A 72,089-nucleotide genomic window follows, 5' to 3' on the forward strand; every position below is an offset into this window, starting at 1 on the left:
ACTCCAGAACTTACTTTTGTATCAGGTTTCCCTCCTCTGCTGTTTCTCTCTTCCCAGTTCCCCACTCCTGTTTGCCCTGGGATCACTTATCAAAATAGACTGCCTGCTTTCTGGGGGGAACCCAGGTTCAAACTGTGCCAAAGACCAGCACGCCTCCACCTGGCCATTTACCTTTGTACTGTTTAAGAGAGGATTAACATGTTTACAGACTATCATTTATAAAACAGAAATTTGGCAAATATTTGTGAACAATTAAGATAAACTTAATTGTTTGAAATTTAATGCAACCAATATTTATTGTAGTTTACCTAAAGCCAGTTGCAGAGCTAGGCTTTGCAAAAACAATGGCAACTGATCGCTCCCTGATACTACAGCCTAATCTGTGTGGCTCCATCCCTCTGCCAATAGCTCCTCTGAGAGAGAACACGGGTCCACCCTAGAAATGAAAAATAAACAGATCACAGGTTGGGAGCTGCACCACGGTGCAGGTCAGACTGCCTGAATTCACTTCCTAGCTGGATAAGTTACCAAATCTCACTGAGCCTCAGTTTCCTGTTTTGTGAAATGTGGAAACCTTCTTATAGTTATTATAAAGACTAAATTAAAAGATGCATGTAATTGTCTTATTATGCTACCTGACGTGGTAGAGGTGTAGCCAACTCCAGCTCTGCAGGGAGTTGTTCATTTCTACGTGATGGAGTGGCTGTGAGGCTGTTGGCCGTAAATGAGAGGAGACCGAAAGGAAGCAGCATCAAGTGAGTGCCATGCCTCTGCCCAAGTGACATCCACTGTTAATATCAGGAACATAAAAAAGAAAATTCATCTGAGAAAAATGTAATGACAACTAATTATTTTAACAGATGTTAAACTTTTGGCCACTTTTTTATTCAAGCAGTTTATACCATGTTCTGTGTTTCTAAAGCATTGCATTATGTTTACACATTTAGATGACTTCTGTAGGATGACAAATGTGTTCTTAAATGCTGGAAATAATTTTAGCTTTAAAAAATTAACATTCCTATACATTTTGTACCGCACTTTGATTAGTTTTGTTTTCACCAACGCCTCTCTTTCTCTCATTATCCTAGTCAGTCAAAAGTTCCTTATACCTGCCATTTACAATGCAGCGTTGATTCTAGGGAGTCTCTGGGAAATTAGCTAACAGCCATTTTGTTAGAGATGGTTAAGGGGAAAGAAGAGGCTCCTAAGTTGGAGGACGAAGAGGCATGGAGGAGTGGTGGGAGAAAGGAGACTGTGAATAGATTCAGGCAGCAGAGCTGACAAAGGCAGTATAATCTCTCTCTGAGGAAGGGGATGTGTACCTGTGGGCCAGAGAAGATATCTTGCCCATCCCCTCCTCCCACCGCCCTGCATACCTGCACCTGCAGCCAGGTGCTTGGACTTTTCCCTCTCACGCCAAGCCTGCAGGTCTTCTCTGGAAGCAGTTTCGTTATTGTACCAGCAAAACTGGCAGACAGACGGTTGTCCTTTGCTCCTGTCCTCTTCCATGTTGGACTCCTATCAATCCTATTATTCCTCCCAGGTGACTGTGAAGATATTTTGGCTGTGGAGGGCATTCCCAACACACTGCCAGATGAACAGATGGAGGGTGAGTCAGAGGAATGGGTGGGTAGGTGGGCTGGCATGAGGGGCTTCTGGCAGTGCGCTTCTGGGTTAGGAGGAACTGGGAGTCTCATGGAGATCTCTTCTTTCCCAAAGTTAAAGTCTCCGATTGGCTTTTTGAAGAATCTAATACCTTCTGAAATGAACCAGAGGGTTGGGGCAGCCAGATGGTTTTCCTTCAGATGAATGGTTTGTTGTATCCTTTGTAGGTGTAAAAAGATTTATTAACTCATAATTTTATCAAGTAGTAATGTGTGAATAAACGTTTTAATAAGGTCACTAATTCCACTACAGCATGTTGTGTTTAATAGTCTTTAAAGGTGAAATAAAATTATCAGCTCTTAGTTACTCTCCTTCACTCTCCTGCAGACTCACAGAGGGGTTTTACAGAAGTCCTTGTGCCTCTTGTCCCCCTCCTGTGCCCTTAACAACCCCCCACCCTCACAGCACTCTGCTGTGTTCAAGACAATGTACAGTGCAGTGGTTCAGAGCTAGCATTCTAGGGTAAAAAAGATTAAAATTAGAATCCTAGTTTTGCCACTTCTATGAGCTTGAAAGAGTTCCTTAACTTGGCTAAGCCTCGGGATGCTCATCTGTAAAATGGGATTATGATCCTACCTCATTGTTTCCCCTGAAGACTGGATGAGATCATAAATGGACATATACTGCTTAACACAGAGCTAAATAAATGTTAGCTATTGTATTAGTTATATATTGCTATGGGACACATTATCCCAAATCTCAGTGGCTTAAAAAAATATTTATTATCTCAGTGTCTGTGTGGCAGAAATCTTGGCACAACTAAGTTATATGTCTCTGCCTCAAGGTCTCTAACAAGGCTATAATCAAGGTGTTGGCTGGGCTGCAGTCTCATCTGAAGGCTCGACTGAGGTGGGATCTGCTTCCAAGCTCACACGTGTGGTTGTTGGTAAGATTCAGTTCCCTGTAGGCTGCTGGACTGAGAACCTCGGTTTCCTCCAGGCTGCTGGCTAGAGGTCTTCCTTGTTCCTTGGTGTGAGAGCCGCTCCATGGTGCAGCTCAAGCGGCTCAAACATGGCAGCTGGCTCCATTAGAGTGAGCAAGTGTGGGGACCCCCAAGACAGATGACACAGTCTTGTTGTAACTGATCACAGAAGAGGCATTCTATCATTTTTGCTATAGCCTATTCATCAGAAGGAAGTCACTAGGTCTAGACCACATTCAGGGGGAAAGAATCATAATGAAGGTATGAGCACAAGGAAGTGCTGTTCACTGGGAGCCATTGTAGAAGCTGCCTGTCACAGCTATAGTTATTAATGTTATGAAAGTGACCTCCCACTTGATGCTATCACATTTAGTCTCAAAACAAAGGAAAAACCTTCCTGGATTCCCCTTTGCTTATCGTTACCATATAATGTTCTCAGGCCTTGCATAGTACATGAGACTTTGCAGCCCTGCCCCTTTTGCTTTTCTAGTTTTTCCTGCCACTCTCCTCTGGTCTGTTTAGTTTCCCCTCCCCACACTTCCCATGTTGTCCAAACATGCCAGGTATGAAGAGCTCCCAAGTGATTCCCCTGGGACTCACAATGACTTTCCAGAAGATTGATGTCATTGGAAGAAGTGATGGTGTTTGTTTTGATTCCTAGTTTTTAAAAAAATCAATACAGAAAATTATTTATGTACTTTTCTCTTTCAAAACAGAATAGGAGAGCCTTTGAATGTCTAGCAGATGAACATGTGAGGTTTGAGAGTCAGAAAAGGTTGGGAGATATTGCCGTGTATATTCATGCCTTTGTTGTCTGCTTGGGCTGTTGCCTCTCTTTTCTGTTTGGTGGGCTCGTACTCACCCTTTAAAGTCATGCTTAGATCCCACTTTTGTTTTGTGAACGTGTCCCCTGAGGACTTACTCTTCCATCCTCAGCCCCTGTATCTTCTCAGTTTCCCCATAGCATTTTGCATATACCCCTTTTAGAACACTCATCTTTTGTTATGTTATAGTTATTTTTGTTATGTGATGTTATGTTTGTGTGCATAGAAAGTGTTCCACAGGATCCTGGGATTCCACACAGTGATGGAGATGGGATAGGGTGAGCCTGTTTTCTTATATGAGTGATCTGTTTGGATTTTATTTCCTGCCCTGCCCCCTGCCCCCTTCTATGGAGACTTTCTTTGCTTGTAAACTTTGTTGCCCAAGACATCCCTGCCTATCCCGAGGTTGGGCCCTTGTCCCAGGTGCAAGGGCACCTCAGTGCAGGAGTGCTGGACCTGTCCTGTGAGGCGGTGTGTCCAAGTTCATCAGCAAGCAGATGCTGGGTCTGGGATTCAAACCCTGACAGTTTCATTGCATAGCCCTTGCATTTACTCTCGACACATACAGCTATAAACATTGGAAGGGGAATAACTCTTTAAGTGCCTTTTGTGGTCATCCCTTTGGGTTCTGATAGACAGATGCTTCAATGGCATGAGGAAAACAGGGGATTTTTCCATGCTTTGAAATAGTTCAAAAACCAATACTGAGTCAAAAATGCTTCCCTAAGGGACATTTACTAGCAATTTTTACTGTCCCTGTCAATCACTCACAAAAACCGCCGCCTGCCCCTCCCCCCCACCATCTTTCTTGCAGTAAGATATTTGGTCGTGACAGGTCACTATTTTTTGCCTTCATAAATGCCCTAGTATCATGTGTTTACTATAGTTTATCGCATATTTATTTCACAGGTGTAAATTTTGACCCTCTATGTATTAAAGTCATTCTCTAATTCTATGTATTAGACAAAACAGAATGAAGATGGACTAGCACCCTGCTTCTTTTGGGAATGGTACCCCTCCCATGCCAAATGATCCTGGTGGGACTACCTGTTAAGGTGTCTTAATCCAATCCCACCCATGGGCACCAACCCACGGTCCAGTCTAGGCCTGTCCTCATGGCATAAGTTGTAAGTTTAGAGGTAGGCACAAGACCCACGCTAGGCCAAGCAGAGTTGCCCTGGGTTGATGTAGAAAAGTTGGGAGACAGAAATTCTCTGGTTGTTAAGTTGGGAATAAATAAATCTGCCATTGGGGGATCCTTCCTCTTTGGCCGGTGGAGAAAGCTGAACTGTAGAAGAAGCCAACAGGGAAGTGGGCCTGAGGGCTGGAGAAAGGGCTGGAGACCTCACCTAGTGTTTGAGCCCTTGAATCCACGTGTGCCTGCTATAATTCCCAGCCATATAATCTAATAGGCACCTTTATCCTTAAAACTAGTAGAACTGAGTTTTAATTATTTGATAGCCCTGAGTCATGATAAATACAGAGGCCAGGGATGGCATGTGTGCCATGCAGGTGCCATTCTTGGTTACCCCAAGTGTTTAGAAATGTTTTTCCTCTGTAGCTTTAGGCAATGCAATTTATTTTAGTGATTATATGAATAATAGTAACCACCATTTATTAAGTCCCTTTGCTCTATCAATCTCATATATGCCATCTAATCTAACTCAGATGCAGACCTTAAGGATTGCCAAATAGAATACAGGATTCCCAGTTACACTAGAATTTCAGGCAAACAATGAATAATTTTTAGTATGATAATTTTTAGTGTATTTTTTAGTGTATGTCCCAAATATTACCTGGGACATATTTATGCTAAACAGTTATTTATTGTTTATCTGAAATTCAATTGTAAGTGAGACTCCTGTATTTTTACTTACTAAATAAATAGCAGTAGTGGCTGCTTGTGACACTGCGCTGATGATTCTGAGGCCACGTTTAGCCTCAGCAGAAGAGTATGGTTATTAATTCATGATGTTTGCTGTGAATTGGGAAGTAGAGAGAGGCAGTGTGAGTGTCGTGCCTGTGCCATTCTTAGTTACCCCAAGTGTTTAGAAATGTTTTTCCTCTGTAGCTGTAGGCAATGCAATTTATTTTAATAATTATATAAATAATAGTAGCCACCATTTATTAAGTCCCTTTACTCTAACTATCAGTCATATATATGCCATCTAATTTAATCCTCACAAATTATGGGCTGTATTTCACAACTGAGACTCAGAGGAGTTAAATTCTCACAGACAGTAACTGGCAGAGCTGGGATTCAAACCCGTGTGTCTGTCTGACGCCAAAGCTCATGCTTGTTCTAGTTCATCATTCTGCAGAAGGCAAATATTGTCCTGACAGCTATCTGCTGAAGTTATCTTAAAATGCTCTTTTACAAATTGCCATATAAACACTTATAAAACCCAGTTCTTTGCCCAAAATGGTAAACTGTCCTTTTATAACAAAGAACAGCCATTCAGCAACAAATTGGAGGCTTGCATGAGGCAGTGTTTTGGCAAACAGATTTCAACAGTTGACACCAGAGGAGTGCCAATTGTGAAAACCGGTTTTAGGCTATAAATGACTGTAAAAAACCAGCCTTATGACAAGGTGGGGGATCTGTTTAACATGTAGCTGGAGGGCTTAGATGAGCCCTGCGTGGAATTTAGACTTGCCTGTGGGGCTGGGAGGCTTTTGGTTCTCAATTATCTGCATGAACTGGTATGTATTAGAACATTAGTGTTTTGGTAGAGGAGGGAGTGCTATGGTTTGAATGTGTCCCCCAAAGTTTATGTGTTAGAAACTTGCTCCCCAATGTGTTGAAAGGTGGGGCATCCTGGGAGGTGTTTGGAACATGGGGGCTCCACCCTCATGAATGGATTGATGCTGTTATCATGGGAGTGAGTTTGCCCCCTCTTGCTCACACACTCTCTCCCCTTCTCTTGTCCTTTCGCTTTCCACCATAGAATGACACATCAGGAATGCCCTCACAGGATGCTAGCCCCTTGATCTTGGACTTCGCAGTCCCCAGAATTGTGAGCCAATATATTTCTGTTTATTATGAGTTACTCAATCTCAGGTTCTGCTATAACAGCACAAAACAAACTAAGACATGGAGAAGATGGCATGTGTGTATAAGTGTGTGTGTAGTATTTTTTTTAACTTTTTATGTATTTGATGTTTCATGTTTTTAACCTAGGGTACAAGGTAGAAAGATGGTAGTCATACAGAAAATGCAGAGGATGGGATAGGATGGCATCTATCCCCCACTCTATTTCTTGGGAACAAGGAGTAAGAGAGAAGCTGAAGGAAAATTGTGTGATTTGAGCATAAACTACGCTCCGTCAGGCCCAGTGTGAAAAGGAGGCATGGAGCCATGGAAGGCCGTGTTTTCTGCTTTGATGTGCTACCTAGCACCTACCTGTGGCCTTGAAGCCTGGAGGCTTGGAGATCATTTAAAAGCAGCACCTTGGCCTGAACATTTTTATTCTTGGGAAAAGTCTGATCAGTACTTGCAAGGGTGTGACTTCCTTAAGCTACTTCATATGCAGAGAACACTGGGCTGAGCATCAAATGGTAGGCGATGGAGGTTGACTGAGATGTTCATGAGCACATGCCCCATGGAAATTCTAAGACACGCTTGGAGCACTTCTCAGGAGGGCTGGAGGCCCATGTGATAAGGGAGTCGTATACTATTAGGACTAAGGGGGCATCTTTTGTATCTACACACCAGTAAGACCTGGCAAACTCAGTTTACAGACATGGAGACTAACTACAGAAAAAGGGCAGAACAAATAGCAGGAATTATGCAAAAACAGAGGCTTCAATAATCTCGACAGAGACACGCAGTCTAAATGCTGGATGAATGGAATTCCCATCCAATAAATGAAAAGAGAAATCTAAGGAGAAAAATGTAATCCTTTTTCTTACCTGATCTCGGAGGAAGAGCTTTGCTCATCTTCCTCACGTCTGTTTTTGAGACCCATGGCCTGACTCTGGTGGGTGCCTCTCATCCCAAGGACAGCCAGAGCTTTGTTGTCAGGTGTTAGGAATCCCTGCCCCATGTTCCTTCCTTTTGCCCCTTGCTGTAAGATCACTGTCACCTTCAGGGTGTTCTATTTTAAGACCAGTGAGTGCATTCTGAGATCAGAAGGCACCATTAACATTTCTCCAATATTGCAGGTTGTCCCTGGGGGACTTTTATTGTATTTTTGTGAACTTTATGAATGGGATGAATATTTCATTGTGCTTGTTACACAAAGGTCCTTAATATATAGTATTGAGCTCTAATTTCCACGGATGCTCCACATCCCCAGATACTGCTTGGCCTCAGCACCAGTTGTGCCCATGTCCTTTTGGACTTATCAGTGAGGCACAAAAGGCATTTCCATGAAGGAAAAAAAGGAGAAACTGAAATCAGTCAATAGCTCACCACACTCAGTGCAGAACTGGGGTTTTGCAAGCTTAAAGGGAGTATTGGCATTTATGGCCAGGCAAATGCTATATTGGCATTTACAGCTAGAACAGGGAAAAATTAAGGAGTGAGACATTTCTCATGGTTTAAGGCTAAGTCAGGAGCAAAAAAACCATCTTCCTTGATATAGCTCCTGAAAATATCGTTCCTTGCTGGAAATTGCCCACTGGCTTGTTGCAGCTGGCAGAGTCCAGTCCAACCTTGCAGTCTGACGTGGCAGGTCCCTTAGGCCACCCATCAGCCTTGTTCCCCTCAACTTCCTTCTGTGCCCTTCCTAGTAAGTAAGCCAATCTGTTCATATTCCCTGAGCCTTCCTGTTTCCGAAGCTTTGCTGGACATTTTCTTCAACTAGGATGGCCAGTTCTCCCTGCCATCTTCTCTACTGGATCTTTCGGATGTCCACAGCAGGAAACCCACCACTCCCTCCTTGGAACGTCCATAACCTATCTTTCAATCTCTCTAGTGGCCTGAACATTGTTTTATGGTTATTTCTGTGCCGACCTTGTCTCCCCAGCTGGACTGGAGTATTTACAGTCTATCTTAAGGGTAAGATCCACATCTGAGACTTCTTTGTGGCACCCTACACCCCATGATGCCAGATGGCATCATGCTGGACATATCATAAGCTATAGTAAATGTTCAGAGAATGAAAGAATAAATGAATGATCCATGTAGATTTGGGGGTAGCGGTGTTCAAGTCCTCTTTGTCTCTGGAAAAGTCAGGTCTGGGCTACCTGCTGGAACCACCACATGATCCCTCTGCGCCCAGGAGATGGGGAAGTCAGGGTGTGTGTGCCCCAGCCCATAGGCTGCAGTCAGAGGAGGGATTGAGCAGGTGCAGGGTTCTCTCCCAGAGCAGTGGGGAGGTAGAAGTGACAGACCATCTGCAGCCGTGTCCCTGGATTTGCAGCTCCAGCCTGTTTCTCCTGGCTCTGGCTTCCTTTGCTTCCCAGATCTGCTGACCTCACTGCCTCCCAGACCAGTGCCTCTCACTTCCAGACCAACTCCAACTCGGGGCAGCAGCAGGCAAAGGCAGTGCTGGCTGGGTCAGGGGGGGCCTCCTGCCCAGATTCCAGGTCCTCTTTGTTGCAGATCTGACCCAGGTTTTGGCTTAAATAATCCCTGGAATCTCAGCTCTGTCCTCTCAGTGACATGTTACAAAAGGGAGTGTCTAGGCCCCCTGCTCATCCCAAGTACCTTTTCTCCCAGCCTGTTGGGGACCCCAGCCCTCCTAAATGATCCATGATTCTCTGTTTTGTACTCCTAGTTTGGGCTGTCATTATCCCCTATCCAGACTGCTGAACATGCCTTCCTACTTGCTCTCCCTGCCTCTGCACTTGGTCCTCTGGGTTCATCCTTCACACAGTGAAACCACACAAGTCCCTACTCCCCGTCGCCTGCTGCAGAAGGAACAGCCTCCTTACCATGGCGCATAAGGCCTTGTATGAACTCACCTTCTCCTCTCTAGGGCCCCAGCCCCTACGCTGTTCCTCCCTCCATGCTTCTCAATGCCATTACCTTTGCCTCTGCATACCCTCCCACCCTTTGTACTTCTTACTCAGCCAACTAGCATGTTTTTCTTGGAAACATTTCGTGATCACAGTCTCCGAGGACAGTTAGGCTAGATGTCCCTTTTTTGTGCTATTTGGTATATCATGATACTTGGCTCTGGCAGGTCAACCCTTAAACCCCATCTGGATTAGGGTTGTCCTGATATCTTGCCTCCATTGTTACCACTCAAACCTACACACGTCCCCCTCAATATCCCTCATTAATACATGACACATCGTGACCATGTAGTTCCCCCAACACAAATGTAAAGAAGGTAAAATTTGTGATTTGACATTTTTTTTTCTAGACCCAATCACAAAGGGGCCTTATAAAATATTCTGAGATAAAAGAGTGTGCAGGATGTCAGTGGGTGGCAAATACCACAGATAAAGCCATTCAGGATGTTAGCGATCAGCAGTCGGCATGATGAAAGGCACTATTCAGAAGAACTCGAGGAGAAGGAACCAGTGAAGTGGGTGGGCTTGAGATATTCTCTGCAGAACTAAGTCCCTTGAGTCCAAGCCAATCACTCCAATTCGGTAGTTTTAGTCAACTCCTCCATAAGTGTATGGTTTGGTCAGAAGGGAAAGCGAATGAGAGATGTGACCTTCCCAGTACAAACACATTACTGTTATTGCAACACAAATGCAAAGGAAGGTATCTACAGAGGACCTCAGAGACATCATTGCTGTATATGAAGAATAGTGGGTCAGGCCCGTACTGAATTCAGAACTAAGTGCTTAGCTCAACCCTGGACTTCTTTACAACCAAATTAGCTGAACTCCTCTTCCCTCCAGGTCTTTGTAATACTGGCATAAATGAGAGATGCATATAAAGTGCTCCTCTCGTATTCTTCACTGCAGAAAACAACACCGTCTCTTTGGTCCAACTCAGAATCGCCTCCTTTTCAGGAAGGTTGGGAGGTCCCATCAACAGTGTTCTTTAAGATGCCTTTCTCCCGCTGGTACTTCCCATTCCGATTGACTTATTCACCATCGGTGTGGTACCAGAGATTAAATTAAATTAGTACTTAATGGGTTCTAAACTGCTCTGCTGTGGATGAGACCATGGTGCTCCTTCCTGATTTAAACAGCAAATTGGACGCCATTTGCCAGCACGGTGATTTGCGCTTTGGCAGCCTTTGCAGATCCGTAAGTAAACCAGTAGATTTCCCTGACATAGTAATCGTCCTTACTGTCTAGAGTCATCACGCATTTTTCTTATATGTTAAATTAATGTAGAGAAGCAGGATGGTTGATGGTTTCATTTGTTGTACCATTAATGAAACATAAAACAGATGTGTGAAACACTGTCCTAGTAATAGAAACTGCGTTGCAAATTATTTATCTGCAGAAATCACGTCCTGAAGGTAAGGTGGGAACAAAATGTAGTTTTTCTCTTGACAGTACTAGGTCAAACTATATTAAAAAACCTATTAAGCATAAAGTCTCTAGCTGCAGTTAAATATAAAACACAATTTGTTCTCTCAGTTCAGCACAGCATTAATATCTTATAAAATCAACAGTACTTTGGACCCACTTGTGTGTGCATTTCACTTTCTTTTTTCCTGGTCACTTCCCAGGTAATTCACTAGAAGCAAAGAGAGTGAGAGAAACACATGTACTCTGCTACATTTTCCCTGTGAAGACCATTCTGGCAATGAAGTGTTGTAGGAGGAGATAAAGTCAGCCGGAGAAACTTGGCAGCTGACTCTGGTACTAAGGGAACATGTCCATCACCTCGATTTTCATCCTTTAATATGCAAAGGAAAACATGGCATGCTCAACTCAAGCGGGAATATAAAACAGCCTCCTAAAGAAAGGCTTGGCAGCACCACAAGGTAAGGGTTGTAAATTGCGTTGCTTTTCTTGACTTGGATACTCAGGAAAGCTGGAGAGATCAAGTACTCAGGTTAAGTTATGTTCTTGGACACCAGTGCTTGTCACCAGCACCTTTCCAAGGGAGGGGAGGTAAAGGAGAAGTGGGAGGAGGGGCCGGAATGGCTCCAGAGGCTCAGGATAGCTGCAAAACATACCCCTCTGGCAGCCTTCCCTCAGGAGTGCTTAGTGGCCAGGCTAGGTGTTACTGGATGTTCTAGAATGGAAGGGGTCCTGGGACATTTCCCAGGCAGCATGCCCAACTCAGCTGTACTATCTTTCCCTGGGAGTCAAAGGAACTTGCTTTGAAATTGTGTTTTTCTACAGCCCGGTCTCATGCATGGTAATTCCCAACAACCTTGACCTGTTCATTCTACGAACAAGTCATCCATGAATTCCAGACTTCCAAGTCCAGCCTGGTCACCCCACAACCCACTCTGCAGCTCTTCTGTCTTAGTATACAGTTAATCGGGATCACTCTCCTTCCCTGTGCTCTCCTAGTACCTTATACCTGCACTGGGTGTCAAAGTGAGGCTATTAGATTATCATTTACACATATTTTTAAAAGATGTTTCCTGTAGTAGACTGAGTCATAAAAAACATTGGCTTCCAAAGTGTGTGTTCATCAGCACTTCTCACAGTACCTGTCACTCAACAAATAAACACTCAACAAATAAGCACTGAGTGAGTGGATGAATAAATGATTATATTTTGGAGAGGGGCTATTTTTCCTATGTATCCATCCCCTTATAACCCAAATGAGGGGAAAATAAGGTTTGTCAGAGAGCCTATTTACCATAGCCTCAGAACTCGTCTGGTGCCTGGAACCTTAAATTTGGCCTTTTGTTTAGTGAAGGAGCATAAATATCAATGGGACTTGCAACTAGGGTCTCTGGTTTATGAGGTGACAAGGACATGGGTCATTCTCTCTGGAAATACTTATGAAATTTCCCATCAACACTGATGATAATCTTAAAAATTTCATGTTCATGAATACTTTGTGTTTTAAATAGTTTGACTTAGAGAGGGAGATTCATGCATGCATTCATTCAAGAAGAACGATTGAGTGTCTGTTGCATGGTGGGCACAGTGTGGACACTGGAAAGACAAAAATCCCTTCGTTTCAGGAATTCATGGCCCAATGAGTGAGCAGACGCGTAAATGGGGTGCACAGGAGACCTGGTCATGAGATATAAACAATTTGTTATGATATAACATGACCCATGCCCAAATAGAGACAAACATGCTCGTGTGCTCCTAGGCAGCCTAGAAGAGGAAATCCAGGGAATTCCAGAAAGGTTCACTCAAGAGGGGATTTGGGCAAATGGATGGTTAGTGCATTTTAGCTACATAGAAGGAGAAGAAAAAGAATAATAATAAGAAGAGGAAGAAGAGAAAGAGGAGGAGGAAGAAAAGGAGGAGAAGGAAGGATGGGAAAGAGAAAGAGAGAGAAGAAGGCAGGGGGAGAGAGAGAGAAAGAAAGGAAGAAAGAAAAAGAAGAAACAAAGGAAGAAAGAAAAAGAAGAAAGAAAGAGAGAGAGAGAAAGGAAGGAAGGAAGGAAAGAAGGAAGGAAAAGAAAGAAAGAAAAAGAGAAGAAAGGAAGGGAGGAAGGAAAGGAAGGGAAGGGAAGTACAGAGGGAGGAAGGAAGGGAGAGAGAGAGAAAGAAAAGAAGGAAGGAAGGAAAGAAAAAGGAAGGAAGGAAGGATGGAAAGAAAGAAAGAAAGGAAGAAAGAAAGAAAGAAAGAAGGAAAGAAAGAAAGAAGGAAAAAAAGAAGGAAAGAAAGAAAGAAAGAAAACAAAAGGTGAGTTAAGGATTATAAGGATAAAATCTCTTTTCTAGTAATGTCCGCCATTCACTCGTCTGCTATCATTACCTTTACTTTACAATTACTTCCATTGTTAAGTAATTACACCTGAAAGCCTACAGCAGCTGGTAAATAATTACTTTTTACCAATTGTCCAAGCCCATGTTTTCACTATCAATGATAATTAATGATCCGGGCAATGGCACTAGCAGTGCACTGCAGCAAAAGTCCTCCTCCTGCTACCTGGAATTTTCTACACATTTGCAAGAGCCCAGGACAAGGCAGCTAAAGAAATAGCAAAGAAGAAATGTCATCGGGCAGCAGACCAGGGTTTGGATTAGGTGTGAAGGCAAACGCCTGTGCGTCTGATTCCCCTGTTTCCTCCCACTGGCCTCACAACTGTGAGCTACCCACAGCGCATTAGAGGCCCTGCTCAGACTTCTTGATACGTATTTGTTCCGGCAATTTACAGACATTTGAAAATGTTTATTAGCTCCCTTAAGGAAAAAAAAAAATCCAGGGACATGAATTCTAAAATCCTTGCTTTTGCAAAGAAACAAGCCTCACCAAATGGCCCACACAGCTTGGAACAGCAGTGTTGGGGGGCAGCAGGTCACACCTGTCCATAAAGGGACAAAACGGAGCCTGGGAGTGGAGGTGAAGCAGATGTCTGGATTCAGACCGACTCCTCCTGGGGCTGAACTTGTGGGCATGTGGCGCCTCTATTCAAGGCCGGGTCAGAGATACTATTGAAAGGGACACCTTGGAAGAGAAGGGCCAGTGTAGGTGCGGGGACCGTGTCACAGCTGACAGCTTTTATCCTGGGGGGCACTGCTCTCATTACTAAAAGTCATTTGATGCTGAACAAATGGGAAAGGCAGAGGTTGTTTGGAATCGTTACTCTACAAGAGAAAGATTTGCAGTTCATTGAACCATGAAAGGTGGTCTGAAATCACCCTTTCTCACGTACCGCTGGTAACTCAATGCACCAGGTAAACAGGCAGGTCCTGTGTGCAAAAAATGAAGGCAGAAACATTCCACAGGCGGCTGGTTTTTGTTTTTTTTTTTTTTTCTTTTTCCTTCAACTGTGTCTGCTCGACCAGAACAAGCCTCTTGTCAGGGATCATCCTTGCTGTAAATGCTTCTCCAAAAGCTTTTATTTTTGCTTCTGTGACCTATAGTCTTTGAGGAGGATGCCGCTCCCCTCACCACTAACTTGGCAACCTCAGCATCGGCTGTGAATACCAGAGACTCCCAGAGAATCCTCCTCTGAAGACATGTCTGGTGGGTCTAAACTTCAGCGCGACACCAGGAGACTGCCAGCTTTTGCTCCCCAGCAGAGGGAAATCGATCCTGTTTCTTTTTTAGGAGCAGTGAAATGACTGCTAGGCAGTTTGCATTTAATGGGATCCCTGGAGTTTGTGGGAGGAAGGACCGATTTTTGTTTCCTTGGCGCCTTGAGTTCACCAGGCATGGCTAATAGGGAGATCAGAGCGGGGGAGGAGGCCTCACTCCCGATGGTGTTTTTCCTTCCTTTGCCATTCTGGAAAAGTCGAACATTCAGGGCAGGTCGTTGAGGGGACTTGACCATGATAACTGCCTGGCTGAGGTTTGCAGTCTTGTTGAGGATCCCTGGCCGGAAACTGGGATCCTGTTCCTGTCCCCACAGGTAAGCATTTCTAATTCTGCCCACAATGAAAGGGCCTGGTCCTCAAGGACACTGGCTCAGCAGTCCTTATTTGCACCGAATCATCAAGTCCCCGGCCTGGGCCAGGCCCTGACTTCTCATGGAGGAACTCAGGAGACGTGAGCAGTCACAGGTGAGGCTGGAGAGGTTGGCATGGGCTGGGCACAGAGAACCTCCCATGCCTGGCTAAGGAATCTGAACTGTGTCCTATAGAGGATGGATAATCACTGAAGACTATTTAGCTGGGGAATACCATTGTCAGATTGGTGTTTTAGACAGAATATTGTGGCAGCTGAGGGAGAATGGATTTGCAGGGGGCAAGACAGGGTACAAGGAGGCCAATTAGGAGTCTCTATCAATAGTGCAGGTCAGAGCATCAGGACTTGGTATAGCTAACTTGTCTGTCAGAGTCCTTCACTATAGTTTTCCGCAAGGAGGTAAAACCTCAAAATCATGCTTCTCCTGAATTCCTCTGTCTTGGTGAAAATTGCCCAACCACCCTGGGCAGAAACATGGTATCACCCTCGACACCCTCCCGTTCTCTCCTTCCCCATATTCTATCACCGTGACCTGTCCATTTTACCTGCTAAGTAGTTCTCAAATCGCCCCCTCCACTCCATTCCTAAAATCACTGCTCCAGGTCAGGTCTTCTCTCCCCTGGACTTCTGCAGTAGCCTCCTGAGCTAGAAAGTAGTGCTCTGCTCTTTCAGAAATGGCAAAGAAATCAGAAATGCACACCCTCAGTTGCAGATACAAGCTTCTCAATAGGAAGCCTTACCTGAAACCCCCAGGTAGTTTAGGTACCTGTCTCAGTCCTTTCGGGCTGCTGTAACAAAACACCTTAGACTGGGTAATTTATAAACAACAGAAATTTTTTGCTTACAGTTCTGGAGGCTGGGAAGTCCAAGATCAAGGCACCAGCAGATCTGGTATTTGGCAAAGGCTAGCTCTCTGCTTCCCAAGGGCAGAGTTGGGTAGTTCCAACAGAGACTATGTGGCTCCCAAAACCTTAAGTAGTTACTATTTGGCCCTTTACAGAAAAAGTTTGTCATGGATTCCCAAAAACCTTGATTCATCACTGCCTACAACCCATACATCCCAACTTTGCAATTCTTCCTTCATCAGATGGCTGGCTACTATCAGTCCCATAGGAACAGAAAAAGTATGCAATGCCATCTTGGTTGTAATCTGTAGTTGCACTACTTTCAGTAAGCTTTGATCGGCAAGTCTAATGATTTCAGAGGTAGATAATGATTTAGGCATGACTTTCCAGACGCACAGCATTAGTGTGACACAAGGGCCCCAGACCTGTCTGTTGGTTATGTTGGTGATCAGGCAGTGTGCTGGGCACTTTGCATACGTTAGTGCTCTTTGTCAATTTTGCTCACTGCTGCTCAATCCTATGTATCTAGAACAGTGCCCAATGCATGGCAGGCACATATTTGTTAATGAAAATTCACTCGAATTACTTTATGTCATCTTTTTCACCACCCTGTGAGCTATGTCTTGCTACCCCCATCTTGCAGAACAGTATGCGGAGCCAGGGAGGTTTAGTGCAACCCAGCTGGCCAATGTCATGGGCAAGACTTAAATCCAGACCTTTTTGGCTTGGAAGTCTGTGTTCTGCCTGTGATATCAAGATTCAGACTGATAGGAGCTCCATTTTAGGCCTAGCATCCTCACCTTCCTCATTTAAGTGCTAGCAACATACAGGAAGAAAAGCTTCCAAGTCACTGTTTCCCAGGCTGTACAGATGCTCCTTGACTTATGATAGGGTTACCTCCTGATAAACTCATCCTAAGTTTAAAATATCATAAGATGAAAATGCATTTAGTACACCTAACTTACCAAACATCATCGCTTAGTCTAGCCTACCTTAAACGTGCTCAGAACACTTACATCAGTCAATAGTTGGTCAAACTCATCTAACAGAAAGCCTATTTTATAATAAAGTTTTGAATATCTCATGTGATTTATTGACTGCAGTACTGAAAGTGAAAAACAGAGTGGCTGCATGGATACTTGAAGCATGGTTTCTACTGAAAGTGTATTGCTTTTGCATCATGGTAAAGTTGAAAAATCATTAAATTGAACCATTGTAAGTTGAGGGCATCTGTAATCACCATTTCTGTGGTTTCAAAAGCTGAATTTTAAAGAGCTGAGGTGAATTCTTTGCCTAAAAACAGTACAAAGGCCCCTGGGAATTCTGTATGGCCTGGCAGGTTTTGGCATATTCTCTGCAAACTCTGAAGACAGCAGCCCCTCTCCCATGCCATGGGAGAGAGTCCGGGCTCCCCTAAGGCTACACCATGTTCCACTCCAGCACAATGGTAATGGGGCGATTGAGCTGTACACCGGCTTTTCAAAAGGCTCCAGTATAATGTAGCGATTGTGTCATAGACAACAATAATAAAGGGAAAAACCTCCCAGCCAACTTTCTTCACATGACTGGACAGAGAAAACAAGCAAACACAAAACTCACTGCGCCTCCCCCAAGCCTCTTCCCCAGAAGGCAGGTTCCAGAACCATTGGTTGATTTTCCATGTCACAAATCGGATGAAGATTGGAAACTTCCCTATCTAGCACAGCAAGTGAATCTAATTTGTGATTTTCATTCCCTTCACTCCGGGCTCTATTTATGGATGACCTTTGGTGTCACATCCATTTCCAAAATATATCATTAAGTAGCAAAAACCACCTCAGCAGGTGAGATTAAAACTGATCATGTGGAAGTTTTTACTTGTTTTGCTAACACTCCTTCGCCCAGGCTGCAAACCAGACATTGTGCTTTTTCTTCCCCCAGAGATAATCTCCACTTTAATGAGCTACAGAAAGCAGCCTGCCAGCAAAAAAACAAACATTTATTAAAGCTTCAATAAATAGTAATTCGCTGAAGATAAGATTCTTCCTCCTGAAAGTCTAAACGCCTTCTAAAAATTATTTCAGAACTATGTTGCTAAAGGATTAAAATAGATTGAGTGCTTAAGTCTTGTGTTGTTCATGTTCAGCTTGGTATTCCCTTGAGAATATTAAACCAAACAGGAGGGAAAAAGCTACAGAGATGACTAATGTAAGATCTGCTGGAGACAGAGGGAACCAGGTCTCCATGAGCCTTTTCCTTTTTTTCCTTCTTGCACTCATCCTCTGCTCCTTCTTGCTTTTCACTGGGCTCTGGGCATGATTCTGATTGCATTTAGAACCTTGGGATGAGCACCAGGCAAGACTTGGGGTGACTCTTTGAGGTCAGAGGAGCCTCCGTCTGTCGGTGCTGGATGATAAGATAGGTGGGGTAGGGTGGAAATCTAGGGTGTCAATGTTGAGCTTTCCCCAAGTGCTGCTTGCACTTAGAGCTCATCAGAATGGCCTGGTTTGGGGAAGGAAAGAGGGGCAGGCAGGCAAAAGACTAGTAACCATGTCAAGTAACTTGGCATTTCCCTGCTTGTATTTCCTGTGCTACTGGAAATCACCAGTAACAGGAGATGGTTTCCCTCTCTTCTTAAATGCAATCCTTAGAAGAAAAGGACAGGAGAGTTGGAAGGAATCTTGGCCATCACTTTGTCTAGTCATCTTATATATGCTTAAAATCTCTTCCAGTTTAAATAAAAAATCTCCTATACTTTGTGTTTTTCTCCAGCTACCTCTTCAGCCTCCCTCCTCTCATTGCAAATACATTGCAATGCAGCCAATGCTCACTGATTCTAACAGTGCATAGCACGTGCCTGAAATCCCGCCTCATCTTTCTACAATCCATCTTTTACAAATCGTTCCTAGAAACCACTCATTGTAAAGCCATCAATAACCCTCCAGTTGCCAAAACCAATGAGTGCGTTCCCAGTCAGTGCTTGATTTTTTGCCAGTTGGCTGCTGCTCGCTGCTCCTGCGGGAGACTCTCCCCTTCGGCCTTGGTGGCCCTGCTTCTGGTTCTCCTACTTCTTTGACAGTCCCTGCTCGGTCTCTTGCTGGTTCTGTGTTCACTAGGTCTTTGAATGTGGCTTCTTCCACTTGGCTCTGTCCTTGAGCTTGCTCTTTTTTCCCTCTGTGCACTGTTTGGCTGACCTCATCATTTCCTGTGACATCAGCAATCCCCTCCGTGGGTGGCTCTCATACCACTGAGCTCCACTCCTCAGCTCCACGGTGGGGGTCTTACTGCCCACAGCCTTCTGCACCCAGCTGCTGCTCAGGCACTTCCAACACGACTGGTCCTGAACAGAAATCAGTCGTCATCTTCCCCATCTCCAGTCTTCCCCTCAGACTCCTTGTATTGCTATAAATGTATCCTACCAGTCTTTGGGGGTAATCAGCATCTGCTTCTCCCATACACCCCACATCTAATTAATCACCATGTTCTTCCAATTCTTTGTTCTATGAATCTTACCTGTCCTGTTGCATACTCTTCCCCTTGACTTCCCTGCTTTCTCCTCCTACCTTTCCAGCCCATGCTTCCTCCTCCTACTTTTCCAGCTCACGCTCCCTATGCAGGTCAGAGTTCTCCTGGATGCACTGGTCTGGTCCTTGATGGATCTTCATTGTCTATACGACAAATCCAACGTCCTTAGCCTGACAGAGAAGGCTCATCATTACTTAGTTCCTGCCTACTTTTGAACCTGTCTGCTGGCTACTTGTACCCTCATATAGTCAGTCATTCTAAATCGTGCTCAGTTCCTGGCATTTTTCGTGCAGTCCTCACCCTACACCTTTACATGAATTACTTCATGTGCCTTGCAGGTTCTTGCCTTCCTGGTAAACACCCACTCATCCTTAACGATTGTTCAGACTTCTCCTCTCTATGCTCTTCCTTGGTCTCTCCCAGGCATCACTGTTCTCAGTATTTTTGTAACATTTTACCTAAACCTTTATTATTAATAACACTTATCCCACAATTTTATAATTATTTATTTACAAGACTGTTTCCCCAGATTCAATGAGCCCCTTGTTGCCTTTTTTATCTTTTGAATTTCCAATACCTGGTAGACCCTGTAAACATACAATTAGAAAAGTAATCGAATGAGAAAATGGAGGTTCAGAGGGGTGAAGTGGATTTTCCCAACAACTGTGAGTCAGTGGCAATTTATGGGCTAAAACTGGGATCTTCTGACTTTGGACTTGTTTCTCATTTACTACACAATGGCTGGAGCCTGAAATTCCACTCTCTTACAGGGTGGGGCAGGGCAAGTTTTCTTCAGAAGTATAACCAGTCGAGAAGAACTTGGGCAGATGTAACCAACTGGAGGCCACTTACCAGAATAGAGTTGCAACATGGAGAAAATGGGAGGGGAGGCTGAGAATAAGGGGGTGTGGATAACATCCTTGCTTCTCAGCTATGACATACTCTAAAAAGTGGGTGTTTTCAAAATAGACACTATTAAACCTCTCCGTATTATTGTACCTCCATATTGTTTTATTCCCAGCTCCATTTTCCTTCATTTCTAGCTGTATTTTACCATGCTAATTAAAAGCAAACTGATTCTAACTGAATGATTGGGCCAGTGCCACCCATTTGAGACAGAAAAGGGCATCTGTTCATGCACTCAAGGTCTGTTTGGAACTTGGAAGGTCGGCAGCTCCTCCCTGGAGCGTCTCCCGTAGGTAGTTGGAAGCCCATGTCCGAGAGGATGCCCTTGGGCTGGGCTGTAGGTCTACACATCTGTTCACTTCTGACCTGACCTCAAAGGAGGTATTAAAACGTGTTTCAACCCTTTATTTTTCCCATTCTAATTAACCAAAGTGTTTAATAAGTAACAAGGATGTTTCCAGTAATTTAGCACTTCATTAGTAATTTGTTCCATTATAATATGTATCACCAAAATCAACTCAATTCAGGCAACCATTTGCTGCCTTCACAAAAGATAATGACTTCTAATTCCCATTACTTGTACATCTTATAAACCTTGTAAGTGGTTTGCTGCTTTTCATTAAGGTGTATCTCCGAAAGATTTTGGACCTTGCAAAAAAGTAAATAAAACCTCATGAAAATTCAACCACAGATAAGCAAATAAAATGGAATAAATACACATAAAACACCCCCTTGGGGACACTACACCATGACTATGCAAGGAAAGGCTTTGTGTTTTTGCATAAAACAAAGTACATTTCTTAAATCAGTGAATTTTAATTTGCCTTCTCAGATACCTAAGGGAGCTAGAAACACCATCCCTATTTCATGGACATGTGGGCTTATGAAATCAGAAAATGTCATGAGAGGGCATCTAAATATTCCATAATGGAATATCCCACATTATGGAATAGGGAGAAGGATTTTGAAGTCAACAAACTGTGTTGGGGATAGAAATTGGTTCACATGATAGCTTGAACACAACTAGTAGTGAATGTGGCAGAGATTGCATCTTGGTTCCTGGCTTCATATTGACTTTGCCTATTTGCATTATATCTTGTATCTTCCCCACAGCACCCAGTACAGTCCCAAGCACACAGTAGGTAGGTCAGTGTTCAGTTGCTTGATTTCCATCACCTAGTATGAATTGAGAGGATACTGTATGCTAGTTGCTGTATAGAGATGGTCAATGTCATCTCATTTGTCCAATGATTGGAGCTTATTCTATTAAGTAGCAAAATTTTTATTATTTTAACCAAATTCTGTGGAAATTATTCAATATTATAATGCATATTTCTTTGTCTTCCTACAAAGAGAAGACAGAATATTACTTAGGTCCCTACACTTAAGTGTCTAGTTGGAAAGCAGGACTCAAGGTATGAAGTGATGCAAGAATTATGAGAGAGAGAGCAGGATGAGAGGACAATGGAAGGAAAATTGGGAAGTGGCCTGCAGCCAGGGAGATGTGACTTTACTTCTTTTCCATGAGGGCAGTTTTAGCATCTTATGGGATCAATGTGGTATAGAAACTGAGAATGTTTCCCCTTGTATCAGGTGATAACTGTGATTTAAGGAAGATTTCAGCAGGTCCCTTTATAAAGCCCCTTATCTGACTGTGACATTTTTTAAAACAATGTCTCAGTTATCTATTGCTACATAACAAGCCACCCCAAAACTCAGTTGCTTAAGCCAGTAAGTATTTATTATGGCTCATGAGTGTGTGGATCAGCTGGGTGGATCTTCTGGTTTCAGCTGGAATGATCTACGCACGAGGAGTCATCTGTGGGCCAGGTAGTCGGCTTTAGGGATCTTGGCTGGTCTCTCTCACATTTTGGGGAAGGGTGGTGCTGGTGGTGGTTGACCATTGGTTGAAGTGGGATGGCTTTGACTGGGACAAGTAGGCTTTCTTCCACATGGTCTCTCATCCTTCAACAGGCTAGCCTGGCTTTGTTCATATGCAGTGTCAAAGTTCCAAGAGAGCAAGTAAAAGCATGAAATGTCTCTTGAGGCTTAGGCTCAGAATTGATATACCATCACTGTGCCACAATCCATGGGCCAAAACAAATCAGACAGCCCAGATTCAAGGCTGGGGAAGTAGACACTACTTCTTCATGGGAAGAGCTACAGAATCACATTGCCAAGGGCATGAACTCAGGGAAAGGAATAATTGGGGTTATTTTGCAATCAATCTGTCACAAATATCAACCTTGAAAGTGCTGGAAAACCCAGTGTTTCCCCAGTATACTTTGTCACAACTCATGTCTCTGATGTCCAAGTCTTCAATGTGCATACCCTCTCCTGTGAAAGGACCCAGATGTCAGCCCCCTAGAGTTTTCCTCAGCCTCCTTTGTCGGTTATAGGTTGTCCAGTCTTCCCACTTGCATGGGGTGGAAGTCAGCCAAACCAAGGGGCATAAGGGCAAATGGCCATTAAACAATGCTGGTCTGCCTTACTGACCATAATCATCATATCGATCACTGATATTGATAGATCTGCCCTGGTCAACACACAGGTTCATTGGAACAGAGTGGTTGGCAGGCTGCCCCATCCAGTAGAGTGCCATGTGCACTGATGTCATGTTAGTAAATACTGAATGCAGTGCTGGTGCTGGGGTGCACCTGGGGGTCACAAGTCATTAGGTAAAGATGAGTACCCTGTATATCTTGGGATACAATCTTCCATATTTTCAAACTCCACCCCTTGGGAGTGATGTAGGAACTCACATTTTCTTTACTTTGCATTAGGAGAATGATCATCTTCTCTTCCTCAGTTCCAGTTGCAGAAACCCAAGAAAAAACCACAATGAATAATGCTGCAGTGAATATGGGAGTGTGATCTCTTTGAGATACTGATTTTAATTCTTTTGGAGATACACCCAGAAGTGGAAATGCTGGATCATGTGGTAGTACCATTTTTAGTTTTTTGAAGAAACTCCATACTGTTTTCCATGGTAGCTACACCATTTTACATTCTCACCAACAGCCCACAAGGATTTCAATTTCTCCACATCCTTATAACACTTGTTATCTTTTTTTTTTTTTTGATAATAGGCATCCTAACAGGTGCAAAGTGATATCTCATGATCGTTTTGATTTACATTTCCCTGATGATTAGTGCTGTTGAGCACCTTTTCATACACCTGTTGCCCATTCATATACCTTCTTTTGAGAATTATCTATTCAAGTCCTTTGCCCATTTTTTATTGAGCTATTTGTTTTTTTGTTATTGAGTTATAGAAATTTCTTGTATGTTTTGGATATTAATCCCTTATTCACAATAGCCAAGGTATGGAAACATATCTTAAATGTCCATCAATGGGTGAATTGATAAAGAAAATGTGGTCTATACATATAATGGAATATTATCCAGCCTTTACAAAGGAGGATATCCTGCCACATGCAGCAACAGGGATGAACATGGAGGACATTGTACTTAGTGAAGTAAACCAAGCCTGGAAAGAAAAATACTTATTTTTTCTTTGACCCACTTATATGAGGTGTCTAGAGTAGTTAGTAGTGGAGAACAGAATGGTGGTTGCCAGAGGCTGGTGGGGAGGAGGAAATGGGGAGTTGCTGTTCAATGGGAATAAAGCTTCACTAATGTGAGATGAATAAATTCTAAAGATCTGTTGTACAACATAGGCCTATACTTAACAATACTTTATCGTTCACTTGAAAAATGTATTAAGTGGCTAGATCTCATGTTGTATTATTACCATGCACACACATGCTACCAAAACCAAATCCAAACAGCAAACAACAAAAAGGCAGGAGAAAATTTTTGGAGATGATAGATATGTTTGTTTCCATGATTATGGTGATGATATCATGGGTGTATTATAAGTTCAAACTCATCAAGTTGTATACATTAAATATGTGTAGTTTTTTGTATATCAATTATACTTCAATAAAGCTGTTTAAAAAAAAAACAAAAAACAAAACAACAAGCCAAGGAAGGGCTCTGGCAGGACTAGTTTAGGCCTGGGTGCCTACTACAGTCCAATCAACTGCCTCCAGGGGTGGAGATTATTGCCCTAGGTGGACAGTTTCTATGGCAATCTGTGTGCGGAGGAAGAATCGGTTCTTACAAAGATGCAAGGGATCTCCTGGAGGGGGAGTAGGAGTTAGGGGTGGTCGCAGTGGGGCAGGCAGCACAATAAATAAAACAGTATTTCTCTATTTGAGATATTCTGTTTTATTCAGACTAGCCTGCAGGTGCCATTTGGCTACATAGACAACAAGTTTTCAAACAAAATAGAATAAAATCCTAAAAAGGTATAGATGGTATTACTCTGTTTATAAATATTTAGGTGTCCTCAGATTCTTCAAGGAAATAAAGATGAATTACTGACTATATTCAAAATGTGCTTTTCTGAATAATCCCCACCGTTAGCTTTCTAACTTGTTGGTTTATATCTTTTTAATAAACTCTATGTTAAAATGGTTATTTGAGATGTCTGGTTTGTTAGCATCTGGATTGATGGGGGTTTATTTCATTAACAGAGTTGGCTTACTGGTAGAAACCTTGACATGACACATTGCAGCAGTGGCCTTGGCCATGGTCCTGTTTACCTCTCCCCTGGCCCCCAGACTCTAAGCCCCACTTTCTCAGCTCCAACCAATCTCATGAGCTCTCAGTCCTCATATGGCCCATCTGTTCATTGCATGGGTGCACTCTAAGGAAAAGAGTAAGAACATTATGGCCAAGCTTTATAGAAGAAAACAAGCTAATAATTGTCCCAGTGGATAACTACTACATTACCCATTCCACGAACAGTGGTCCAAAGGAAGTGTATGTAACAAATGAGAGGAAGAAAAGAACTGCTGCTTAGGGTTTTAAATGCTCTGACTTCAAAAAACTGTCACTGCTAGATGAAAATATCTCCAGTACACCGCTCCAAAACAACTCTAGAACACACAGGAGAATGTCTCCTGGGCCACATGCAGAATTTAACCCTTTCACAGCTGCCATTTTCTTTTGTGAGACCACCAGGGTCCCTAAAAGATCTCAGGACCAATCTCCTCTTCCCCATCCCCTGACATCACCACTTGCTCCCTGCATGCCACTGGTGCTAGGACCAGGCTCATCTACTTGCCATTGGTATCACTTGCTGAGAGTTGGTCAGTAAAGGTTAATGTATCTGGCAGCAGCAGAACTTTTCTGAGCAGAGTTGGTATGTACCTTCTCGGTAACTTCAACCAAGTGAGGTTACAAAGCAAACAAGAAAGCCAACACTGGTTTTCCTCCTCCTCTTCTTCTTCCTCCTCTTGCTCCTCTTGCTTCTTCCTCATCTAGCTTTCTTGAGTAGGAGTTGGGTCTCCCATCACCAGATTGCTCGGTAAGAATTCGGGCCCCTTAATGTAAATCAAATAAGCATTTGCAAGTCAGATGTTTTTGAGCAGCAGCAAAGCACAGGATTTTCCTGGTAAAAGGCTGCTTTTCTTGGCTTACCCTGGGTGACATCTTCCTTGCTTGGCACAGAACTGTTTCTGATATCTCTTCATGAGCCTGTTGCCTATCCTGAACAGGGTATAAATACTGACATGTAAGCTTGCAGTTCAGGGTTTTCGTGTGGCACTGTTTCACCTTTCTCTGGGTACAGGAAGGCCTCCTCCCCCCCCCCCATGCAATTAGCGTCAATGGGCTGCTTGCTGGCACCAATAAATAGGAAGCAGGGGAATTGCATTGAGTTCTGCTGTTGTGTTTGCTTATTTTCCCCAGTTTGCACACAGACCGTAAGAGGACATGGTCTAACTACTGCTGTTAAACCCTGATTGCTGCCTACGCATTATTAAGGACAACAAAGTGGGAGCCCTTTTGTTCTTTGCTCTCTCAGAGGGAAAACACAACTCAGCCCTCCCCAACTGGAGTCAGATGCTCTCCCTCCTGCCATTTCACATATACTTTACCTCCAAAACCATGCATTTGAGCTGAACAAAATAGTCGGTGGAAAGTTATTCTCCATTTGTAGAATATTTTCATGCACTGGTGGTTTGGTTCATCTCATTTTATTTCAACAAACATTTGTTTAGGGACTATTCTTTGTCTGCCTTTGGGACTGCACAGAAACAAAGTCACTGCTCCTGTCCTCAAGGAGCTCACAGTCTATGGTAGAGGAAGAGATTAAATAAAGTGAATTAAGATGAGTTTGAAGCAATCTACAAGAAGAAACATAGAAGTTACTGTGGAAGCAAAGGAGGGACACCTAATTCTGCCAGGGTAACCCAGGATGATGATGATAGAGGCACATGTTAAAGGAGGAGTATGAATTTTTCAAATATTTATTCATTTGCTCAATAAATATTAAAATTTCCACGTGCAGATAAGACTGCATTGGGTATGTGGATAGGACATGAGAGGGATGTTTGGGGGATGGAAAAATACGAGGAAGAGGGACCACGGACAGAGGCATAGATAGGCAATAGAAGATGTTGCACCAGGAAACGGCTAAGGCATAAACACCTAGAGGGGGGTGGAAAGGCAGGAGATAGCACATAATGGCGCAAGGACTTGATGCTAAAGGGGATGAACCTTCATCTGAGCAGGAGGAGAACTATTGAAGGCTCTTAATAGTGACATAGTAGGATCTGTGTTTTAGAAAGATAACCTTGTCCTGTTTAAGAATGGTGTGGGTGGAGACAGGACTTGAAGAAGGAAAACTGGTTAGGAGGCTATTGCTGTAATTCATGGAGGAGAGCGATGGCTTGGATCTGGATAAAGGCAGTGATGCTGGGATGAAGAGGAGGGCATAAATGTGAGACATGTTTAGAGTTTAGAAATGGTAGGGCTTAGCACCTGATCAGGTGGAGTGGATGAGGGAGGAGTGAATGGGAAGGATGACTCCAAGTTTTCTGGCTCCATGGCCAGCTGGAAGAGAAGCCTTTGATGGAGTTAGAGAAGAGGAGCAGGGGAGAATTTAGGGAATGAAGGCAATGAGTTGTGCTACGAACAGCTGAAGTTTGAAATGCCTGTGAGGATGTCCTTTGGGCTGCCAGAAATGTAGGTCTTGAATTTGGGAGAAAGGCTGGATTTGGTGGTACCATTCAAAGAATCATCTCCATAGGTGGTAATCCAAATCAAGGGAGTGGCTAAGAACACTTGGGAGAGCTTATCTGAGAAGAAAATAAGGTAAGACAGGAAATACAAGGACAGCAATATTTAAGGGACAAAGGCTGTTGAAAAGAAGCCAGCAAAAAGACCAAGGGAAAAAAAAAAAAAAAAGAAACCAAAGAGATATGAGAGCCAGAAAAGATCATTCTTTCAGAAACCAATGGTAGAGAAAGTTTCAAGAAAGTAGGCATGCAGAAAGAAATGCTTTACAAAAATAAAAAGAATGAAAGGAAGGGAGGAAGGGAGGGAGGGAGGAAGGAAGGAAGGAATGTGCTTCATAGAGGCAAGCAGATGAGGACTCAAAAGAAGCTCTTGGATTTGTCAATTAGCAGATCTGTGTTGAACTTAGGAAGAGCAGTTCAGCAGAGTTTTAGAAGATATAGTTTCCTTCCTAGTTCAAACTGGTTCATGATTTTCCTTGACAGAGGCAAAACCAAAACAAAACAAAACAAAACAAAACAAAAAACCCCAAACCAAAAAACAAACCCCCCAAAACTCCTTTGATTTAGTTCTTTAAAAAATAAAAATGAAACAAGGCACAGTGATACAGGTCCAGTTTGGTTCAAGCTTTCGCAAATTAATATGATTCAATTTGTTTTTATAGTTCACAGGTCAGTGCAGTAATATCTGCCCCCAATGCTTTGTGTCTTCTGCATCCTTGCATGAGAATGGCTGGTTCCTGGTAATAGATCTCTGGAAGACCATTCTCCCAGGTGGTGAATTGGGGACTTTAGTGGCTGATCTTGTCACTTCAGAGGCAGCCTTCTGTGCAGAGATCTGATTGTGGAATTCTCTGGCTCACAGGGAGCTTGCTTCTAAGGGCAATATCCTATTTCTTTATCTTTTCTATTGTGGTTATTTCCTTCCATGCTCAGAAGTGAGTTTTAGGGCTCTTGGTCAGAGATATTGTATAAGGTAAATTGGGAAGCTACAACATAGAGTACATGGGGAAATTTATTAAGCGAGAAGGAAGGACTTGAGAGAGGAAAAGATACTGCAGAAAAGAGCCACAGATTAACCAAGGAGCTAGGCAGAAAGTGGAAAATAAATAAGAAAAGGGAGACAAAAGTTAAGATAAAATATTCTTGGAGGTCCATAGTAGGTGCTCCTAAAATGTTTAACTAAATGAATAAAAGCAAAACAAGAGAAAACCAGGCTATAAACATAGCCTTCTTTGATGATCTTCTGCCGATGGGTGCCCTTTGCTCTCTCCTATTTATGACACAGAAGAGGCTTCAAGTTGTGGGATAAATCCTGCCCCATTCCAGCAGGTGAGACGAGGGGTCTTCTGGGTAGTGTGCCTGCCACCTGAGCCTGCCATATTGCAGTGATATGCTCTTCCTCCCATGCTTGCTGGGATGTCACTGATCCAAGTGGGCTGGACCCCAAAGGTCTCCTTGGTGATAAATGACCCCCTGAGCTTGTACTTTGCAAATATATGACCAGCTTAGCTGTCTTTGGAAACTAGTGGAAGAGCTGCCCCAGGGAACACAGAGTGAGTTGGCTCAGAAGCCTTCCTTCCATGGCTCTGAGAGAAACACGGACACTGTGTTGCTCACCCAACGTCCAATCCCTGTCTGCTTCTTCCTTTGTAACAGAATGCCAAATTTGTTCTGAAACCTATCCCTCCTCTACATAACTTAGGGTAAGGTGGTCCCTCTCCCACTCGAGGGGCAGATCTGGTTAACCTGAGCCAGTCCTTGTCCTCTCTTGTGTTTGCCATTTTTGGACATAGCAATGGGCATGTGAGAGGTAAGGGGAAGTCTCCAGCAGGGAGCTATTGTCTGGAATAAGCAAAATACTGGAAGAGAAGGTGAAATTGGCCTTAGGCACCACTGGAACCAGGAACTCACACTCCATCAGGATTCTGTCTCTGTCTCTAGACTAGGTCTCTCTGATTTTTGGCATCATGCTCTCAAATGGCTTCCCCATAAGAAGGTGGCTGGTGGCTTGCAGGCCTAGATAAGATCCATCTGGTGTCATAACCAGAGATGGCTCTGGACCCAACTTCAGTTTAAAAATTCCTAAGAAAAGATTATAATCACCCTGTCCTGGGTTATATGAGGTCTGTGTGGGAAGTATCCAGCCATGTAATATGAAAAATAGAGACATTTGTTGAAGAAAATACAAGCTAGAAGAAACATTGTATTATATATAGGACAATGGTGCCTTAGTCCCCTTCAAAGTAGGCACGTTGGGACCTCACAGAGTTCTCCCGGCGTCCCTTAACCTAATCCATACGCATTCAGCATTCTCAGGTGTTCTGCTTGTGGCAGGCTTCCAGAACATGGATCACTTTCAACAGAGTCTCAACCATCTTTGAAGCGTTTGTGCCACACTTTTATTTGCACTGCACTCATTGCATCATCCCTGAAAGCCTTCTGAATCATCCAAATAGTTTGCGCAGAGGAATGTTCAAGCTTAATGCAAAATTTGATGCAGATTCTTTGCTCTACTTGCTCAGTCATTTTGAATGCCATGGCCTCACAGTGCACATGTGCACTCAATGGCCCCTAGCGCCCCACTGACTAGTACAGTGAAGGCGTCATTGTTCACGCATGCGCATTACAGCCCACTCTCCTTGGCTGCCAGGTTACATCGATGTCATGCAAACCATTCTCGTTATATTAACAATGGCTGGATACCTTACGGACAGATCTTGTATGCCCATCCACCTATGGTTAGCTTGTTTTGGGTCAGGTGCCCACGCCTCGATCCATCACTAGCCATAGAGGTAGGAGCCCATAAGAAGTTTACTGCCAGCTTCCAGCATTTCCAAAGGAGGTTTGCTGGAGATTGTTGGGGGAGAACTGTCCTTGCTCTTAATGAAGTGCCACCCAAAGAAACTCTCTCTCTTATGGGGATTTGGCATATGTTCATGGGGTATGAGGCTGCTAAAGCCATTTAGTCACCAAGAGAGAAGTCAGCCAACCCATAGAAGAGGGCACATCCGAGGACATGGCAGAGAAACGGAACAGGAGCCTCTGGACTGATCCACCTCTCAAGGCTACCTTTCTGGGGCCTTCGAGTCAATAACTTTCCATGTTCTTTAAGCCAGTTCCAATGGGTTGTTTTGTAACATGCAGCCAAAGGCACCCTAACTAGTAGGGGGTGGATTAGGATCGGAAGGGCAGTGCTTCAGAAAAAGAAGAGATGCTGAGTATGGCAGAGAGTGTTCATGTCCACTGAAATGAGGATGAAGAGTGCATTGTGTGGAGCACATCTAGGGATGTCAAATGGCATGAGCCATTCAGCCCAGGTTCAAGTTGGAGGGGAGAGCCTCGGATTCTTGCTGATGTTTAGTGGTAATTTTGGACAGCGGGTAGAATGAGGCTTCCTCATAATGACGAATCCTCAGAAATTCCTCGCTACCTGTTGCTACCAATTCTGAGTGGGAGGCTGGATCAGAGGGCGAGGGGCCTCCCTGCAGCATGTGGGTGGCTTAGCTGTATTGCATGCTGACTCTTTCCTCAGGGCCAAGCAGGCTGGGTCTTCCCTCTGGACAGGGGATCTTTGGGAGAGGTAAAGCTGGCACCTCAGGGCGGGGCCACTGGACTCCTTTCCCATTGTTCCCTCTCTGCTTCTTAGGGAGTAGCTTCTGACTTGCTCTAAGCCTTGTGGAGCAGAGGGAAGGTTAGGGTTGGTGCCACCTGTAAAGAGATGGCTTTTTGAAGCAAGGGCCCCAGAGAAGGAGCTCTCAGAGCACAGGGAGGCCAGCAGGACAGGTCTCTGTGTCAGCTTGGAAGACTCCAGCTTGGCCAGTGGCTTGGGAAATTGATCTTCCCCAGGTGCCAGCTTCTCTCCAGACCTCTGCGGCCCAGGGAGCCTTCTCATCTCTCTTCCTCTCACCCAAGCCTCAGGAAAGCCCAGGCCCAGGGGACAATGCTGCCTTGTTTCAGAACCGTGATTTCTGAGTGGCCTCTTGTTTGGGGGACCAGGGAGCAAGAACTAACTGTGGAGCAAGGAAAGCACTGCCCTGGGAGCTGGGCTGCAATTTCTTTTTGTCCCCTGCCAAGTACCCCTCCAATCTAGGACAGAGGGCCTGCTCCCAGCTGGGGGTCGGAAGCGGCCCTGGGCTTCAGGCTCTGGGGAAGGAGGACTAGAGGTGGCAGGAACAAAAGCCTCACAGATCCTTCAGGGCAGTTTGAAGTATCTGAGTTTGAGAATTATTTGGCCCAACCTGATGCACGTGTGTGTGAATGTGAGTGTGTGTACATATGTGTACATCTGTCTGTAAACGTGAATATGTGTGACTGTATGAATATATGGAGTCCTTCTCTCGGTTACTCATTATGGATAAACAGAATTAGAATCCCAAATTTGGTAGGTCTGATTTGTCAGAAATTGACATAACCTTATACAAGCCTGAATCTGATTTGATTCCCAGTTCTTGGTCTTAGGGCTTTGGCCTATGGAGTCATTACAGTGAACTGACTAGATTTTGTGGGCAAGCTCTCTCTGCTTGACAAACAAAGCCTGGCTTAAGTGTTGTACCTGCCAGTTTGTGTGCATTTGCCGTTATTGGTGTACATCAGTGTTGTAGGTGTGCTAGGCATGAATTTGCAGAGATTCTAACATATTTGCAGAGATTCTAACGTATATGCAGAGATTCTAATACGTATGAATGAAAATGTGTAGACTCGTCCTTAAACTATGAGAACAGCTTCCTAAGTGAGCTTCCCATCCCCAGTCCCTATGTGCTCTCTCTCAGGGTTCCTTGCACTTCTCTCCCAAGTGTCCCTAGAATCATGGTTCTCCACACCACCTTGCCACTAGGGTCAACTGGGGAGCCTTTAAAAATACTGATTCCTGGCTCCATCCTCAGAGGTTGGAGTCTGGGTGAGTGGTCTAGGGTAGAATCTGGGCCTAGATGATTCTTAACACATTGACTGCCACCCTAGGAAAAAAATGTTTTCCTTGGGGCCATGGTGTTTTATTAGGAAAAAAGAATAAAAACTTAAAAACCAAAACGATCCTTTCTAATTTAATGAAAATTTTGTTACTTCTTATTGTTTTCTGTGCGTGAATTATATGCACCTTGAAAAATAGTTCACTCAGCTCCCAAGGTAAAGAGAAGTGAGTTACATATGCTTCACAAAGCCCCGGGCTCAAAACTAGCATGAGTTAAATACAACTCACATGGCAGTTAATGTGTTAAAAGTTCCTGCAAAGATCCTGAAATGCATCCAGGGTTGAGAACCATGGGCTGCAGGAAGAGAACCACTGAGCTCCTCTGCCCTGGGCATGGGCCAAAACTTCCCACAGCCAGGGTGGAATTTCCTAGACTTGCCTGTTTTTAATGAAACATTCCTGTGATTTTTGCTATCTTATCTACACAACATACCCATGATATAACTGTAGTATTTTTAAACTACTTACTTAGATTCTACTTAGATTTCTACTCTGAGAGGTGCACCATATTCTTCCTGTGCCTCTCGTGCCACCACACCGCCCCATGCTCCAGGGCCCAGGGGAACCCCAGTAATGTGAACTGTGGCCACGCTATGTGCACCTCCCACAATGCCTTTCACCTGCAGGTCTTTGGGATGTGTTCGCTGATATTTACCAACGTCACAGGTCAGTTTTCCCAAAATGTGGCTTTGATCTTCTCTTTGCTCAGAGTGTACGGTGGCTGTCCATTGCCTGCTACACCGATTCTGAAGATTCTGAAACAGGGCGCGGGCACCCACGTGGTACCAGAGATTACATTAGGGGGCTTGTGAACAAAATTTTAAAAGGCAGTTATACACTTACTTTATGTTATTAGATACTTATAAATGGGATGTAAAACTTGTGAGGTTTGTGATTATTATTTCTTAGAATGAGGTTAAGTTCTTAAAAGTGAGTAGCTTTAAATTTGATTTAAAGAAAATCACTATGTAAATAATAGTACAGTGGTAAAAGTCACTAAGTGAATGCTGAAGGATGGCATTCAAAGCCCTCCTCAAATGGGCCCAAACCTATCCTTCCAGACTTACTGTTCCTCCTTCCCATACAAACAGTTCCCTTAATAGTGGTTAAAAATGTGGGCTCTGGAACTATTCCACCTGGTTAAAACCAATAGTCCATCCAAGTTCAAGGGGAAGAGAAAAAGCCACCACTTCAAGACTCGGATTGAAGGAGTGCAAGGTTCTAGAAGGATATGCAGGATGTAAAATGTTATTGGGGCCATCTTTGAGAAATGCAATCTGTCACAATCCATATCATGGATTTCATATAAATTTCAAGGTCCTCATATACATATGTAAGTTATGTTCAGGATCAATAAGCAAGATATGCTTTCCTTCTTCTCTCCTCTGTGACAAAAAAGGCCTGAGAATAACCTAGCCTGGCAGAGAGCCCCTGATTCGGCTGGCCATCTAGGCCAGAGTGGACAGGGCCCTGACATCCTCCTTCCCACCTATGGAAAGTGCTGGAGACCCACATGGCTGGGCGGGGGAGGGATGATGGAGCACACAGTGGACTTGGCTACACTGCCATGTGTGTGAGTCCTCTTCTCCTTGGCATTGAACTTTGGCCCCTGGAACAAGTTTCTCTGGCCATGAACCTCTTTTCTTTCTGCCCCTGCCCCTGAGAGCAAGATGCAGAAGCTGAGGGAGGAAAGCAGCCGGCACAGGCTCAATGCGGTGATTGAGAGAGAGGGTCCTACTGTCACATGGACTTGGGTTTGAATCCCAGCTCTTCCAATGCCTTGGCTTCGGAGACGTTTCTCTACTTTTCCAAGATGCAGAGGCCTCCTTCGTTAAGAGCAGTAATGGTAAGAATATCCGTCTCATAGGGTAGCTGCGAGGGTTACACGAAATAATGAAGATAAAATTGCTTATATGTTGGTATTTGTGGCGAGGGGAGGGCACTTAGAACTGGAGAGTGTTAGATACCATGGAATCATAATAATTATATTTATTGAGTGTTTACTGTATGCTAGATACTTCACATGTATTGAGCAAGTTAATCCCTGAAAGTTTTATGAAGTGTGTTTTTTTATCTCTATTTTAAAGTTGGAGAAATGGCTCAGAGAAATTGCGTCCATTGCCTAAGACCATGCAGGTTGGATTTGAATCCAGGTTTTTCCAACACCGGCCTCAGTGCTGTTCCCACACTGGACAGGGTTTCCCAAGAGCAATTGTGGATGTGGAGCCAGAGGGCCAGCTATGGGTGACAGGGAGGCTGTCAGGTGGTCATGGCCGAGTGTGCTCTTTCATGGCTCACTGCAGATGGTACCCGGGGGTCACTGGCCATTAATCCTAAGGTCATGGAGAAACATAGCTGCTGTTGTTCCAGGCTGCAAACGTGCTTATTTACTTGAGCCAGTGGGAAAATGCCAGTTCCTGTGGGAAAGGATGGGTGGGGGTAACAGCATGCGTGGGGTGGGTGGACAGAGTGTAGAGGGCTGATGAGGGGGAGGGATGGTGCGGAGGGATGAGACGTTGGGGATGTGGCACAGAAGTGGCCTTCAACCTTCCCAGAACATATTGTGTGCCCTTCAGCTCTGGCCCTTTGCACATGCTATTCTTTTGTTAGCAATCATTTCTTCATTCAAGAAATATTTTTGAGCCCCTCTTATGTGCTAATCACCATTATATGTGCTGGGGTAAGTACACTGGACGAGACAGACAAGGTGTGTCATCTCTTGGAGCCTACCTTCAAGTTGTAGGGGCAAGAGAGAGACAGAAAGTATTCATGCAAACAAAATGAGTGAAAAGGTCATCCCCGATTTGTGATCTATGAATCACTAAGAAAACAAACATGGTGATGGAAAAAAGAATAACCTGGAACACTTCCCAGAGCTAATTGTCCTTTGAGATATAACCCAGATAGCACCTGCTCTGAGAAGTATTCCTGCCCCGACAAGTCTAGGACAGACAAGTCTGGGGTAGACGAGTCTCTGATGTGCTCCCAGGGCACCTGGCTAACCTCTGCCATCATGTTGACACTACTTGTCTGCTTACTCATCTGTCTCTCACCTGGCCTGCATGCTCCCTTAGGACAGGGACCAGGTATTGTCCCTGGCACCTGTAAGGTGTCTGACACAGCATAGGTGTTCAACAATTAGTTGTTAAATTAATGAATGAATGGATGAATGGATGGATATGTTTGCTGTTATTCAGGGTGAAACGTCAAGCACATTTTTAGTGCTGTTTTGTTCTTAAAACTGTGTGATCTGATTGTTTCCCTAAGTGCTGCTAGCTATTCACTCTCTCTCTCTCTCTCTTTTTTTTTTTTAACATATTTTGGGATTTTAATGAATGAGAATGATTTGTACTGCAGCATATGGCTACTTTAATTAAGCAAAGGGTATCATTTTAGTAGCATAATAAATAGTGTATAATTTATCAGGCCTCATGTGTATTTCACAAGTATATGTGGGCTATATAAATCTTTCTATATTTGGAAGGGGTAGAAAGAATCCCTACTGATCTGATGCAAGACAGTGCATGGAAAAAATGAGCTGAACGTCACGATTGCCCTGGAAGAGGCAGCTATCCACTCTGGAATCATCACAAGGTTCCCTGAGCACCCTGAAAAGTGGAGGAACTAAGGAGGGAGGGTGGGAGTGGAGACAGCCACAGCCACTGTTGTAGAACTAAGGGTAACTCTTCGTGTTTGCAATTCATGGACCAAAGGACATTGCTACTCACCGAAGGGATAGGACATTGTAGAAAGAGGTGCTGCTTAGAGAGTTGGAAAGAGGGCCAGGGCTCCTGGGCTTTGTTGCTAAGCATTTGCCCAGGGCTTGACATTTAGAATCCACCTGGGAGAAGGGGCAGACTAAAAATAAGGCAAGGGAAAGCAGGCTTAGCACATGTGTGTGATGAAAACCCAGTACTACTGAGATGTGGCAGAGAAACACTCAGCAAGTTAGAAACAGACCCTGACATAGCTACACGGACAGAGGCTGGCTGGCTCAGGAGCTTTCAGTGCACAGGATGCCTTTGACCCAGATCCGGGTGCCATGGCAGGCTGAGAATACATAGCATGGTGATGAGGGGACTTCCCTGGGTCAGTGCTCCCCTTCTCTAGGGACAAGGGCAACTGTGCCCAGTGCTGCAGGACTGGGATGCTCCGGGGGTGAGTCCCTAGGCAAATGGACCCTGGGGGTGCTCTAAAGAGTGAATTTTCCCTATAGAACTCACATAAAGTTTCTCTAAACAACTAACCTATGTTTTATCTTACTCGTGGGAGTAGAGCAGAGGATTCATGGAGAAAGTAGGACTGGGTCTGGGAGGGTGAGTCACATGAGATAGATGGAAGGAGTAGGGCATGGATAGAAATGGAGGGTCAGTGTGCCGTAGATCACACCTCATCTTACATTTCATGTGCATCCCATGTGGAAGACACCAGTTATGTCACCCCATCCTCTAGTCCAGAGGCTCCAAAGTGATGCATGTTTAGGGAACAGTGATGCAACGGATCTAGTGGAGCAGAGCGTCTGTGGACAGGGCACATCAGCCTATTCTGATTTCACACTTTTGAGAAGTACAGGGATAACTGAGTGAAGAGTAGATCCATAAAGAGTATAGAGAAACTTGAAGGCTTTATATGTAAATGTTCAAATAAAAAAGTTAAGTTTCTTGGTGCCTCTCTGTGGTATGCAAAGCTTTGTTTTTAGGAGGTTGGGATGTATCAGAAAGTATAAGACTCTTACCAGTCACCTGTGTATCTCCACCTGGATGCCCCACTGGTACATTAGAGTCCACATGGTCAGCACTCTACTCTTCGTCTGCCTGCCCAAATATGCTCCTTCTCCTCTATTCTCTTTCTCAGTTAAAGGCACCAGTGTGCGCCCAGTGACTGAGCCATAAACCCAGTGTTCAATCTAGATACCTACCTCACTATATTAATAATCAATCAGCAAGTCCTGTTAGTTTCACCATGAAACCCTTTCTTCAATCTTTCAACTTCTTTCTATTTTTCTTTCTTTGAGTATTGCAATATCCTCTGGCTGGTGCCTCTGCCTCCTGGCCTGCTCACCTTGTGTCAGATCCCCTGCTGTCACCATATTGACCCCTGCTTAAAACTCTACACGGACTCCTCATTAGCTAGGACAATGGTAGCTATGGATGTTTTAAGCTTTAGAACATTTTTTCAAATAGAACTCCAACATATATAAGAGGTAAGACCTTAGATGCTCTGATGAGTGACTCATTGTCTTATCTGGTGATTCGTTTTCTTTCTTTCTTTCTTTCTTTTTTTTTTTTTTTGAAACAGGGTCTTGCTCTGTTGCCTGGGCTAGAGTGCAATGGCATCATGATTGCTCACTGCAACCTCACACTGCTGGGCTCAAGCGATCCTCCTGCCTCAGCCTCCCAAGTAGCTGGGACTATAGTCATGCACCACCATGCTTGGCTAATTTTTCTGTTTTTTGTAAAGATTGGGTCTTGCTCTTGCTCAGGCTGGTCTCGAACTCCTGACCTCAAGTGATCCCCCTATCTTGGCCTCCCAGAGTGCTAAGATTACAAGCATGAGCCAGCACACCCTACCCTATCTGGTAATTCTTGTTCCTTATCCTAAGACAGCACTAAAGATCCTCAGTATTCTCACAAACACAGCCTGAAAACTCCCAGAGCAGGATGGAGCTGCTTAGCATGGTTTGTACATCCCTCTGCAGTCTGGCCCCAGCCACTCTCCTGTCCCACCTCCTGCCACTCTCCCCCTCACACTGTAGGCTCCCATGACACTGACCTGCATGCGTTTCTTCCCATGTTCCCCATGCCTCAGCCTCCATCCTCTAACCCAGATGTCTCCCCTGCCTGGACCACCTTGTTCTCCTCATTTGCCCCATCAGCTGCCAGCTCCATCAAGCCCTTCAGATTCTGTTCAGACATTAGCTCCTACCAGAGGCCTCTCTAACTCCAAGCAGGGCCAGCTGTCCTGAGCCCATGGCTGTAACTTGACCACAGCCCTGTGTTGGATGGTATGTGTAGTCTTCCCCACGAGAGTGTAAGCAACTTGGGGACTGGGCTGTTACCCATACATTTCCATCTTTGGCTCCTCGCACAGTGCCCGTGCCTGGCACCTGTGGGTGTTCAGTAGATCTTCACTGTACTGAGCTGGGGAATGTAGGGCAGGTGCCTCCCCTACCTTCAAGTGCCCAGAGTCCTGCCCTGTGTCCCCATGGTCGCAGAGATCACACAATATGCCCTTATGTCCCATGACAGCAGACTCAGGACACCTGCCACCTTCTCCAAAGGATTCAGGCTGACAAGTGTGAGCCTTGATTGATGGATGGTGGCTTCCTCACCCTCTCCCTGGCAGTCCTCAAGGAAACAGCAGCCCTCATCACAGATAAAATGACTTATCAAATACCTTGGGCATGATGCCGGTGAGCAGGGCTGCTGAACAGCAGAAAGAAGTTACTCTAAGATTAATTGACATGCAATATTTTGAGGAAAAGAGGAGCAATAAGGCATTTGTTTGAAGAGTCAGCTGCAAGGCGTCGTTGCCCCTCTCACCTGACAGGAGCTGGTCCAAGTCTGAATCAATAGGCCTGAGTATGGGAGATTTAAAGGACAAAAAGCTCCTGGTCACTGTGGTCTTTGAGGGAGGAAGTGGATAAACAGGGGACTCACAATAGTAATGGAAAGTAATGATATTATGGTCTGCATTGTGTTCCCCCTCAAATGTGACTGTGTTTTAAAGAGGTAAAATGCGATCATTGGGGTGGGCCCTAATCCAATATGACTGGTGTCCTTATAAGAAGGGGAAATTTGGACACAGATATGCATACAGAGGGAAGATTTCATGAGGACACACTGAGAGGGTGGCCAGCTACAAGCCAAGGAGAGAGGCTTCAGAATAAATCAACCCTGAGGGCACCTTGGTCTTGAACCTCCGTCCTCCAGCAGTGTGAGAGAACACATTTCTGTTGTTTAAGCCACCCAGTCTGTGGTACTTTGTTGCGACAGCCCTAGCAGAGTAACACGGGCGGGTGTGGGTTGGTGAGAGTCCCAAGCCACGGTGCAGGGGCTTTTGGGCTGTGATATGCCCCCAGTGGTTCTGTGCCTCCTCTTGGAGGGTTTCCTGGCATCCTGTCCCCACTGGGTAGTGCCCAGGTTACCTGCTCACGTCTTGTTTTTCTCACTTGGCCCTCATCAAACTCTAGTGGAGGTACCGTATTTCTTTACTTCCCGGTGTCCCCAGCTAGACTCTGAGCTCTATGAAGGTAGAGATCGTGCCCTTCTTATTCCCAGTGCCTGGCTCAGAAACGGTGGCCAGTCAATCAATATTTGTGGAATCAATGAATTGGAGTTGGGCTCCACCCTGGGAGTTTTCCATCAGTCAGTCTGCCCCAGCCCTCTGCCAGCGTCTGCTCCCAGACCGCCCAGGCTGGGGGCTCTCAGCTTCCCTCTGCTTCTGCCGGTGACAGGCGGCTGCGCTGGTAAACAAGCCCACAGCCCGGGGAGGCGTGAGATGACATGGCCTCGATGGGGAAGCAAGGTGATTGGTCCCTGTCCTGTCCAGCGATACGATTGGCTGTCTGTCTGAACAGGCTCCCGTGATTGGCTCCCCAGGCAGTGAGGTTAATGAATCTCTTCCCTTTAGGCATCTCCTGCTAGCTTTCCGGCTGGGAGAGCAGGGCTGGCTGTCCCTCGGGACTAGTCCCTGTCTGCTGCAACTTCAAGGTGTAAGAACTGCTCACAGCCTTGAGCAAACGGCCTTTCTCTAGAGCAGCCGGGGAAGGGTACTAGCTGCGGGTCAGTAAGGGTCTAACACAATCTTTCTCTGTTGGGCAAACAAAACAACTATTGATATACCTACTCTCTGCACTTGACACCTTTAATTCAAGGCAGAAGATCAAACTACCTAAATTCTAGCCCCTCTCTTCACTCTTCTTTTACTTTGGTTTCCCCTCCTGAGATTAGACTTGTATTTTTCTTTTTCTGCAAGTTGAAATGTAGGTTACAGGCTGGGCTGTCAAATCAGGAAGGACTAGCAGTTAGAATGAATGACTTTCCCTCCCTTAGCAGCCTAGAAACGTTCTTCACTATCCCAGCAGCCACAGTAATGTTTGAGAGTCTATGGTGATAATAGTAATTTTATTATACTTACATATTGAAGCCACTGACATTTTCACACATTAAAATCATTCTCTATACAGTTTTAATCTTACATTAATAGGAATTTTTCGTGAGTCCTCAAAACTCTGGCAGAATTTGCATTTTGTTTTGTTTTACATTTTACATTTTGCAGATAAGAAAAACCATGGCTGGGAGGTTAAGTGATTTGGCTGAGATCACAGCCCTAGGTCAGAGCTGGGATGCCAACCTAAGTCAGGGCTTATAGACCCCTTAGAAGAGGAAGAAGCGGTGTTACCACTGCGGATGGAGGAGGAATGTATTTGTAGGAGGCGGAAGGCCAGTCCTCAAAGTTTAACCCTGCAGACTAGGCTCGACCTAGTTTCCAGGAAATGTTTGTTAGTTCTGCTCACTCCAAGAGTGGCATGTCTGTTCCCTGAGTTGTTCCTGCACTGGACAGGCCTTGAGAGGGTGACACCCTCAGGGCATACTGGGTGAGGGTGATGACCAGAAAGAGTCCCTTTTCTCCCTGTCTCTTCTCATCTCAGCACTCTAGCAGAAGCTCAGTATGGGTGAGGCCCTTTGTTTGTCGTTTATTCAGAGGGACTGTCCTGTGCTCCCTGCTCCCTTCCCCCGCTGTCTGACTAGGGGTCCCTGGAGAGTAGCCCTTAGATCATTTGTTTTTTAATAGGATTTGATCAGCTGAGCTGGTACGACTGTGCCTTGAGTTCCTGGCACTTTTCTAGTCTTTTCTGGACCTCCTCTCATGCCAGATAGGTTTTCTGTTTGTTCGTTTTAATCTTGTGAAAATAGCACCAATGTAAACAAAAAAATAACTACTTTGTAGAAAATGAGAATGAGAATAAGGACATCGATATATGTGACCGGAAATAGTGGCGCCGTAATCCCAAATTCCAGGGCCCCACAGAAGCCTTTGCCGCCCTCACTCATTGTGCTCAGGTTTAACAGCTGGGCTGGGGATGCCCAGGATCCGGGAGGGCATCTTCTTCTGAGAATCCCCAGGAGGCTCAGGGCTTACTTACGGGCAGCATACATGAGGAAATCCTTACGATGTGCTGGCCACAGTGGTAAGCACTCCAGAAATGATGGGCATCACTATTGTTATTAATAAAGATGGGACAATGAAAGAAAAAGGGCTCATCTGTCTCCTTTTCTCCAATCCCCTGAGATAGTCTCTCCCCTTCAGTGTCAGAGTGTCCATCTCAAGAGATAAGGAAACTCTGATGACTGTCTAAGTGGACAATGAGAAACCCCAGGGTGAAGTTGGGGTCTGGCTCTTGAACCTTCTATGATATAATAGCTTGAGGGATCACTCAGAGACCCGATTATCCTTTTCTAAGTATTTGATTTGAGATTCCACTCCCAGACTGCATCTGGGATTTTACTAGTCACTAATTCAGGTGGCTGTTGAAGTCCTATATTAGTTTCCTAGGGCTGCCATGTTAAATTTCCACAAACTGGGTGATTTAGAACAACGGAAGTTTATTCTCTCATGGTTCAGCAGGCTAAAAGTTCAAAATTCAGGTGTTGGAAGGACCGTGTTCCCTTGGAAGTCTCTAGCGGAGGATCCTTTCTTGCCTCCTCCAGCTTCGGGTAGCTCTTGGCATTTCTTGGCTCGTGACAACATCACTCCAATCTCTCCCTCTGTTGTCACAAGGTCATCTTCTTTGTGTCTGTTTCCTTTTCTTCTAAGGACACCAGTCATCTTGGATGACTCCAGTATGACCTCATTTTAGCTTAACTAATTACCCGCAACAACTCCATTTCTAAATAAGGTCACATTCTGAGGTACCTGGGGCCTAGGACTTCAGCATATCCTTTTGCAGGGGACATAATTCAACCCATATCAGGGCCCTCCCTCTATCCATCACAACAGGCCTCGAAACCGGCAGGACTCCAGGGCACATCTCCATCTTCACTGCCAGATATGCTGTTCCAGAAGGAAGAGGGGCCTGACCGTGGGGGCCAGTGTTCCCTCCTCCTTGCCTATCTTTCGTCCCTGCCCCAGCCAGGACTGACTAAGCACCGCACATGTACACCCATCCCTTGGCATCCCATCCATCCTCTGGTCAGTGGCAGAATGCAGGGCACGCTTAAGACTTCTGACTGGGGCCACTCCTCCAGGCCAGAGCCCTCTGTAAGGCTGGTGGCGGGCACCCCTCCCCTCCCTAATGGAAAAAGAAGAAGCCCACGACCTGCCAAGGGCAATGTCTGCAAGGCCCAGCTAAGTTAAAGAACGACCACACCTGAATGTTTACCCTGATAAGAGTCTCGGTTCCTGGAGTCCACACATACCGCCAGCCCCTCCTATTTCTCAATACCTGCCCTAAAACTGCAAGGGACAATTCCTTGTTCTCCCCACCATAAATCTTCCTGCCAAAGAAACCCCTACCCCCATCCCTAAAAACATATATAAACCCACTCAGACTTCTGGGCGATTCGACTTCCCGGGTCTCTCTCTCTTGGGGCCTGTGAACCTCGCCCAGGAGCGCCCCAATAAAGCCTCGTTGCTTACCCCTTTCAACTCTGCTTGTCTTTCTTTCTCTGGCGCCGGTCTATCCAAAAACCTTACACCCTCCTGCCTGAGAGGATCAGCTGCTGAAGTGGACATAGCTTATCTTCTGGCCTCCCCCTGCCCCCATGAGAAAAGGTTGTCACAGCATAGACACTCTCTCAAATACCATTGTCTGGAGGACAGAGAGATTGGCTCAGGCTGAGTGACAATCACAGCTGAGCAGAAAAGGGCAGAGAGAGAGAACACAGTGAGAGCCTGAGCTCAGAGAGACAGGGAGGGACAGAGACAGCCCTGATTTTGCAGCAGGTGTTTGCCTCCATGGAGGAAGATCCTGCTCTGCTTTCCGGAGCCCTCGTCCTCTGGTCTGCAGGGAACATCTGGCCCCCGGTTCAGTAATTCTGAAGCCCCGAAGGAGGGGACAGGGTAAACTGTAAGCGCGCCCATCCTCTATGCAGGGTTATCTATTATCTTCCCAGTTTGCCTCAGAAGGAGACAGTCATTGGCTTTCACTATTTTTTTCCAGAAAGATTTAAATGTTCTCTAATTAACCTATTAGTTTTAATTATACACCCATAGTCATTTATTTGCTAATCTGAAAGAGAAACACTCTGGATTCAAAGAAAATATTCCCCACCAACCCCCACCCCTTCCCCCCCTGTGAAGTGTTTAAATCACTTGTCAACACAGAGGGAATAATAATAATAAAAAGGGTGACATCTGATCAGAGAGCAGGGGTGTGGTGCAGAGAAACAAAGCCCAACAGCAGTGAGCTGAGGGAAGGCTCCTCCATATTCATCAGGGGAGGAAAGGACGGCTGAGGGGTCCCCTGGCTCTGCCCAGAAGCAGCAGGGCCTGGGGCTGCCCTGCCGGGCAGAGCTGCCCTCTCCACATCCCCAGACTCCTGCCTGTGCCTGGAGGACTTCACAGCTCAGGTCTCACACAGGGACCCCGACATCCTTGACAGATGAGACACACTCTCTGAGTGTAGCCTAAGTGAGGGGGGAAGGAGACGCAAATACACATTTGTATTTATTTTGTAGGAAAATAAGGGATTATAATAAGTTGTAACCATCACAAATATTGTTAGTGCATCAGTGATGATAACTCACTTGCAGATGTGACAAAAAATCAGATAGGCTGTTATTAGGTTCAATTCCTTATGTATAGCCTGCAATTTCACCTCTTTCTCTCCCTGCTGCAGGAAAGCCCGTCAGAATGAAAGAGAGGGAAGGTATAGTTATTATAGGCAGACTCTGGAATTTCTTTGTATACACAAATACAAATATAAATATGAATACTAATTTTAGCTAGCATTTATTGTTAGCTTCTATGCCAGATGTTGTGCTAAGCACTTGGTATCTTGTCACACTTAATCCTCACAGCAACCCTTAGGAGGTAGATACTATTATTGTCCCATTTTATAAATGGGTAGATTGAGGGTTAAGAAGTGTAAAGTAACTTGCCCAATGTCACCAAAACAACCAGCAGTGGAGCCAGAATTCCAACTCTGTTGGACCCCAAAGTGCCTGCTCAAAACAACTTTGTTATTCTGCTTCCCAATTAAATTTATGATAAAGTAACCAATTTGCAAAAATGTTGGTATTCACTTCTGGTAACAAATTACTTGTGACATCCCTCACAAATGAGCCTGAGAACTGCTGGTGTGGAGTTGAGTGCCAGAGGCCCATGTGTTGGTCTCAGCCTCGCTCTGCCTTGCAACCCTGGGCAAGGCACTCCTGATGGGCACAGGTAACCCTCCAGGGCCCCTGCAGGTTGACATGGCTGCAGGTACCCGGCTTTAGTCTCCAGTGCCAGGAGAGCCAGGCCTGGGAGAGGGGCACCTGGCTTTTGCAAAAAACGTCTCTGCAAGAGAATACTTGAGAGCTGCTCTGTGAGGTAAGAGTCCTCTACGGGGTCTGGTGACCCTGCAGGGGTATGGGGCTCAGGCCAGTGCCCCAAGGGTGACTCATTTCTTGTCAGAGGGAACCACGTGTTTGCAGAAGCCCAATCAGGGAGAAGGGTAAGGACAACGGAGGAGGTTGGTGATCCCCCCAGAGGTCACCGTGGAAGGTTCTTAATGAGCAGTGAAGAGTTTCAACCCAGGGTATGGAGACCAGAGCCTCCAGGCAAGAGATGGGAGCTGGAGGGGCCTGTGCCAAGGCAGGGCAGGGAATAAGAGAGTTGGTCCGAGTGGAAGTCAAGAGGACTTGGAAAGGCCCTGATGCTAGGTTTTTTTAACCAGAGCTTCAGGAAGATCGGGATTCTCCTGAAATCGAATGCAAATTTTGTATGTCCACCCATTTGGGTTCACGACCTCACCCATCCTCCAGCCTTGACTAGATTCTCACGGGGGGTGGGGGAGGTGGCTAAACAAAGAAGAACCGCTATCCCACACTGTCCCCAACAAAGGACAAATGTTTGTCTAATGTCGTGTAGTAGCTTTTCTGGAGCCTTGAAAGCCAGGGCTCCTGTCCCCCACGTCTAGGAGAAAGTCATTGGGTGTCCCCATCTGGAGGGGTGGCAGCTGCGGGGGGCTCCCTTGCCTACCACGTCCAAGTGTGTGGGCTCTGTGCCTTGGGAAGTCAGAGAACACACTTTGACCCTAACGCCCTCAGCAGTTCTCAGGGACTGCCCATGGTCCGGAAGCTCCCGCTTCAAGCAAATTTCACACCTGTGGGTAAATGATAGTCTATGTTTCAACCATGGAGGACCTATGAAGAGAGAGTTTTAAAAAATAATTAAATGGGTAATTTGACACTTGCTCCTTTCTTCCCATCTGTGTTCACCAAAGATACATAAAACCTAATTAATCGCACTTTGCTCTGGACTAAACCATCTGCCATTTCAAGCCTAGATGTCTCCCTATTCCCTTTTCCCTAATTCAGTTCCAGAGGGTGGGCCCTATTGCTGGGCTTTTCTGGAAAGGTCTTCAAGAAGCCTGGCATCTTCCCCTTTGACAGAGATCAATCAGTAATAGTCTCGTTCCAATTCACTCCACTGCTTAAAAAGGACCCCCCAAGTCTAGGGACTGCGTTTAAGTAGACTAACACCTCATTTATCCGGGCATCGTTAGAATTTACGCAAACTAACTAGATAACTGAAACCTATCCTTCCAGGAGCCAAAATCCCTTCTTCAAAAAATGAATCACTTTTAGTAGGCATTTTTCAAAAATGCATTACACACTCCCCTCCTTCCTTAAACGGAGGCTACCGATCATCATTTCGCGGAGCTGTAGTCTGTTTCCGTACCTGCGTGGTGGTTGCTCCGACCTCTCTCTTCAGGTCAGAGGTCAGCTTCCCCTTCTCTTGGGTGTGTGTCCATCTCTCTAACAGCCTCGCTGCCTGTCTTCTGCCGGGCTGTTTCTGCACGTGCCGCCGTCAGCGTTGGGACCTGCCAGGCCCTCCTGAGCCGGTATGTTCGAGATGAGTTAGTGAGGTCCTCAGTGATGTTTTGAAGGGTCTGGCGCCAGGCTTAACAGAGGCAGAGCTTTGCGATATGTGTTTGGGGTGAGGGTGGTCAGGGGTCTTTTTGGCTTATTAAATTGGATGTTTCTACCTTACAGAACTGATAGTTGCAGGTACCGTGGAAACATCTACTATTTGGGGGATGTCACCACACATTGGGCGGTGGGATGTCAGGGAAGAAAAGAGAAGAAAGGAGAGTGTAGATGGCTGAGCACTTATTCTGTGGCAAGTGCTCTGCTAGGGCTGTTCACTTCCTATGTCATTTGCTTCTCACCATGATCCAGAGATGCAGAGACGATCATCCCCGTGTATCATCCCTATTTGCTGATGAGAAAATAGAGGCTTAAAGATGTTAATTAGTAAATCACTGAATCAAGATGTCGGCTCATGCCTGTCTGATGTTAAAACCCATTGTCTTTTATACTCATTGTCCTTTAAGAAAATGGAATTCTTCTTAATTAATAAAATTGTATGTGAAACCTTGATATATAAGAGATAATGGCAGGGATGCTCCTGTTGCTACTCTAAGCTGTTCTGGGCCTCAAGGCTCTATTGGAATCCCAGCGCCCCATGGAACCCTGACTGAAATTACAATAATCAGCTCCTTCTATTTCTTCAAGGGTACGCCGTGGTAATACCTTATGGATTGGGAGTTCTGAGGGAACTATAAAATTTTTTCTGATCATGTCCAAAAACAAGGGAAAGGCTAGACAGACTTTCTTCAGAGAGACCTGTAAATAAAGTGTCCATCTCAATTCAAGCCCTCTGCCCTCTCGGCTCTCATGTCACTCAGCTTAAAAGATCTCTTTGACATCTGATTACATTTGGTTGCTCGGTGTTGCAGACCTGGACAGACCATTCCCTGGGTAATTCGCTGCTGGTGGACTAGGGTTCAGCACCCAGGGGACCTCAACTTTCTCCTTCTAGACCCTTCCTGCAATAGTCCTCTACCCCTTCTCTTCACAAGCTGTGCTTGGTTAGTCAGGGAGCAGGAATTACTTTATCAGACTGGCATCTACAGTGGCTAAGGTGTATGGCAATCCCACACTGAGACTCAGTGCTAAGGGACACAGCAGGCCTGGAGGGGTACAACAGTGACCTCAATAAGCAGATTTGGACACAGAATTGGTTATGGCTGAGGCATGGGTTAATAGAAGAGACAGTTAGTAAGGAGCACGTTTGAGTTTGGGTTCTGGATTTAAGAGAAACAGGATTTTAATTCTGCCTCTGCTACTTTCAGTCCTATGACCAAGGCAAGTGCTTTAATCTCTCTACGCCTGAGTGTTCTGAGCTGCAAAATGGGCATAAAAATATCTCCCTCGTGGGGTTGCATGGGTGTTACAAGGATGGATGCATATCAGGTGTTTGGCACAGTGTCTGGCACACAGTGAAAAATTAATAACTGTTAGTTGTTGCTGTTATTATTATCATTAATCATTACATAATCAGGCAGGAAATCCGAGGAATGAGAAGTAAGCCAAAATAACGTAAAGAGCACTTAGGCCTTGATCATAATGTTTAAACTAGTTTAATGATGATTAGTGCAATGGTCTGAATTTTATTAGGGGACCCCGGGCCTGTGGTTTTCTCTCCAACCAGAGATACTAAGTTGCTGGGCATGTGAATTTGGACACAGGGGAGAGGTTAAGGAGGCCTCAGCGTATAGGTCATATTAAGCCATGGGGCCAGACGAATCTCATTTCATGAGAAAGAGGAGATGTCTTCCTGTAGAAGAATGGGCTTTAAAAAGAGAGAGAGAAAGAAGAGGTGGGGAGAGGAAGGCTGGGAAGGGAGACTGCACATGGCGTCATGAGGTTGTTGGGACCTCGACAGGAGCAGTTGTATGGGGAGAATGGGCAACAACGCCTGGTTTGGTGAGCTATGGAGAGAAGGAGGGTGAGGGAGTCACCGTGACCAGTACAGACAACTCGTTCACGATGTTTTGCTGAGATCTCTCCCCAAGGACTGGAATGGGTGGGGGTCTTGTCAGTAAACACTGTGGTGAGACGGGAGAAGGGTGGCCGACTCCTCAGACCCCTCAGCTGGTGAGGCATCCTACTGGAGTGGATTCCACTTGGAGGGGAGAAATAAACCTAAAGCCCCCAAAGGGTACAGAAATCACTTTCTCTCCAGTTGCTGTGTGGCTGGAATAAAGGAAATGGAGTGTCGGGGACAGTACTTGCTGGTGCAGAATATTCCATTCCACCCATCATGCTGCATGAGCCATGGTCTTCGTCAGATAGGGGATTGCCCGGACCCCTGGGACACGAGTCTGCCCTGGAGGTCAGGACCACGCCCAGTCTGGTCTTACTGCCAAGTGCTCTGGGACAGGTGGCCTGGGATGAATCAGACAGCTAATTAGCACTCTTTCCTCATCTAAAAGGAGCCAGAGACACATAAATTGCTCCCAAGAGGGAGGGAAGGAGGCAGAGAAAAGGGAGGTAGGAAAACCAACAGGGGTTACATCAGAAAAACAACATCATCCAAACAGCCTCCCATCCCATATCGGTGTTCTTCCTCCAGGGGGAGTGGAGAGGGAGCTGGGACCCTGGGGACCCCTGAGGTAAGACACCCGAGTTGGCGCCTCATTATCAGCATGCCCGACGCCACACCCCCGCCCGTGTGGGCACAGAGTTGCCATCCACGTGGTTAGTTTGGTGTCTAACATCGCTGCTGTTTCCTATCACGCAGCCCTGGAAATGTATTACAGAATGTCAACATCCAGCTCTGTCCTCAGCAAACTGAAGTGTTTGCCTGGGAAGAGTTACACTAAGGTAGCAGGTTAGTCCTGCACTCACCTGGGAGGTGAAAAAAAACCTATGGAATTCACCAGCATAGTGTTTTAGGGAGGAGAGCAATAGAGAAAATTCTGGAGAGTTAGGGTCTAATCGTGGTCCTGCCACGAATTGGCTGCATGACCCTGGATCAAACACTTTACTTCTTAGGGGCTGAGAAACATGAAAGTGTGGGCTACCAATTATCTCTAACATTGAGGAATCTGTGACTTCAGCATCCTTCCAAACAGATTGTTTCTGGTTCTTTACAGAGGCATGTCTCTTATTTTTAATATTCACTCCACTCTTTGAGAGCCTTGCACTCTTGTTGATCTCAGTTCTGTGTGGGCAGAGATAGTGAGAAAGAAACTGGAGGTGGGCAGAGGAGCAAAGTAATTATTTATCTAAAAAATGGGGAAGGAAGTCTTAAGTCTGGAATGGAAGGCAACTGCCCACAATGAGCACATCTAGTGCCCACATCTTATTTTTTAATATTATTCTCCAATAAAAGGAACCAGGATTCCATGGAGAAATGGCTGATTTTAAGACTGGGGTAGGGAATATACAAGGTGAGGCCAAAGCATCTTATAGTGTCAGAAAGTAAGGGAGAGCGCACACACACATGCATACACACACACCCACACACACCCACCCACCCACCCACACACACACACACACACCCCAATGGGGCCATGTCAAAGGGACATAGAAACCAACTGAAACACCTCCCAATGGCCAAATGGGGAAGAATTTGAGCAAGAAAATAAATAAAGGAATATTGGATCACAAGCCAACACATATAAAATAAGAACTCATGGGTCTACACTGATATAAATAAAGATTGAATACATACATATATACATTATAAATGGGGGAGAAAAGACAAATCTCTTGTGCACAAGAATTCCAAACCATTTATGTGATACTCCGTCTTCAAGGAGGGGGACCACATCTCCCCGCTCTATAATTGTGGGCTGCATGTAGTGATTTCCACTGAAAGAGGACAGTGTGGACAGCGTGGAGAAAGAGTAGCTTTAGAGTGGAGAACCCTGATAAACACTACCTCAGACAGGCGATCAAGGTCAACATCAACAGTAGTAAGTCATGTTGACAGTATATATTCTTGATATTATGCAATGAAAATGGCATTTTACCTCTGTGCTCTTTCTTCCAAAACCCATAACCCTGGTCTAATCATGAGTAAAACATCAGACAAACCCCAACTGAGGCACGTTCTGCAAAATATCTAACCAGTGCTCCTCAAAACTGTCAAGTTTGTGAAAATAAGGGAAATCTGAGAAACTATCACAGCCAAGAGGAGCCTAAGATGACAAAACAACCAAAGGCAATGTGGCATCTTGGGGGAGATCCTGGAACAAAAACAGGGCATTAGGTAAGCACTAAGGAAATCTGAATAAGCTATAAACTTCAGTTAATAACAATGTGTCACTGTTGGTTCAGTCATTGTAACAAATGTACCACACTAATGTAAAATGTTAACAATAGGGGAAACTGGACGCCAAGTACAGAGGAAACTCTATACGATCTTCACAATTTTCCTGTGAATCTAAAACTGTTCCTAAATAATAAAGTTCATTTTTTTTAAACCCAAATCATGTGTTTCTAATTAAATCATTCGACTGGTTCAAGCCTGAGTAGAGTTGCTTTGTATTTTTAACCCTGTGTTTTGAGTAAAGAATTGTGGTTGACATGGCTAATAGCCTACCTAATTTCTATAATACCTTCTTTATGGACAGAATAGCATATTTTTACTCAGGAGGACAATGTGTGCAGCTAAAAATATTCATTTCCTCTCATTCTCTTGCAGTAAGTGGTGGCCATGGACAGAGTTCTGGTCAATGAGATGTGGGTGGAGAAACCTCTAGGAAGAGCTCACCTTCTTGAATCAAAAGGGAAATCTTCATTTTTACAGTTGTCCTTCCCCCTTCTTCCTTCCTATAGCTTGGGTATGTGCTCTGGAGGTGCAACGGTTGTCTTGAGCCTATGACACGATAGCATTCCATCCACATATATGGTGTCAGAACAGAAAAACAGAGACACGTGTGTCCCTGGTAGCATTGTGGAGAGGCTGTAAAAGCCCTGGACTGCCTACCACTAGGTTCCTTATTAAGTGACTCAGACAAACCTTCATTTAAGAAAATGCTGCTATAATTGGGATTTCTGTTATTTGCAACCTAAAAGTCTTAGGTAAGATGAAAACAAAGGCAATAATAGACAAACCAATGTGCTAGCCAGATTCAGTAGCAAGGATGCCAGAGAAATGCAGCCAAGACCTCAGGAGAGAAAATCAGGTTTTACAACTAAGAGCAGCAGAAATAACATGAACTATTGAGCATGACTATTTTTTTTTATATTTCTCCAAGCAACATTTATTTATTGACAGGTAAAATTATATGTAATTATCATGTACAACATGTTTTGACATATTATATATACATATGTGTATATACACGCACACATTGTGGCATGGTTAAATCTACCTAATTAACAAATAAATGCATTACCTCACAGAGTGATCATTTTTGCAGCGAGGACACTTAACATCCACTCATTGAGCATTACTATTCAGTTTTTTTTTAAAACTATTGAGTATTTTACACCTGAGGCTTTTGAAAATAAGATAAGTTTATTTAACCCATACATCAAGCCGGTGTGGTGTGAGTATGAGTCATTGTCTTTGTTGGGAGATGGGAATATTCAGGCACAGGGAGGTAAAGTAAACTTTCCCAAGGTCACAACTTATGTAAGGGGCAGAGCCAGGAATGGAATGCAGGTCGTCTTGCCAAGGCCAGCAGATGACCCTCTGCAACTCTAGTGTGCTCAAATGTATGATATCGGGTAGGGCAAGCAATGGCTTGGTAAAGAAACCAGCGATTGAGGAGAGAAGCTGGGACAGGCCTTAATGTCATCTGGGGCCCTGGGATGAGAGAGGGCCAAGCATTCTGATCATATGACAAGAGAGCAAATAAGAAACTTGGGGTTCAGGAGACCATGGTGAAAAGAGTATCTACATGTAACTGGCATATGACAGTCCCCAAAGACCTGGCGTTAGGACATCAGGCAACAACCCTGTGAGTGAAAGATATTGGAAGAGAAAGTACAGACTTTTTGAGATTTTGGTGAAAAAATTGAGCACAAGTACCTGTTGTTAAAAATGCAACAAGCATTTCTTAAACATACACTGTGAGTGAAGCATCATGTTAGGCAAGGTGAGGCCAACAAAAATAACTAAAGCACAGTGTGACCTGCTCCCTCGGCAGTGTCAGGTAATTGGGAGAAACCAGCTGATGCATACATAGCTTTATATTTGGAATTGCTTTCAATGACAAATAAGAGGTTTGATGTTTTTCCTGAAATAAGGGGTGAGCCCAGGGCTGGTATGTCTTTAGGATCTCAGTAGCTTTCTGGGTTTTCATTCAGAATAGGACAAGCTTGTTGCCTGGTGAACACAGGATGGCTGTTGTATCTGTCTGTGTCACAGGCAGGAGCAAGGCAAGGGGCACAGCAGCTGTGTCTATCCCTCCTTTTTTAGGGAGCTTTCCCGGAAGCCTTATGCTACAACTTCCTCTTACGTGTCATTGGCAGAACTTGTGTTGTGTGGACTTTCCTATCTGCAAGGCAAGCTGGGCAATGTGCCCATCTGACACCCCAAATAAAATCTGGGTTTTGTTAATATAGTCGAGGGAAGAAGAACGGATATGAGGTGAGTGACCAGCACACTCTGCTACAACCTCTAATATAAGGGGAGGAACCAATTTTCCCCACATCAAGGCATTGTCTTTTGGTAAATTGATTTTTAACCAATTGAACAGAGTCAACACAGGCTGACTATATTAAGAACTATTATAGAAGTAATAAAAACAAACTAAAATGTCGTTCCACCATGTAGCCTTGCACAAACACCGTAGCTAAAGGCACTAGCTACCATGTATCCTTATTTTCTCCTTTCTTGTCTGTGCCAAACCTTATCTTGGTGGTTTATTTGCTCACATGTTTATTGTAAGTTCCTTGAGGGAGGCTGCCTATCTTGTTTACCTCTATGCTAGAACACAGTAGGCACTGAGTAAAGATTTGTTGACCGACAATTTTATTAAACACATATTATGTGCAAGGTGTTATTCTTTACTTGGATTATTTTATTTAATCTTACTGTCATCCTAGCGGGACCAAATTAGTATCGGTCTCATTTTCCAGAGAAGAGAACGTTGTCATGAAGGTTTAGTTCCTTGCTCAAGGTCACACAGCAAGTGTATGGGGGAGCTGGGTCTATCTCCTCCCCAGCTGGGCCTCCCGGTACCAGGCTGTGCACTAGAGAAGTACACATTGGAGAGACCAATTCCACTCCCACAGCACCCCAAATGCCGAGGTCCTGCCACTCTGGCCAGACCTTAAAGAGTGAGTAGGAGTTTGATAGTTGGCTTCAGGAAGGACTGGTATGAAAGTGGGGATAGTTAAAACTAGAAATGAGAGATGGGTCAGATTTGAAAACTAAGCTGAGGAATCTCAATTCTATCCTTTCACGTAGACACTGGGGAACCTTCCAAGGTTTTCTGAGCCTGTGGCTAACATGATTAGATCTGTTTTGAAGCAATAGCACTCTGGCAGCATTAAGGAGCACAGGTGTGAAAGGATTAGGCTAGAGACAGGGAGAAAGATTGTGGTTGTAAGAAAATAGTCAGGAGAGAATCAACAGAGCCTAAACCTGGATGGTTATACCTGGAGAGAGGAGGATGTGTCCAAAGTTGTTACGGACACAGAATCAAAAACCTCTGGGCGCTGATGGCAGGAGATGGAGTGGACACAGAGGAGGCCAGACTGTTAGAAGAAGTGGATGGAAGAAGGACAGGGGGAAATGCTTTGTCCAAAGCCAAAGAGATGTGACCCCGTGATTTTCTTGTTTGATGTCTGCTGACCCGACAGGAGGCAAATTCAGTGAGACGCCTGATAGTCTTAGAGAATCTGAGGTCCCCTTTTAACCTTTGATTGGTGATACCCTGGTCCTCTGTCTGCAAGATCTGTATCAGAATCCTGGGGAGATGAGCTGGAGATCCGGGCCTCAGAACAGAGAAGTCTCCCAGGAGACCTGCTGCCCAGCAAGTGGAGACCTCCTCTCTTCTTTACCTGAGGCCAGTGGAGGAGGATGTTGCTATCAAACACCCCCAGGATTTGAGGGGACTTTACTCCCCTGGCATTTTTAGGGTCTAAAATGTCTAGATTGAAGCTGTGCTGACTCTAAGGGCAGTAAAAGTAGACAGACCAGGAAGGTAAGGACTTTATCCACTATAGGATGTCTTATTAAATAGATTAGACCCTGAAGAAAGTCCTAAGAAAATTTAGAATGCATATGCCCAGAAACGCTGTAAAACTTCATCCTGGCAGGTATAGCAAATGAGGAATAAAACAACTTCTTACTACGGCCTGGGAAACCTACTGTTGTGATGCTGCCTGTCTTTCCCCCTTGCTCATTACACCCCAGTCGTGGTGGCCTCCTTTCTGTCCTCAGTCTCAAAAGATGGTGTATTCCGTCCCCAGGGCTTGCGCCTGCTCTCTGTCTTCCCTTCCCCCAAACCCAGCCTTCTCATCCTGCAGGTCTTAGCTCTGATGCCACCTCGGAGAAGCTCCCCTGACCACCCAGGCTGATGTTGCTGTCCATGCCCGGCCCACCCCCAGTCACTCTCAATGTATTTTCCTAATTTAGTTAATATTAATTTACTTCTTACATTGTCTATCTCACCCAGGAGAATAAGCTCTGAGAGAATGGGGGACACTGCTGTCTCGTTTGCAACATTTCTGCAGCACCTAGAGTGTTTCCTGGCCCATCTTAGGTGCTCAATAGGTACTTGTAGGATGAAGGAGACAAAGTGCCATTCAAGGAAGCATCAGGTCTTTCTCACCTTGCCCCTGTCTTCGCGCCCTCTTTCCAAACAGGGCCACAACTGGAATTCCACTCTTCGGAGGACGAAGAAATATGAATTACCGCCTCTGGACTGCACCCCTCCCGCCACCTCCACCTGTGGTCAGGCAGGAAGTGCAGGTGACTTTTGGACATCCAGTGTGCCTCAGAGGAGATGTGTTCTCAGGTGGCTCCTCAGCAGACAGGACGCTGTGGCTTGGCGGGAGGTAGGACTGTTACAGAATGAGGGCGAGGTGGTCCGTCTGAGCATTTCAACATGAACCAGACGGGGCCTGTCATCATGTGCAAATCAAGCGCCAGTTCTGTGGAGTGGGCCATCAGCATCTCTGCGTTGCTGTAGAGGCCCCAGGCCTCTGTCACTCTCCACTCTGCCCAGAGAGACTGCGAGCCAGTGTGGGGGCAGGTGCGTGCTGGGAATCTGATCAATATTCAGCTTAGGCAGCGCAGGGGCCTCATTAGTTTTAATGAATTAGCAGTTTGGAAATGGAGGGGCTGATGTTACAGCCAGTGAGTGGGGATCAGCTGCCTTCATTTATGCGCAAGTGAAGAGTGATCTTCTTTCATTTTTTTGCCTCCTCCCAGGTGTGGAACCCTGAAATGTCTCTAAATGCTAGAATCAAAGGCCTCTGCTTTTTCTTCCCTAACCCAATCTCCAAGCTGTTTATAGACCAAAATCACGGCAATTTTTGAGTCAACGCAAGATGGAATCATCCCAGGTGAAAACTCTGATGTCTGGTGTAGAACACAGATGCTGGTGACCCCAGCCCCTGGTGCCGCTCTGTCTGTCCTCCTGCTGCCCTGAATCCTGACCCTGTACACCAGACAGCTGCCCACTGGGTACGAGCAGCTTGACTGCCCTTGTCAGGAATGTGGGCAGAAAATTCCTCTGTGGCAAAAACTGCCTGAGGGAGAGGAAATCAATAATTGGTGAAAGTAAAGGATTCTTTATCTGTGAACTCACGTCCCTTTCAAAGTAGGTGGTTCCACTGCAGGTGGGAAGTTGTCACTGCATTGTGAAAGCAGTTTTGCTAAAGGAAAAAAGAGGAGAGTGACAGAAACAGAGCTGGTCAGAGAGACAGCCAGGCAGAGACAGACCCACAACAGAGAGAAAGGAACAAAGAGGCCTAAAATACGCACAGACAGACAGCCTGTGGCTTTGAGAGACATTCATCAAGACAGCCCCACATTTCCACGGGGGAAATGTCCTGAGGATCCAATGATTATGCCTGAGGGGACTGTTCCTCCCTGTTTTCTGGAGAACTGCTGCAATTTTATGATGGAAACAGAACCTGGGTAGAATCTAATTGCTGAGGCTGAATGAAAATGTGACCTGTCGGCTGTGAATAATCAGAGCCTCTGCACAACGGAGAGGGTGAGATCCAGATCGCTGACCAAGATTGCTCCTCCAGCTTTGAAGGATGGGGATGAGGCCCCACAGAACATACTTTTGGACTTCTTTAACGATGTCCCTATAGGTTGACTGCCTGTTCACGCTGCCTCATTGAAATCCCAGCTCTGCAACTCATTAGCTGGATGACCTTGGACAAGTGACTTCACTCTTCTGAAACTGATTTTCTCATCTGTAAAATGGGGATAATAATAGTAACTACCATACAGGCTCTTGTGAAAATTAAATGAAATAACACCAGTGCTTACAACACTGCCGGGTACATATTAGCTTTGTTATGATTACCAATGTTGTCTCTGTTATTACAATTATTGCTATGCTTTGCCTAATTGGGGGATTCAGGTGGAGCAGGCTTTCAGTTTTGGGACTCTGCCTGTCAGCACTGATCCCTTTTGGGCTGTGTACTGTGGTATTGCTGATGGCCCCGATCCCCAGCCACTGGGGTGAGGGGGTGGTGCCCCATTCTTGACAGCTGGAGAAAAACCTCTTAACATTTCTCTTTTAGAACATCATTATGTTCTAGTGAATTGGGAATGTGATGAAAGGTATTTGGATACGAAGCAAATTGGTAAGTGAATTGGAAATCAGGTTGTCTAAATCTTAACAACGTTAAAAGTAAACCTAATCTCTAGATTCAAAAAGGAAAGAGATTAACAGCCCTCGAGAACCAATTAGGAGCCAGGCACCATGCTAGGTTATTTCACATATGTTACTGGATTTAATTCTCACATTAAAACTTCCAGGTAGTGATCTTTTGTAGATGAATTAACTGAGGTTCAGAAGGGTCAAGCGGCTTGCCCTAGGTCACAAAGCATAGTGAAATGCATACGATATATGAATGTGCCTAATATACGATTAAAATCAGATAATGTATGATGAATATGGTAATGTGGTTATAGAACCCAAGACATGAGTATGGATTATGCTTTTGGACTTCCTTAAGGATATCTCTGCAAATTCAAAGAGAGTTTCAGCATACTCTCTTTGCCTTAAACACAGCAATAACAAATAAAAAAAGAGGAAGTCAACAAGAAATCAAGTGGGCTCAAAAATACGATAAACATTTCTGTAGACCAGAACGAGAAGAAAACACAAGCAGGTTGCTGATTCTGGGGCTGGAAACAGACTGATGAGATGGAGACAGAACAGGCTCACTGTTTGAAAGATGGAGCTGATTTGAGTGAATGTCTCTCTTTATGTAAGGATGCTGAAAAGCAATCATTGGCTAGTTGCCTGGGGGCTGATTGCAGTGGTTCTTAAGCTGCAGTGTGCATCAAAATCACCAGGAGGACTTGTTAAAACACAGATCTCTGGGCCCAATCCCTAGAGTATCTGATTCAGTAGGTCCAGGGTAAAGATTTTCCTTTCTAACTAGTTTCCAGGGAGCTGATGCTACTGCTCTAGGAACACACTTTAAGAAGCACTGTTTAACAGGAAGCTGTGGACTCAGGGAGTTGGAAGAAAATGGGCATAGCCTTGTAAGCACTACAGCGTCAAGCCACCCACTGACTTTATGTCTGGATCTGCAGTGTCCATAATGTCACTACTAATATTGTCATTCAACCCCGGTTCTGTACTTGGATCCTAGAAGATCAAGTGGAGGCAAACATTAAATTACTAGATAGGGAAGAAGAGAAGAAGAATATGAAACAAAACAACCTTCCATTAAAAATGATCCCTGTAAACCAAAATACTAAAACATATGAAGAAATCTAATAATGAGAAAATAACCAACAAAATAAGCAATCAGGACGCAAATTAACTCCAAATGATGAAACTAATGATATGGATATGTCTAACAAAGTTTTAAAAAGAAGTATGTTTAGAATCCGTACAGAGATCAAAGAACTAACATTAAATAAACAAAAGTTATGAAATAAAACAGGCAGGAATAAAAAAAGAAGGGACATCTATGGAAAATAACTTGTTAGGAATCTTATAAATGAAGAATGGAGATAATGGCAGAGAAATAGTATTTGAAGAAAAAATAGCTGAGATTTTTTTTCCAGAATTAAAGAAAGACATGAATCCTCCAAATGAAAATACATACTGAATACTGAGTGGAATAAAGGTAAATACACACTTAAGACTTGAAGTTAAACTACAGAACATGAAAGATAAGGACAAATATTAAACCTATCAGAAAACAAGATCCTGGTATACAAAGACAGTAGTTATCCCATTAGCAATAACCGAGGAAAGAAAACAATGGAGAAATATCTTCAAAGCACTAAGTAAAATTGACCATCAAATTAAAATTTTATATCCAGCTAAACTAGCATTCTTTAAACAAAAACTAAGGGAATGTACCAACCAAATACAGAAATTATTAAAGAGAAAAGGAGAAGAATCCAGAGGGAAGATCTGGAATACTAGAAATGATGATGAGCACAGAAATGAATAATATAGCATAAATTTAATTAACTATTTTAAGACAAACAAAAGAAATCCTGTTTTTCAGATGTAGTGGCACATGCCTATAGTCCCAGCTACTTGGAAGGCTGAGGCAGGAGGATCACTTCAGTCCAGGAATTTGAGGTTGCAGTGAGCTATGATGATGCCAGTGTACTCTAGCCTGGGTGACAGATGAAACCCAGTCTCAAAAAAAGAAAAAAGAAAAAAAAAAGGAAAAAATGCTGCTTTTATTGAAAAAAGGGCAAAATTAAACCTCTAGACCAGAGGTCTGCAACCTTTATCTATAGAGGGCCAGATACTATATATGTTAGGTTTTGCAGGTCATATAGTTTCTGTCACAACTACTCAACTCTGCCACTGTAGATTACAGGCAGCCATTGGCAATATGTAAATAAGTGGACATGGCTGTGTTTCAGTAAAATTTTATTTACAAAAAGAGGTGGTCAGCCAAATTTGGCTTGAGGATGGTACTTTGTCCACCCTGCTGTAGATGACAATAACAAGATGCAGGGAGGGGTGATGTTTAGTGAGTTGTTAAACATTTTACTGTCTTTGACATGTTTAGGAAGACAGTAAAAATATTAAATAACTTAGATATGTTTACAAATGTATAATTAAACATGGCCGTTAATAAAATTAAGGGCAACCACGAAAAATATAGCTCCAAAATTACCAGAAGGGAGAAAAGGAATACAAATAGATGCTGGTGAAAGTAAAAAATATAAGGCCATGTAAACGATCATTTTCTGTGTTCTACCTGCCCCAGGTAATATGAATTGGTAAAGAATATTGGAAAGAAGATTGACCCTTTGGCACCCACCTGTGACTTACCAAGGGCCTATGTAGACTGAATTAAGCAAGCATTATTTGGTGAATGGATCTCTTGGGGTGTTTTGTTTTGTTTTGATTTTTTAGATGAGAGGCATCCTACCTAATATGCAGCAAGGGACAGAATCTTGTAGGAACCAGGGACTTAGGTAGTCAATCAGTCGTTCAAAACTGATTAGGTTCCCATGTAATATGATACAATGAATTAAGTTAAGTGCTGAGGATACAAAAATAAAAATCATGGTCCCATAATGTAAAGGTCAGGGCTTAACGGGGTTAATCACTGCAAATACTCAGTACATGATTGACCAAGCAAGAAAGGCTCTTGCTGACACAGGGGTCCTTGCTCTACGAACAAAATTGAATAGCTGCTCGATAGGTCACCCTCACTAGAATCCCTCCCCACTTCCAGTGCCCAACACTGCTTCCAGGGAGAATCTTTTCTTATTCTGATTTTCCCTGATTTCTCTTCCTCTCTCCAGAAAGAAAATGCTGACCATGGCTTGGCTGTGAAGCTGAGATATGTAGAGCCAGAGAAAGGCCAAAGATTTGAATGCATCAGGAGGAACCAGGAGAAAAAGGAAAATACTGATAATGCTATATCCTTTGCACCTCACAGAGTTATTAGGATCTTGAACGTGCACTTCTGTCTGCCTGGAATGCCTCTCCTTGCCTTTTATCCTGGTTAAACTCTACTCATCCTTGATGTTTCGGCTGAGATGTTACCTCCTGGAGAAACCTGCCCTAACCCTCTACTCCCCAAACTAGGTGAGGTGCCTGTCCAGCCTGCCCCTATCATATTTCTTGTATTCTGGTCTGTCTAATCTCTTGGACCAGACAGTGAACTCCTCAACATGTCAACGTGTTGTCTATCACTCTCCTTTCTCCTTTGCCCCTTGTACAGGACCACATGTGGTTCCCAGAATAAACCAACTTTAGGATTTTTGAATACTAAAAACTCTCCTACCACTGCCCACCACCCCAGATATAGGACAATTCCTATTTCCCTTTTAGGACTCAGCCAGAACCACATGACCTACATGAAGTCTCCCTATCATGACCACCTGCTGACTGCACAGACTAAGCCTGGGTTGGATGCCATCCCTCAGTGCCCCCAGAGCACCCAATACTTCCCTATGGTGGCACCTAATACATTTCATTAAGGACGACCCATTTCCTTCTCTGTCCCTCATGTTTAACTTCCTGAGGGCAGAATTTTTTGGTTCACTATTGCGTTCATAGTACCCAGAACAGTTGGTGCTGATAAAACATTCAATAAATGAGTGATACAAGAGAAGAATTAAGTCATTACTCATGGGGGGGGAAAGGAAATAATTCTTGCCTTTCAGAAGTTGAATTGGTTTAGAGATTTAAAATTCAGGTAAATGAAATTAAAACACCCCACATAATTAGGCATTAATTGTATACATGTTACAGCAGGTGGGCAGACAGAGTTGACGTGAGCTAGACTCGAGTAGTCATTGGAGGCTTTGTGGAGAAGGTGGGTTCTGGAGGAAGAGCAGGATTTAGAAGGAGAAGATGGAATGAGTAGGTCGGAGCTATTATCTGGAGGTGTTAGAGAAGGCAGAACTGGGGTTAAACGCACTCAGTCCTCCAGAATTAGCCTGGAAATATTCACTCCTCGGTAGGCATTCTGAATATAAGTTTTCGTGGTCATTAAATATCAGTCCTGACAAAGCTGTATATATTTTTGCATTTGCTTTTATGTCTGATTCACTTTTGAGTGAGATAATCATGGAAACTTTTGGGTAACAAGGAAGACTAATGACATGGATGGTTTGTGTGGTAAGAACACTTGGAAGCCTCCGTGCCTGTACTGGGGACGCAGACAGGCTTCCAGAGAGGGCTGGCGTGGGGCTCAGAGTCTTCAGCACAGCCCACAACGCTGTGGGTTGTACTCACTGATTTATTTCTGGCAGCCTCTCTGCCTGCCACGGGTATTTCTTTATTATTAGCTGATTCATCCGCTTCATAGACTGCGTCTTCTGGTATTTTAAGCAGCCAGTAAAAGGAAAGACTATTATTATATGGGCTGGTCCTATAAGGCAGTTCTAGAGGAAGAAAAGCCCCTCCCAGGCCCCTGATTCTTTCCTGGGAAGGTTTAGTGTTTACTGGTTAAGTGTAGACATGACTAGAAGAGCACCCTGGGGACCTCTCTGGGAAGAGACTGAGCACTAGATTACAAGTCCTTGTGCCACACTGTAAAGCTAAGGAGAGCATCTCATTCACTTTGAGGTCCCCACGGTTCCCAAACAAGACCAGGGCTGGATAGTGTTTAGTAAATGGAACTGGGAGGTTGGGGGTGGGGGCTAAAGCTGCTGACCAGCCATTTTCAGCTTTGCGGCGGGAGTGGCTACCACGGCTGACCTGTGTCGTCTCAAGGTCAGAAACCCTGACTCCCCTTGTCCCCACAACCCTTTCCCCCAGATGGCCTAGAATCACCGCCAGTAGAGCTTCTGGGATGGGAGGGAAGGAGGTGAGCCTAATGACTGTGGAAAGTGTTCAATTCTTCATATCTGTAAATGGACCTTTTTGTACTTTTTCGGTCTGTATGTCTAATCTCCTGTAGGAATTTTGATCAATCTCTCTTAAGCACTACATCTTAGTTGCTTGTTGCAGTGGATGCTTCTCCAGCTTTTGATGCTATTACTAACACCAGTCTAATTTCAAGTGTGTCCTACTCCGGCTTAGCAGATTCTTCTACTCATGTTTTGATGCCCCCTCCCATGCATTATTGGCATTATTGCCAACCTCAAGTCTCTCCAAGCTCACACACCCACCCCAAAGTAGAGGTGACTTCACCTCCTCTACACTAAGAAGGCTGAGGCCACCATATCTAGGCTTTTCTCTTCCATTTTTATACATTCCCATCTCTGTTTTCGTGTTCTTCATTTTGTCTGGAAAGAACTGTTCTTCCAATTTCAAGGCTAAAGAGCCTTAGCAGGGCCCACGATTCCTTCTCTTGTCTCCTCTGAGCTCGGTTCATCAATTGTCACCCTCCCCACAACATAGGGCATGAAGCTCTCTACTTTTTCCTTCTGACACATCTGCCAAGACGTTCAAGTTATGCCGACCAGAGAGCAAAGCAAAACAAAGACTCACACAAGCAAACAAAGGACCTCTGCTTGGCCCTACTTCCCTTTTTGTCTTTCTTTCTGTTTTTCTCCTGCTTTTCTCCCTGGAATTACCAGCCTCTACATTCTCACCACTAGAAAGCTTTATTCCTCTTGTAATCTTATTTCTGTTTCCACACTCTGGAGAAAGTGCCCTCTGCAAAGCCACTGGGACATTTACATTTACCGTTTCTAACTAGGCACTTTCCACCTGGCTTCCTCTTCGACACTTGGATGTCATGGACATTGATGCTAATGCGGGCGATTGTGGTCTTCTCTCCTTGACTCTAAAGACCTCCACTATCTCCTTAACCCCCTGAAGTCTGCCTCTGCTTCACTAATTAATGGATACCCAAGTTGATGTGGTTACCCACGACTTGTTAATTGCCAGATCCAAAGAATAAACCTTAGTTCTTACCTCATTGGATCTTTCTACTGCACTTGACCTGTTCTCTCCTGCCCTTCTCTTCTCACCCATCTTTGCCCCTTTTAGCCTTTTATTCTCTGGCTGTTCTGCATTTGTCTCCTTTTCTCCTTTCCCCAACCTCCTCTGAAAGGCTCAGCCCTTCTCAAAAGGGGTGGGGAACCTGCAGCCTTCTGATTTCAAGACTGTTCTTTTTTTTAAGCACCAAAGGAGGCAAGAAAAGCTTTGCCTTTCTCCGCTGCACCCCTTTTAATGAAAGGATTTGTTCTGTAAAATTTGGTAAAGGCTGCGCTTAAGAACCTACCTGTTCAAGCTCTAATAGGTAACCCCCACATTAGCATCCTCCAACCCAGCCTCTAGAACTTCCTCCTAGACATCTTCTCCCAGCAGTTTCACAGGCTCCTCGACACACCAAGTAAGGACTCCGTATTTTCTCCCCCAAACAAGCCCCTCCTTAGTGACTGGCTCCCTCATCTGTGCAGGCCCCAGTTGGAACCTTCTGGATCCTAGCTGTCCCCTCCTTTCCCTTGCCTCTATTCGCCATCACTTGCTAGTCCTGCCAATTTAACCTAGTAAGTGTTTCTCAAAATCCTTCCTTTCATTCCTCCCCAGAACTTGTGCCCCAGTTCAGACCTCATCATTTCTTGCCTGGATTCCCAGTGGGTCTCCCTGCCCCTAGGCCTTTCCTCCTCAAATTAATCCTCAGAGCAGGAAGATCTATTTTTAAAACATGAATCTAACCCTGTTATGCTCCTGCTTTAATCACCCAGATAATGTCTAAGCTGATTAACGTGGCGGGAAAGGCCCTTTCATGACCCGGCCCTGCCAACTCCTTGACACTCACCCCCGACTCAAGCCCCCTCAAAACTTTATCCTCTGACCTGAAGTGTGCTCAGCAGGTATAAATGATAAATGGTCGGGGTGATGGATGCCCTAAATACCCTAACTTGATCATGACACATTCTATACATGTAACAAAATAATACATGACCTCATATATATGTACAAATATTATGTATCAATAAAAAAACCAAAAACGACACTTCATTCTCAGTGACATTGAACTGCTTATGGCCACCACTCCCCCGATTGACACCTGCCCTCTGCCATTGCCTGCTTCTATGCCTTTGCTCACACTGTTCCTCCTACCTGGCACTCCAAGTCCTACCCCACCATTGGTGGCTGGGAGAGCCCTGCCAGGGTAAACATCCTCAGGGCTTCCTTAGTACCCGGTGCATATCTCCATGACTGCACTTCCACAGTGTTTGATGGTTCTCCTTTATTTCTCTGTTTCCCAACTATATGTTGAGCTTCCCTCTAAAAGGAAACTTAGTATTCCCAGATCAGTTTTGTCCAGCCCAGAAATCTATCTACTGGTAATAGATACCTCAGGGAACATACTGTTAGAAGTCCTAGTTATCCTCCCTGGTACCTATCTTTCTTTCCTTTTCTCTTGAGAAATAAAAATAAAATCCTAAGCCCCCCAACTGACTAAACACCCCCTTTTGGCCAAGGGGACCTTAGAGAAACCTTAAAAACTGAGTTCTCAGCCATGACTGAATGGGAGGTTGGACATGCCCTGTTACACCCTCGCCCTCACTAACCACCATTAGGCTTTCTTGCCTAAGAGTTAAACAGAAATCAGCCTTCGAAAGACTTACCAGACTCCCCCAAGTTTTTCCGGTTTAGACACAGCAACTGACCAGCATTCCTTCCTGTTAAGAGACGACCAACCATGGAGTGGTTCTGGCCAGTCTATGGAGGCTGCCTGATGAATACTTTTATGTCCTCTGCTTCACCTTTTGACATATGGTGGCTAATTGTAATATATTAAATGTTAAGTCTGCACCCCAAGGTGAATGTAGAACACATGGGACATGCCTGTTTGCTTATTATTCATGCACATGCCCCCTCATGAATATTCATAGCTCTTCCTATAACCTGTTGAAGAAGTTTACTTAGCCAACTGTTCAGTATAAATTCCTGTCTCATCCTTCTCTACCTTGAATTGCTTGATCCTGGTTTCTGCCAGAGACTACAGTCTGTCAGGCTGGCCAGACTACAGGCTGAAATCCTTTATAATAAATAAAGCTCTGCTTTCCAAATTTATGAACCTTGTGATTCTTCAGTTGACATCCCCTTCTCAATAAAAATTTATTGCATGCTTATATGTGCTTTGCTGGACATTGGCAATCAATGGTAAAGATGATGGACAGGCTCTTTCACCTTGTGTTGTTTAGAGATATGTGGGTCCCCTTGGTAGTCCTAGTCTGTAGCTACTCTGCAATTCATCAGTTATCCAAATACATTCATATTTTATGCCTCTATCATCTTTTGAGATGACAAATTCCATAAATTATTGCCCATTATGTGAAGTCGGGAGGAGTTTAGCATAGAAGTTAAGAACCTTAGATTTAGAAATATTGTAGTTCAAACCTGGCTCTACCACACACTAGATATTTGACTTTGGTCTAATCACTTAACTTCATAGAACCTCAGTTTCCTTCTGAGCAAAAGGAAGAGCATAAGAATACCTAACTCCTAAAATGTATTATATGTGGTAATATTTATGAGCACCACCCAGCCCAGTGCTGACACATGGTGAGTACTCAATAGAAGATAACTACTGTTATTATGCAAATGTCAAAGGGTTGGTATAGGAAAAATCACAGGAATTAAGACCATAGGAAAACCACTGAAACTCCGGTGCCTTTTGTTTCTTGGTATGTAGAGTAAGGGGGTGGGGGTGGGGGTCGTAGATATCACAGTCATTGCCTCCTCACTCATCACCCTTTTTAGAGAACCAACATACCCACAACTCTTTGGAGCAGCCCTCTGTGCCCCAGACTCTGCTCACCCCAACCACAGCCAATGGGAACCAAGGTGGCCCATTCACTCCAGTTGAGCTAATCAGATTCTCTTCCCAGGAATTTGAGATTTGGATATTGAGACACTTACTCAAATGATGGGGGAAACATGAAGAGAAAGGCATGTCATTGTGTTAGAAACCAGAAAGCCAAAGTCAGAAAACCTAACTCTAGGTTATGGGAAAGTCATGGAGTACACGTAGGGAGAGTAGAGTCAGAGTAAGCTGAGAACAGAACAGAGAGGCGGAGAGAGATCATTCTGCCCTGAGGGATGTAAAGAGATTTTAACCCCCTGGGTCCCTTGAGTTCTGGCAAAGCCTTGTTCCCTGTCTTTGAATGTCCTGAAATGACTGTTGTGTCTTCATATTAAGCTCCTTTCCTTAAACCAGCTTGAGTAGGTCTCTGTCCCCAGCACTTAGATGATGCCTAAACTCTAAGGTTGTTTCATACCTCTGAAAACCACACACTACGGTTCTGTGCTCTCCTTTCAGTCTCTTATCTCAGGATTTGGTAAAGAAATGTTGCATTAACATTGTTTAGGTTTTTTTTTTTTTTTTTTTTGACTAGATAGATTTTGGTCATATCTTTTTTATACCTACAGACTGAAGAATTTTGAAATTTTAAAATTTTTCCTCACATGTCAGTTTCTTTCTCCTCCTTCTGGGCCTCTTTTTAGTAGATCTTCTCCCCTTCCTCTGTTTGTGTGTGTGTGTGTGTGTGTGTGTCCCTAAAAAGAAAAAAAAATCAGAATTTTCACACAATTTTAAGTTTAAGGGAAGTTAAATTGAAGGGAACACTCATACTTTGTATAGTTTCAAGTACTCAATGTTTTGCTGATCTTTTGGGCTATAATAGTGAACTCAGAAAACTGTTTTTCTTGCTCACAGTCTATTTGCTGAAGCTAATCACATGGCTCCAACTCATCCTCAAGAGCGGCTGGGAAATGTATGAAATCATGTGTATGTTCTGTTAGCACTATGTCTGCAGCAACTAGAAAGAGCAAGGTGGGTTCCCAGCAGTATGAGTAGTAGAGTTCTGTGAGCTAACAAATGCAAGGACTCTCAACCATGAACTCCTTGAAAACTGAGACACAGCTAGCACTTACATGGCACCTAACACACAACAGGTGCTTAATAAGCAATTGCTGGATTGTGTTGACCCAGATACCAGAGCTGGGATCCAGGATGGCCACTGGATCCCAGAACGAGGGCTGCCTTGATGCCAAGGCCCAGGAGGTTTGGCTAGGGCTCCTTAGAGCTCCTCAGATTACAAAGGAAATTGACTCCAAAGCCAGGAATGGGCTTGCATTTCAGAGCTCAGTTATAGGGAAACAGAAGATGTTGTTGGGTTTTGGCCATCCACACAGTTTCCTAAGGTCTAATCTCTTCAGCTTGTTACTTTACTTCTGGAAATAATTTAATGTCAACTGCAAACATGGGGATTTTATTGGAAATGCCTTTATCAAGATCATGGGTAAAGACTTAGCACTGATCCTTTATGCTTATCTCCCTGGAGAAGTGGCCATCCATTTACCCTTATCCTTTATTTTCTGTTTCTGAACTCATTCCTTGCTCCTAGCAAAATCACTTTCCTCATGTGCTCGTCATGCCCTGATTTCTTATAGTCTTTGAAATGGAATCTTGCCAAAGGCTTATTGAAAGTCTGAGTAGATTACATCCACCAGTTCCCTTATCTACATGTCTATTTATTCCCTGCTAGAACACCCATAAATAAACATTGGCTCTGTCCTAGGGTTCCATCCTTGGGGCTCTGTTCCTGTCTCTTCATTCTCCCATTTAGGGATCACATCCACTGGTAAAGCTCTAGCTGCCTCCTCCTCAGGGATGGTCTCTACAGCCCTGCCCTCCTTCCAAAGCTTCAATTCTGCATCTGCAACTGATGGCTCGGTCCCCATGTGTCTAAAACTGAGTATAACACCTCCCCTCCAAAACTCACTCCCCCTCTTGGTTCTCCTATTTCTGTCTATTGTATCATCAACTTTCTAGTCACTCCGGCTTAACGCAGTGACTCAGCTCTGATTCCTCACTCTCCTTCCCCACACTCCCATCCCATAGCCAATTAGTCATCAAGTCGTGTGCTTCCTTCATCATGCCTCTCAGATATCTTTTCTTTCCTTTTTGCACTGTCACCACTCAAATTTAGGTCCCTGTGGCTTTATTCTTGGAGTATTGCAGGAGCCATCTTGCTACTCTTTCTCTTCTACCAATTCATCTTACATTCATTCATATTAAGCCACTGTGTTTAGAGACATCCAGATCTGTATTCAAATCCTAGCACTGTCATTTATAAGCTATATGACCTTGGGCAAGTTACTTTACCTCTCTGAATCCCATTTTCTGTCTAAAACACATTGAATAATAATTAAGAAATCAGTTACGTGTTAGCTATTATTACTATGTTCTAGGCATTGTGGTAGACATTATCGCATTTAGCCTACCACAATAACCTTATGAGGTAGCTATTATTATTATCTTTAATTTACAAATAAGAAAGCTCAGAAAATTTAAATAATTTGTCCAAGGTCACATAGCTAGTAAACATCAGATCTGGTGTTAAAACCTAGAAAGTTTAATCACATAATCTATTTCTAAACCACTCTGCTATCCTGTCTCCTAATAATAATTACTCAATAAATGTTAATTACATTAATAATCAACCTAAAATGCAGATTTGATCCTTTTACTAAAAAGTCTTTGATGATCATACTTTGTAGAATAAAGTCTATCAAGTTAAAAACTGTATTATGACATTCACTACCTAAAACATTTCAGTTCTTTCCCATTATAATTATGGTTTTAAAAAATCTATAACATGCCAATGCTTACAGTTATGATAGATTATTATGTGTTAGACTAACACTCCCAGTAAGAAGTATAAAAGCTGGATAAAACTACAAAATGGCTGCCTGGAAGTATAAGAGAGCATCCAAGGCAGCCAGGAAATTAAGGGTTAAGCCCCTAAAAAGATAAATGTGTAGTCTTAAATACATGTTTTAGAAAAGAAAGGCTGAATGTTGATTATCTAAGTATCCCTTTCAAAAACCTCAAAAAGAAAAATAATTAATCCAAAGAAAGTCAAAGGAAGAAAATAATAAAGAACAGAAATCAATAAATAGAAAATAAATGTACAATAAAAAAAAATAAAACCAAACTATGATTCTTTGAAAAGTCTAATAAAATTTAAAAGCTAGCCAGGCTGATCAGGAAAGCAGGAAAGAAATAACTAATCTATATCAAGAATAAAAAAGGAGTAATCACTACAAACCCAACAGATCTCACACAGATAATGAAATGATGTTATGAATAACTTTAAGTCAATAAATCTGAAAATTTAGATGAAATGAACAAATTCCTAGGAAAAAAGCATAATTTACCAAAACTGACATAAAAAGAAATAGAAAATATGAACTGTTCCATGCTGTTAAAGAAATTAATCCTTATTTTAAACCTTCAGGAAAGAAAACTCTGGGCCTAAATGACTTCACTGGTAAATTCTTCCAAAATGTTAGAAAAAAAATAATAAACTGCCCATCTTAAATAAGCTCTTTTGGAAAATAAAAAAGGAAGAGATATTTCTCAACTCATTTTATGAGGCCAACATAACTTTGATATCAGATTTGACAAGGCTACTACAAGAAAGGAAAATTACAGGCTAACATCTCTCATGAAAATAATGCCGCTCTCATAAAGAAAATAGGAAAAAACTCAAATCAGCAATATATACCAAAAAATATATATCATGGCCATGCAAGGTTTATTTTGGGAATTTAAGGATGGTGTAACATTAGAAAAATCAAACAACATAGTTCATCAAATTCATATAATAAAGGAGAAATATCAGTAATCATCTCAATATATGTTGAAAAAACATCTGACAAATTTCACAATTATTCATGATTTAAGAAAAACAAAACTCTTAGGAAATTAGGAATGGAAGGGAACTTTCTTTCCTGATGAAGGCTATCTTCCAAAATTCTACTTCATGGTGAAATATTGAAAGCTTCCTGCTAGGATTAGTAATGAGACAAGAATGTCTGCTATCAGTTCTATTCTGCATTATACTAGATATATTAGCAAGTGCAATAAGGCCAGGAAACAAATAACAAGGGTATGAATTGAAAAGAAAGAAAACTGTCATTATTTGCAAATGACATGATTGTGATGTATAATATCCAAAAGTAAGTTATCAGAATCAATAAGTAATTTTATCAAGATCTTAGCATTTCTATATACTATGAGAGGTTAGGAATTCAGTGAAATTCCTTGAAATTCAAGAAATATGACATTACAATAGTATTAAAATTCTCAAATAACTAGAAATAAATGAAATAAAATGAATCTAAAGAAAACTATAAAAAAATTACAGAGAGGGGAGAAAGAAAACTAAGTAAATGGGGCCCAGGCACAGTGGCTTATACCTGTAATCCCAGCACTTTGGGAGGCTGAGGCAAGAGGATTGCTTGAGGCCAGAACCTCAAGACCAGACTGGGCAACAGCAAGACTCCATAACTGCAAAATATAATAGTAATAAAAAAAATTGGCCAGGCATGATGACATGCACCTGTAGTTCCAGTTACTTAGGAGGCTGAGGCAGGAGGATGATTTGAGCCCAGGAGTTCGAGGCTGCAGTGAGCTATGATTGTGCCACTGCACTCCAGTTTGAGCAACAGAGCAAGACCTCATTTCTAAAACATAAAAAAGAGAAAAGAAAGAAAGAGAACTAAGTAAATGGAAGAATATGTCATGTTTTTGTATTGGAAGACTCAATTTTGTAAGTTTCTTAATTTTCCTTAAATTAAAAGCCATTGAAGCTTAATGTACTTCCAACTGTAATGCCAGTAACATTTTGTATGTGAAAATTGACAGGCTGATTCTTAAATTTACATGGAAATCCAAAGATTCAAGAACATCTAAGACAATCTTAAAGAAGATCACAGCTGAAGAAGAAGAAAAAGTTTGGATATCAAGACTTATAAAAGTAAAGTAATTAAAGGAATGTGTTATTGGTGCCAGGATAACCAAGTAGAATGTAGAGTCCAGGAACAGACCTCCACATATGTTGCCCCCTGATTTATGGCAAAAGCACACTGTTATGCAGAGGGTAAATATGGTTTTTTTCAATAAAGAATGTCAGGTTGATTGGATATGTATATGGTAAAATGAATCCTGACTTTCATATCACAGTAAATGCTGAATCCAATCTAAGAGGGATAATATACTTCATGGGAAATGTAAAAAAAAACAAAGATTTTAGAGGGTAACAAAAGACTTCATGATCCTGATATAGGAAATGATTTCTTGAGACACACAAAAGGAACTAACCATAAAGGAAAATAATAATATATTATTAACATAAAGTACTTCTTCATGCATATATACTCACATACAAAAAAAATCGTTTTACAGAATACTTAAAGAACATCAACAAGGAAGAATGAAAGAATGAGAGGGAGGGGAAGAAAGAAAGGGAGGAAGGGGAAAAGTGGGGAGGAAGAGAAAGAGAGAGAAAGGGAGGAAAAGGAAGGGAAAGGAAGGAATAGAAAGGAAGAAAGGAAACAAGAGAATCAAGGAAGAAAAAAAGAGACAGACACCCCCGTTCTACAATGGCAAAAGCTTGGACATGCACTTCGCAGAAGAGAATACCCAAATGGCCAATAAACATATGAAAATTGGTCGAGGATGTACTCACCAGAAAACTGGTTTCCCTGATCATCACCTAAATGCACATCGGGGAAGGATACCAATTGGATATCAGACTGGGATGGGGGTGGGGGGAGGGGATGGGTATATGCCTACAGGACGAGTGCGTTGCACACCCTCTGGGGAATGGTCATGCTTGAAGGTGCAGACTCAGGGAGGTGGCGGGGGGGAGGGGATGGAGGTATGACTACATGATGAGTGCCAGGCGCACTGTCTGGAGAATGAGAACGGACGCGCTTGGGACTCTGACTCGGGGGGATGGGCGGGACATGGACAATGTATATGACCTAAACTTATGTACCCCCATGATGAGCTGAAATTAAAAAAAAAAAAAAA

The sequence above is a fragment of the Lemur catta genome, chromosome 7 (assembly GCF_020740605.2).
Source record: "Lemur catta isolate mLemCat1 chromosome 7, mLemCat1.pri, whole genome shotgun sequence".
NCBI classification, from domain to species: Eukaryota; Metazoa; Chordata; class Mammalia; order Primates; family Lemuridae; genus Lemur; species Lemur catta.